This window comes from Podarcis muralis, chromosome 1 (assembly GCF_964188315.1).
Source record: "Podarcis muralis chromosome 1, rPodMur119.hap1.1, whole genome shotgun sequence".
In the NCBI taxonomy this organism is placed as follows: Eukaryota; Metazoa; Chordata; class Lepidosauria; order Squamata; family Lacertidae; genus Podarcis; species Podarcis muralis.
Window position 1 is genome coordinate 26,775,652 of NC_135655.1, and position 72,089 is coordinate 26,847,740.

Below are 72,089 nucleotides of genomic sequence, written 5' to 3' on the forward strand. Positions count from 1 at the left end.
CAAACCTCTGAGCAGACCAGCTTCTTACTAATTCTTACTAAGTCAATTAGATTCAAACAGGGCCAAATGCAGAGCTGAAGGCTTAAGACAAGTTGCCTGTAGGGGGAAGCTGCCGAAGGATGTTTGGTGGCTTCGCAAGTACAGGGCTCCGATATCGCACAGATGTCTCTAAAACCGGCCCTGGAGACATTTGCCTGGGGTAAACCCTTTGGATTTAATGGAGTTATGCCAGGGATGGATTTAGTTCACTGTAAGCTGAAGCACCATTAATGTTCCTGCTTTACATGTGAATAAAGTGGTGCATTAACTTCATTCTTTAGGCAACCATTTCATTAGCTTCACAAAAGGTATATTGCTAATGTTATTACATTCAAATACACTTTAGCAATAAAGAATCGACGGGATGATATTATGCTTTCAAACAGAGTGCCAATATAAGAAACAATAGGGAAATTCTAGGCAGAATCTCAATGCCGCTTTTCAGGTTACGTTTCAAAGGCATGCATGTATGCGTACGTTTTTCTATTTATATGCAGTTCCCCCAAGGAAAACAGGAATAAAACGAGGCCTTTTAAAGAGAAAATTGTGACAAATTGTGAATTGAAAGCTAACTCCTTCTGTGTTACAATGCAGCTGCTGCAAGCAGGTGGGAAGAATTGCCCATCAGTGGGTTCGCTTTTCTAGATTTGCTAACATGGCAGCCTCTCTCACAGAGTTCTGAAACACAGATATTTCCCAGATCTATGCTTTAACCACTTCCCAGTGAGCCAGAGAAGGGAAGGGGAAATGAAGCTGGGTCTAGCAGGCTGTACAAAGTGCTCATTTCCTTTGGGGGAAGTCTTAACATTGCTACAGCATTACTGCAAGACGTGCTGGATATTGAATTCTATTCAGTTGTATGTAACCCCACTTTTCCTTCCAGCAACACTATGTTCTCAACTGAATGGGGAGCCTACAGTGATGCATGACCTCCTACTGCAAAAGTACACTTTAATCACATGAGGAGCTGGAATGCCCCAAGTGGATAGGGTCCCCTTGCAGCTGCAGGGGGGTGGGGGTTTGGTTTCCAGATCCTTGATCATCTTTGGTTGCCCTCTTCAGAACACATTCCAACTTGTCAACATCCTTCTTAAATTGTGGCGCCCAGAACTGGACAAAGTATTCCAGGGCTGGATCTAGCATTTCAGTTAAATGGGTTGTAAATTTAAAGGGGAAATCCGGTAGGGGAAAATGAAACTCCACATCGCCATCTGGTGGCATAGTATTATATCGCATATAGAGCGTATATAAATTGCTTTTTCTTTACCAATCTAGCTGAATCCCAGGTGTGGTCTGACCAAGGCAGAATAGAGTGGTACTCTTAGTTTGCTTGATCTGGACTCTATACTTCTGTTGATGCAGCCCAGAATAGCATTAGTGCTTTTTGCTACTGAATCACACTGTTGACTCATGTTAAACTTGTGATACACTAAGACCCCTGGATCCTTTTCACATGCGCTACCATTTAGCCAGATGTCCTCCATCTTATATTTGTGTGGTTGGTTCTTCCTAAGTGCAGAACCTTTCATTTGTCTCTATTGAAATTCACTGTATTAGGTTGGGCCCAGTTTTCCAATCTATTAAGGTCATTTTGAAACCTGATTCTGTCTTCTGTGGCATTGCCTACCCTTCCCAGTTTATTGTCACCTGCAAATTTGATGAGCACCCCCTCAATTCCTTCACTCATGTTATATATAAAGAGTGAACAACAATGGACCTAGGGCAGAGCCTTGGGGCACCCCACTTGCCACCTTTTCCCAGAATGTGGAGGAACCATTAATGAGCACTCTTTGGGTCTGGTCAGTCAACCAGCTACAAATCCATTTAACAGTATCCTCATCCAGCCCACATTTTACCAGCTTCTCTGCAATAATATCATGGGTGGCTCTGTCAAAAGCCTTACTGAAACCCAGATCTCCATTCACATACAGAACTGCTGTATGAGTGGGTCTCATAATTGTATTATTATTATTATTATTATTATTATTATTATTATTATTATTAGCACATTTTGTGGCCTGTTAGTTGATGGGGAATTCCCTTCCACTCTCTTCCATCCTAGCACTTGATTCATTGCTCTCATCATTCCCCCCTCTTTGCCCATCAGGGAATCATAGGATAAACGGAACTGCTTGTGTGTTGACTTTCCCTATGTTTGGAAGAAGATATGTTAGAAGAAGGGGGAAATGGAAGGGGAAGAAATGGAGGCAGTGAGAGATTTTACTTTCTTGGGCTCCATGATCACTGCAGATGGTGACAGCAGCCACGAAATTAAAAGACGCCTGCTTCTTGGGAGAAAAGCAATGACAAACCTAGGCAGCATCTTAAAAAGCAGAGAGATCACCTTGCCAACAAAGGTCCGTATAGTAAAAGCTATGGTTTTCCCAGTAGTGATGTATGGAAGTGAGAGCTGGACCATAAAGAAGGCTGATCGCCGAAGAATTGATGCTTTTGAATTCTGGTGCTGGAGGAGACTCATGAGAGTCCCATGGACTGCAAGAAGATCAAACCTATCCATTCTTAAGGAAATTAGCCCTGAGTGCTCACTGGAAGCTGAGACTCCAATACTTTGGCCACCTCATGAGAAGAGAAGACTCCCTGGAAAAGACCCTGATGTTGGGAAAGATGGAGGGCACAAGGAGGAGGGGGCGACAAAGGATGAGATGGTTGGATAGTCTTCTCGAAGCTACCAGCATGTGTTTGACCAAACTGCGGGAGGCAGTGGAAGACAGAAGTGTCTGGCGTGCTCTGGTCCATGGGGTCACAAAGAGTCGGACACGACTAAACGACTAAACAACAACAATGTTATTGCCCAGATATAACAGTTCTAGTTGTTCAGAACTTCTTTGACTCCGTTTAAACTATGTTTCCATGTCTATTCAGTCCACAATACTCCTACTATTTTAACAGAGCAATTCAGGAGCAAGTAGGCTATGAATTGCATCATTCATTATCCTATTTTCTCACCAAATTTACAAGCATTTATTCAAAATGCCAAGATAAATTATTGCCCAAATACTAGAAAATGTTGTGACATATTTTGGAGCAACTATTTGACTGCTGATATTCCAAGACTTGACATAGTTCTTTTACACAAGTTTTATCCATTCCTCCTTACATCTTATCGGTATCTTTCATCTCAGAGGTTATAGGGCAAGTCTTGTGGAAGCTTCAAGGACAATGTTGAAATAGAAAAGCTTGAGTTGTGTGAGTTTCTAGCACGTCTTGCTGGTGAGATCTGGACAATGGCTTACGTATTTTAGGTCTCACAGTGTACAATAGAAGAGTGGCACCTTATAATTAGGGCCCTCACATTTTCAGGTGATGTGGCAGAATCTGAACTCTCCTTATTTGACCAAAGTGATGCAAGCAGAGGTGTAGAACTTTGTTTCAAACCAGAAATGGACAGTTTGTCCAGCAGTGTCACATTGAAGGTTTATTATGAGCTGGAGGGCTACCAGCAATTTACATATCTTATTAGCATAATTGGAAAGCTGGATGATTAACATATTGAACATGTTGGGAAGACAGCTCCATCTAATTGTGTCCACCTCTTAATGTGGGGAGGGGGTCAGCGTTCATGAGAGGGCAAGATAAGCTGGGATGATTCAGGAGAAATTCAGGTGTCCCTGGTAGCACACACAGAGGAGTAAAACGAGGTGACACCTGAAAGCTAGTTCATATAACCGTAATGATTTCAGTGGCACTTTTTTTCTCTTTAGACTGTACCTATGGTTCCCTGTTGGTGAGATGATTTCCTTCCTTCCTTCCTTCCTTCCTTCCTTCCTTCCTTCCTTCCGTCCATCCTTCCTTCCCTTCTCTTTCAAGTCTTCTATAGCTGGAAGCTGTCACAAAGATGTGTGCTGGGCGGCAAATAACATGCAAACACTACAAGTACAGTGGTACCTCAGGTTAAGAACTTAATTCATTCTTGTGGTTCATTCTTAACCTGAAACTGTTCTTAACCTGAGGTATAATAATAATAATAATAATAATAATAATAATAATAATAATAATAATAATAATAATTTATTATTTATACCCCGCCCATCTGGCTGGGCTTCCCCAGCCACTCTGGGCGGCTTCCAAAAGAATATTAAAATACTGTGATACATCAAACATTAAAAGCTTCCCTAAACAGGGCTGCCTTTAGCTAATGGGGCTTCCCACTGCTGCCGTGCTGCCGCCACACGATTTCTGTTCTCATCCTGAAGCAAAGTTCTTAACCCGAGGTACTATTTCTGGGTTAGCAGAGTCTGTAACCTGAAGCGTCTGTAACCTGAAGCATCTGTAACCCGAGGTACCACTGTATGGTGGTCATTTATATTGACCTTTGGGGGGGGGGATGTGAGAGTATGGAATGATCAGGATACATGTAAGACAGTTACCTACCAGGAGCACTTTATTCTGCTTTCTGGGGTATCTAAAAACCGTAAGAGAATGGTCAGGTCCCAAGAATAACTACTTGGAAATAAATCCTACAAAACTAGCAACACTTAATTCATTAACAGATTTAGGACTGGACTAAAGAAGGCATATCCAGGTTATGGCACCAGTTTCCTTTGCAAAAGTAAGATTCTCAGTTGGCTGAAAATAATAGCCAGAGGTAGTAAGGAGTGTCACACAATGGCATTCCATGTGTTATAAATTGTCCATGACAGGGCAAGATGAAGGCAATCCTTGGAAGGTCTTAACAGCTACCGTATATTTTAAAGGTATTCCAGCCATTACAAAAGCTATCTATGTTGGGACAGTGTCCTGTCTGGGGCAGTAGCCACATATAATGGGAGACAGCAGGAGAGCAGCTATATGCATCACCCTCTGGATACCGAAAGTCACTGTGCTCACTGTCAGAGTAATTCAAGAATATAGAAACATAGAAAGCTGCCCTATACAAAGTCAGAGCACTTGGTCCATCTTGCTAAGTATTGTCTCTTCTTCTTTGGTGATCACTCGTAGCTGAATAAGATTGTCTTCCATAAACACGGTTTTAACAAGAGTCCATAAGTGACTGTGGAGGCCAATTCTGGATCCACACATCCCTCCACAGTGAGGACATAGGTTTCCGGGCGGGAGTTGATCATGGTGAGGGTTTGCCAAATGTGCCTTCCTCTTAGCACGTTTCTCCCTTTTGTCCTGAATCTGAGCATCTTCAAAGTCATTGACACTTTTGGTAAAGGCTGTTCTCCAATTGGAGCTCTCACAGGCCAGTGTTTCCCAGGTGCCAGTGTTTATACTACATTTCTTTAGATTTGTCTTGAGAGAGTCTTTAAACATCTTTTGTTGACCACCAGCATTACACTTTCCATTTTTAAGTTCAGAATGGGGTAGTTGCTTTGGAAGACGATAATCAGGCATCCAAACAACATGACCAGCCCAACGAAGTTGATGTTGAAGAATCATGGCTTCGACACTGGTGATTTTTGCTTCTTCCAGTACACTGGCATTTGTTTGCCTGTCTTCCCAAGTGATGCATAAAAATTTTTGGAGACACCCCAAATGTATTACAAATTTGTTTACTGAATAGTTTCTGCCAATAATTCTTGGACTGCAGCTTTTTTATGGGCAGGTTTTACAAGTCTTGAAAACCGTTGCTGGAATCTTTCGAGGAGTTGAAGATGGTGTTTATAAGTGGTCCGTGTTTCACAAGCATACAGTAAGGTTGGTACTAAAATAGGTTTGTAAGCAAGCATTTTGGTTTCTCTGTGAATGTCCCAGTCCTCAAACACTCTGCACTTCATTTGGGAGGAAGCTGCGCTTGCAGAGCTCAGGCAATGCTGGATTTCAGAACCATCTGCGTACAAACATCAGTGGTCCATCACTGAGCTATGGACCTTCCACTGAGGTACGCATTCACACATTTTTAGGGCTGTGGTGTCAGTCACACATAGTATATGGCACACAATGATCAAGCTTCAATCATGCATGCACAGTCACTGAATGCATCCTTCCCCATCTTCCAATTTAATGTTCAGTACGATTCCGGTGCTGCCCAAAAATCTCTAGGTGCTTTTGAGTCTGCAGGCCTCTACATATTTGTGATCAGCGCAGCTATTGGACTTCATTAAAACCGAGAGCTGCTTTAAGTTCTCTGGAGAGCTTGGAAACTGAAATGAATGGAGCAGTGAGAAAAAATTGTCCCTAGTGTGGTCATGCACAGCCAACACGCAATTTGCCTTCATTATGAAAGTTGTCCCTGCTCTGCAGTTTCCAGGGGATTCTCTCACACTCTCACACTCTCGCTTTCCCTCCCCACACTCTTTCTAGTATCATCTAACCAACATGTACATGAACAAAGCAGAGGATCTGCTATGAATATTGCTTAGTAGCTACTTCTCTTCAAAAATTGTGCATCTGCATAAAACCCTTTTTTATTAATATGGATTCAATGAGTCTAGTGTGCCCCAAAAACCCTTTAGGAAAGCAATCAAGTGATATGTCAAAAACAGCCAAATAGCATCTCACGGTTGCCCTCTGTTTGGTATTTTGTCCATTTTATGCATTGCAAGCATCTTGTATTCAGTGATGGGTAAAGCTGTCAATTTCAGTTTCTCTTGGTTTCTCATTTTTCCAGGCTTAAGTTCAGTTTGCCACATTTCGACATAAGTTTTCATAAGAAGTTGTCATACTGAAATTCATCAGCATTTTAGAGCATATTTCTCTTAATAACACATTTTTGTATGCAATTTACCCTGATACACACTTTTTTACATAGCAGCTTTCCCTAATACAATACATTTGTGGTCCCGTCCCCCCCCCCCCCACACACACATGCATTTAAGCACAGTTTACTTGTCTGGAGAACTGCATTGCAAAATTCAGAGAATTGTGATGTTAGTCCACCACCACCGAGAGAGAGAGAGAGAGAGAGAGAGAGAGAGAGAGAGAGAGAGAGAGTTTTCTAGACATACTTGAGCAGTTTGTGGCCTCAGGATAAGGGCTCCATAATCACATCTTTATGATTTTGTACAAGTCATGCCATTTAGTATCTCTGAGGCCTACTGTGCTTCATGGCTAATTGCTCCTGAAGCACCCACTAATTTCCTGCAGCTGGCATCTTTCACTCATGCACATGCAATGGATCACTTCATCAACTGATTTAATTTTTTTAAAGAAATCATTCTGAAGGATTGGATAGATAAAATGTGGAAATATTCCACCATGATGAGACAAAACACATAGAAATTTTTTATTATTTTTATTTATTCAATTTATATACTGCCATTTATCAAAAGATCCCAGGGCAGTGTGCATTCTATGCAGATAATAATAATAATAATAATAATAATAATAATAATAATAATAATAATATTTCTACCCAATCCACTCTGGGTTGTCAGATGTCTTCTTAAAGTAGGATATTTGTTTATTTCCTTGACATCTGATGGGAGGGTGTTCTTTCATCATGAAGATGCCACTACCGAGAGGGCCCTCTGCCTGGTTCCCTGTAACCTCACTTCTCGCAGTGAGAGAACTGCCAGAAAACCCTCGGCACTGGACCACAGTGTCCGGGATGAATGATGGGGGTGGAGATGCTCCTTCGGGTATATTGGGCCGAGGCCATTTAGGGCTTTAAATGTCAGCACCAACACTTTGAATAGTGCTCAGAAATGTACTGGGAGCCAATGAAGGTCTTTCAGGACCAATGTTATATGGTCTCGGCCACACACACACACACACACACTCACAATAAAAAACACAATCATAAAATAAACATAAGAACAGTCTCTTTATCACACACACACAGAGCTTCAACAGGTCAGCTTTCCTCCAAGAAGCTCATGGTGGCATACCTCACACCAGAAATCAGATGAAAAAGGTCACTTTTTAGACATAAAATTCCCGCTTGGGTAGGGTGCCAAAAACAATACAGCAAAGAGGCCTTCCAAATATCAATGGGCAGGGAGTTCCAAAGAATACACTGGAGGATTTATTGCTTGCAAGGGTGGAATGAACATTATGTGCCATTTGTAAAAGGGCAGTTCTACAGATTGAAGTGGTCAAATAGGCACATGTTGGGTATGGCAATTCTTCAAGCAAATTGGTTCCAAGCTGTTATGGGCTTTACACACCAATAGTAACCCATCAAATTTGGTCTAGTAACAAATCAACTTATTTTCCCCCTGCATGTAATTCTGGAACCAACAACTCTGACATTTTTAACCCCATTTTCAAATGCTTAATACAAGTAGCATGATGTTTCCTATAAAAATTTAACAAAAGGAGAGTAAAATATACAGGGCTGGTATCACGCTAACAATATCAAGATCTGAAGACATTATATTCACCAATCCACTGCAACATTCTTCCCGCAATGCTGATCCAAGGTTGCTCTGGGAATTCTGAAAAACTAATGCATGCTGCTTTCAGCAAATTTGGCACTCTTTTTTGTTTGTGAAATATCCACAAATATATCACAAGCTCCCCCAAATGTATTGCAAATTTGTTTACTGAATAGTTTCTGCCAATAATTCTTGGACTGCAGCTTTTTTATGGGCAGGTTTTACAAGTCTTGAAAATTCAATATTTACAAAATGTGCTGTTTCACCAAGGCTATTTTTCACAGTTTGATCAAATGCTGTATTTCTGTTGACTGCCAGGATGGATAAAGTGGGTAGAGATGCATTTTTGCTCAATTCTGTTCTGAATTTAAAGGGAGAAGCAATTGTTTTGTGACCAGTCAGCATATCAGTTGAAATTACTTTAAAAAAGATTTTTCTTATGGAGGCCAGCTATATTTTTCACCTCGTGTAGTGCGATTTAAGGGCTATGCTATCCGAATTTCCAAATTTTGTTGTTGTTTTAACTCAGTTTTGAAAAACCAAACACCAACTCAAACCTTTATGTGAGAACTTGACAGATTAACATTTGAGGAAAGTCAATTCATTTTTTTATTTTTATTTTTTGCACAAGCAAATTTAGTTTCTGCATCTTCATGATGAAAGATGAGATCTTAGTGCAAGCATCAGGTGCATGGCAAAGCAATTTGTCTGCCAATGCCCTGAAGCAGATTTTGGGGTTGTACAAGAAGGTTGTAGGAGGAGAAGATGGAAAGGAAGTCCTGTTACACAAATGACAATCAAGTGTGCTGGTGGACGAATACGTTTGGATTTCACACAGTATTGCTTATCCAGTGTTTGAAAAATTCAGGTCCATGTTGCTATCCTTAAGGGTTTCTGGGGAAAAGGATTCACTGTTTGACCACTGTGAGAATTGGAGCTCTGAATAGGGGAAGCCATTGCTATTTAAAGCCCTAAATGTCCTCAGCCCTATATACCTGAAGGAGCATCTCCACCCCCATTGTTCAGCCTGGACACTGAGGTCCCGCTCCGAGGGTCTTCTCATGGTTCCGTCACTGCAAGAAGTGAAGTTACAGGAAACCAGACAGAGGGCCTTCTCGGCAGTAACACCCTCCCTGTGGAATTCCCTTCCCATCAGATAGATGTCAAGAAGATAAATAATTATACAACTTTTAGAAGAAATCTGAAGGCAGTCCTGTATCAGGGAGTTTTTAATGTTTGGTGTTTAGTATGCTTTTATACTTGTTGGAAGCCACCCAGAGTGACTCAGGTAACCCAGCCAGGTGGGTGGGATATAAATCATAAAAATATTATTATTAAAGTTGTATCATTGCAGTTGCAGCCCATACACTCTTTCCCTCTCCCATCTGGGCCTCAGATCACTGTCATTTCATATTAGTTAATAACTAGCAAAAGCAATGGAGAAAGTAGAGTGGACAAATAATGTCAGCCTCTTTCCTCTGTTGGTGTATAGCTTTTAAATTGCCTCACACTTCTGTAAATTTATCAACAATATGGGCATCACGGATGAAAATAAAATCACATTTTAATTTCAACTCAGATAAAACGCTTGAATGGGGCTGGTAACTTGCATCATCAGGAACGTTAATAAGGGTGCAATTTACCTCAGAAGTATAATTTCAATGGCCAAAGTCAGTTAGGTAAAAGATTTGCACTATATATTCCATCATATGCAGCAGCCTTCTCACTCCCTTTGACAAACATGCCCCTAAAATCAAGATGTGGGGTATAAATTGGACGGGGGGGACCCTCACTCACTATAGAGAGATATACGGTAGTCTGTTTTTACTTTACAACTGGCAATTAGCCTTAGGGTTTGGGGTATTTTTTATTTTTATTTTTTTGTCTAACAGCTACTGAACTCTGCAGGAAGCTTTGGAAAACAGTGTTCATAAAAGGAAAAGCCCTGTTTGAACTGTCCAGCCTTACAGTTGCCACAGGCAGTCTGGCTTCATTCTTTTCCTCCTGATTTATGGCATTTTTAAAATGTTGTTGCATTGTCCCAACATTTGCAACAGATTTTAACCCACAGGGGAAACGGTCACACCCAACTGGTGACACTACCTTGATCACATGTAGAGTTTCCAACAAAATCAGGACTCTCATCCCCATGTTGGAAGCCCTACACGAGTAAGGCAGACTCCTTCAAAGTAACACCAGTCATGCATTGGCCAGAGAACACACCCAGCAAATTCAAAGGTCTTGAAGTGCTGACAGGTTTCCTGCTTGACCCTTTGCACACTTCATCTTATTATTGACACTGGGCAGTTGCCTCACCCTGCTCTTTTTAGCACCAGCTGAATACATTTCTGTTGAGGCAAGCCCATCCAGATCTGTGGGATATTGATGTCTTTTAATATGGTTTTAACTTGATTTTCATTATTTTGGAAACTCAAAAATAATTGTTTTTAACTGTTGTTATATGGGACACGGGTGGTGCTGTGGGTTAAACCACAGAGCCTAGGACTTGCCGATCAGTAGGTTGGCAGTTCGAATCCCTGCGACGGGGTGAGCTCCCGTTGCTCGGTCCCTGCTCCTGCCAACCTAGCAGTTCGAAAGCACGCCAGTGCAAGTAGATAAATAGGTACCGCTCCGGCGGGAAGGTAAACGGCGTTTCTGTGCGCTGCTCTGGTTCGCCAGAAGCGGCTTAGTCATGCTGGCCACATGACCCGGAAGCTGTACGCCGGCTCCCTCGGCTAATAAAGCGAGATGAGCGCCGCAGCCCCAGAGTCGGCCATGACTGGACCTAATGGTCAGAGGTCCCTTTACCTTTACCTACAACTGTTGTTATGGGTAATTTCATTGTTTTATTATTTTTTGTAGATGAGTTGAGCTTTGTTGTTTTGTTTTTTTTACAGTCAAGCAGTATAAAAATTTAAATACACAAACCTGGGTGCCCAAAGAAGGTTAATTTGAACAGGCTTTTAAGTTTGGTTATTTCAGTGCACAGATTCCAGGGCGGAAGGCAAAGGGGGCCTGGGTTCCCTTACTATTTGTTATAGCCTGTGTAGTTAGTATTTTTAGAATGCTGCTTGGAGCATGATTGTGAGGGTGGTCTGTAGCTTGGAATGGAAGAGAAATTTGGGTTTTATTTAGAGCCAAACTTGCCAAATCCACACATTTTTCAAACCAAAATTCTTCAGAATTTGAATTTATCCAAATTTTGCAATATAGTTCTCTTTCTAAATAATGCTTACAAGAATACAAATATTAGGAGAATGTGTGCATAAAAATGAATACGTTAATGAAAACCACAAATAGAAACATTATATTAAGGGCAATTGCTTGCAGATGTGTACACAGTCGAAACTGCATATAAACTGTTTATTAGGAGAGATTTGCATTAAAATGCTGGTGAATTTTCGTGAAGTTATTTTTAAGTGTGAATTTCTGCAGAAATGTGGAGAACTAAAATTGATATCTGTAGCTCAATGGTAGAACATCTTTGTGATATGCAAAAGCTCCAAGATTTAGTCTCTGGAATCTCCAGAAAGAGTTGGAAAGACTCCCATCTGAAACCCTCAAAAGCAACTAACAGTCAGTATTGGCGAAATACAGGTTTGACTTGCTATAGGCAGCTTCCCCTGTTCCTATATTTTGGCTAAATTTAGGGTTAGCTCAGGAGTTGTGAATTTCATTTAGCCCCTGCCCTTCCTTTCCACCCATTATTCAAGCACTGGTTTTCCTTGTAAAGCAGAGCTTGCCAGGGGCTAGAATTCTACTGCTATGGTAGGAGTTGATTTCTATTGCAAAGATGGCTATAGTCTTGCTTGTCTTTCTTCTACACCAACAATACTGACCTAGATTAACCAGTGCTCTGAGTCAGTATTAGGCAGCGTTCTGTTTTCCTACAAGTTATTTATTTTTATGCTTGTTCTATCAAGTTGCCCATAATTTGTTTGCTAAAATAGAGACACCTCCCCCCCCCCCCAGCCAACTGCTGATTTCTTAAGCATTTTTAATTTGGTGAATTTCAGAAAACAGTATGCAGGTCGGAAAGGCTGATTTCTCTGTTTCTCATAGGGAGCTTGCCTTGTTTTCAGTAGTGCTTCCTTCCAACCTGTGTCTATTTCCAGCTCATCACCTCCTTCTTGTGATAAAGCACATGACACTTGAATCAGTATCAGCTGTACACTGGCTCCTGCTTGTTCCAGATCAGTTGCTTAGATGTCATAAAGCAGAGCATATGCTCTTGACAGAACATCTGCAATTACTAGATGATCTCCTGGGTAGAAATTTATAGTACTTACTGAATATCATATAGCCTGGCTGCGTTTGTTCCTGATCTTTGTCTCTTGGGGAAGGAGAAAGGATTAGAAGCAAACACAGTCTTAGATGGCATCCTGCAGTCTGTGTGCTATAATTGTTTATGAAAACACCATAGTGATTACAACGCTCTCATTTTTTTAAAAAAAGTGTGGGTGTATCCTCTAGAAAAAAATCCATAAAATAATGGAGTTGAATACAAAATCATATAAATCATTTTTGACTGATAATGATGCGCCTTATAATTTGCAGCAGGGTTAGGTTATATATATATATATATATATATATTTGCTTTCGTAGATTTTCACGGGTACAGGAATGCAGGTTTTGGTGTCCTCGGGTGTCTTCCCGTGTAAAAGTTGGGGTGTCTAGGCGACGTTTCGACGAGGTCTCACTCGTCATCTTCAGGCTGGTGCTTTCGGCTTCTTGTTACTGGAACAGAGCAGGATCTCAGTGTTTGAGTTCCTATAAATACTGTTGAGGGGTGTGGTGTATAGCCTCCAATGTTCTGGGCAGAGAGGAAGTTCCCAGGCTAGTGTGCCTTTTCTTCTTTTGTTCCTTAATTGCTTGAGGGATATCTTGAGTGATTTCTTGAGTGATATCCTGAGTACCACTTAGGTGGGTCATTAGGTGTGGATTAGTTGCTAAAGCCTTTGTGTCTTGACCTCTTGAACTTTGTGAAGAGTTTTTCTGAGAAGATGGCTGTACTGCATTTAGTTGTGCTCTGGCTTGGCTTCGTGTATAGGGGCGAGCTGTGGTTTTGTGGCCTGTGCCAGCCAGATCTGTGTAGGGATTGCAGGGGGGTGCAGCATCCGGAGGTGCCACCATGGTTTGGCTACTGGATGGTGTCTGTAATTTATCTGTGGAGAGGGTCTGGGTTTGGGTCTGGTGTGGTTGATTGGTGATGGCGTTCTGTGTGCCTCTGGATCTGGTGTCAGTTTTTGTGGGGAGGGCTAATTTCCAGATGTCTGGCAAGCGGGATGTGTCGTCACGCTTGTTCATGTTGTGAGGGTGTTTCTCTATCTCGATGGCTTCCATGATTATTCTCTTGTGGTGATGTTCCATGTTAGAGAGCAATTTGGAATCTGCAAAATTAATTTCGTGTCCTGTTTCTTTCATGTGTTGGAAAAGAGAGGAAGTTTTTTCTTCTTTTTTGACGGCATTCTTGTGTTCTGCGATACGTGCATTTATTCGTCTGTTTGTTTGTCCAATGTACGTGGCTGGGCAGACTTTGCAGGGTATTTCATAGACCCCTTGGTTTTCCAACTGGATTTTATCCTTGGGGTTTCTGAGGATATTGGCTATTTTTTGGTTGGCGCAAAAGGCTGTTTTGATATTGTGTTTATGGAGGATTTTGCTAATTTTATCTGTAGTGCCCTTGATATAAGGAAGAAAAACTCTTCACAAAGTTCAAGAGGTCAAGACACAAAGGCTTTAGCAACTAATCCACACCTAATGACCCACCTAAGTGGTACTCAGGATATCACTCAAGAAATCACTCAAGATATCCCTCAAGCAATTAAGGAACAAAAGAAGAAAAGGCACACTAGCCTGGGAACTTCCTCTCTGCCCAGAACATTGGAGGCTATACACCACACCCCTCAACAGTATTTATAGGAACTCAAACACTGAGATCCTGCTCTGTTCCAGTAACAAGAAGCCGAAAGCACCAGCCTGAAGATGACGAGTGAGACCTCGTCGAAACGTCGCCTAGACACCCCAACTTTTACACGGGAAGACACCCGAGGACACCAAAACCTGCATATATATATATATATATATATATATATATATATATATATATATATATATATTGATCCCCCCCCCCAATTTTAATATTTGAAAGACATCATTTCATATAATAAAATTTTGCACCCTAATTCTCTTAGTAACATATAGCACACCTAAATGGTCAATATGCCATGTGAAATGTCACAACAAGAATCAATCTGGGTTGTGTGCTGTCATGCAGCTATAGTACAAAATCTTTGTGCATTTGCACATCCATGGACTTTCTTTTGATTACGTAAACGGTTTTATAAACGGAATTGGTGCTTGCCTTATCAGACTCCTGATGAGGTCCTGATCGTTAGCTTTCCATGGGGATCTTGTTGACTGGGTGTTGACATGTAAATAACTTTTTTAGATTTTGGCCTTAAAATGAGCATTCAAAATCAGGGTATGTTAGGTTCATCAAGTAGAGCGGGCCTGTTATTATGACATTTGGGGATGTATAAGTGGGAGGGAAGTCATCCTGCAGCCAACAATGTGACAATGGAACTCATAATCTCTTACAAATCTCTGCCTACAGTTCCTTCTTCCACGTGTTTATTAAGTGAGGGTGTATTTGAAAGCAGGTAACCAGCAGAGGACGGCCTATTTTGGCAGATGGGGTGCTGACACACCAACCATAGTCTATCCTCAACCAGCCCCCAGATGCCAGTCTTCTTAACTGTAACCAATTCATGGGGTGGCACTGCCTGTCATATTTCTCCTCTTCAGTATCTTAGTGTTGCTCTTGTAAGTCTCAACAGGGAGAACAGAGAAGACAAAACTGGAATTAAACCAGTCAATGACAAGTAAAGGTAAAGGGATCCCTGACAGGTAAGTCCAGTCATGAACGACTCTGGGGTTGTGGCGCTCATCTTGCTTTACTGGCCGAGGGAGCCAGTGTTTGTCTGCAGATAGATAGATAATATTTATTACGGCCATAGGCCCATACAGGTAAAAACAACACATAAGTGACAGCTTGTGCCGTGGGGAAAAGAAAAAAACAGTCGCTAAAACACCACTATAACAATAAATACTATAAGATGGAAAGGCATGCTACGCTTTAATTAGCTTGTAGCGCTCCTTGGCGTCGCTTTTGGGAGAGGACAGCGACCAGGAACCTAGCCACTTTCAGGGTCGTGTGGGAATCCTTATCCTGCAAGATTTGGGCAAGGTGGAATTTTGGTGGGGTACCCTCTAGTTTCTGTATGATTGATCCCAACAAATTTGCCCGTGGCACATTGAACAAGGGGCAAGTGAACATAATGTGCTGGAGCGACTCCGGCGTCACCTTATCACATTCGCACGTGGCGGGGGCTTGGCCCTTTGAGAATCTATGTCTCAGGACATTGGAGGGGAAAACGTTGAACCTCGCTTTGGTGAAGGCCAGTCTATGGGCAACAGTCGAAAGGGAGGAGAGGTATGATGGAACGCAATAAGTTAAAGTGATACCAATGTTCTGGGGCGAACAAACACCTCCCCCCAGCGTATAATTTCGCTGTAAGTCGATGTCATCCAGTCTTTGACGGATCAGTCTTTGAGCAGTGATTTGGTCTAGTTTTAGGGAATCTGAGGGAGAGATTCCATAACTCAGGAGTTTGGCATGAATTCTACTAGTCCAAAGGCTGGAGAATTCATCTCGCCATAAGCATTGGACAAGGTAATGGTTTGGTAATCTATGCCACAATGATAACCAGTAATTGAAGATTGCTTCCACAGGCAAGTTTCTAAGGATGCGATCTTCAATTCTAGTCGCATGGCTGCGTTGCTTACGCACAGGGGGAGCATTAGGAGCCGACGTAGGAATTGGCTTTGCAGAGTCTCAAGGGGAGCAAGATCTGTCATCACGGCCCAGAGCGGGGCAGCATAAGCAAGCACTGCAACCACTTTTGCCTTGAGCACCTTTAGGGCCGAGGGAACATGCAGAGCTCCGTCCGAAAAGAAAAATCGGAGGAGCGCATATGACAGGGTTTGGGCCTTGTTAAGTAGGTGTTGAATTTGAGCTTTCCATCCCAAGTTGTATTGAAAAATAACTCCTAGATATTGAAATTTTAGGACTTGCTCTATTTTTGCTCCACCAAGCTTCCATTTGTATAATCTCCGGCTTCTGGAGAAAATCAGAATCTTGGACTTAGCATGGTTGATGGTTAATTGGTTGAGTTGGCAATACGTGGCAAAGATCTTCAGAGCTCTGGTTAGTCCAACACGTGTATAAGATAGAATTACCGCGTCGTCTGCATATAAAAGGAGTGGGCAGCGGTAATCCGCTAGTCTAGGCGCGTGTGTACTTGGAGATGAGTTAACTAGGGGTGCTCGCATGTCGCTGATGAAAAGGTTGAATAGGCAGGGAGCCAGTATACATCCTTGGCGCACTCCCTTGTTTATTGGTATCGAATTTGTGAGGTCGCCCGCAGGAGTAAGTCTCACTCTGGCAAGGGTACCTTCGTGGAGCTGACTTATGAGCCATAAGAGTCTTCTATCAATGCCCTGTTTCGCAAGTTTCTCCCAAAGAATATTTCTAGGAACGCTGTCAAAGGCTGCCTTTAGATCTAAGAAGGCAGCACAGAGGTAGCCCCGGGGAGGGGAGGAGTACTTCCGTGCCAGATGATAAAGAATTATTGCATGATCTGTTGTAGAACGTTTAGTTCTGAACCCTGCTTGTTCGTGTTTGTCTGCAGATAGTTGTTCCAGGTCATGTGGCCAGCATGACTAAGCCGCTTCTAGCAAAACCAGAGCAGCACACGGAAATACCGTTTACCTTCCCGCTGGAGCGGTACCTATTAATCTACTTGCACTTTGACGTGCTTTCAAACTGCTAGGCTGGCAGGAGCTGGGACCAAGCAACAGGAGCTCACCCCGTCACGGGGATTCAAACCGCCAACCCCATCAGCAAGCCCTAGGTTCAGTGGTTTAGACCATAGCGCCACCCATGTCAATGACAAGAAGAGCCAACTAAATCTCAAACTGATGTGAAAATGGGGTGATCTGAACTTACAATTGGACAAAAACAAGAACCTGAAATAGAATGGGATTGTTGAATGTGGGGTGGCACCAGAAGAGTACTACTACTTTCATGTATTCCATGTGAGTTTCTTGAAACCATGTATGCCACTGACTACTATGGAAATATGATGCTGAACTAGATAGACCTAGGAGGGGTCTTCTTATGTTTGTGTTGGTCCATCTTTCCCCTCCCCATCTCCACTGTAGGCACACACAAACCCAAAAATGATTTACTTTGGCCATAGGAGATAAGTGTTAAAATGTTTCACATGCAAAGGAGCTCTAACTCTCATCTGCATCCTGCGAAGGGTTCCACTGACCTCTGAATTTTTTTGTACAACAGTAAATCTACCAGATTACTATTTCTCCTGTGCCTTAGCGTTTCTCATTCCTTACTGTAGAGCTTCTTTTAGCATCCCTCCTCTCACAGAGCAAAAGGAAAAGACAGCCTTAATTTTATTTCTTCACCCACTGCCCGTTTTGCTATCAATAACAAAAGATTGCTATCTCATCCTTTACTGACCTTTTTCTCCTTGGGAACTTGATGCATTTTTGTATTTATATTCACCTCTCTGGTAATCTCTCTTTTTATCCTGTATCTCTATTAGCATTGGCTACAGTCTGAATGTTTTCTAGCACACCTCTGTACATAAGGTTTCATGCATATTTCTTCTTTTTGCTGCTTCTTGCATTCCTTGTTTATAATACTTAAAATATGAATTCATGTATTTTAGGGTTGCCATATTTCAAACAGTTGTTGAGGGGATTTTTGGCAAAGTTGTTGCTTTTTTGCAAAATCGTGTAAACTGCTGACACGGGTTGCCACACGTCTGGATTTCCCCAGACATTTGCCAATTTCCACCCGGACACTGCTACCAACTGCAGTATTTTGGATATATCCAGGAAATATAATATTTTCTCTTATATTAAATGTCTCTCATATATTAATTGTTTCCTGTGATGAGGATGCATCCACAATACTCCCCATCATGACCCCATGTAGACTATCCCTTGACTGAAACTTTAGCCATGATAGGTAAGAACAGACCCTCCAGTCTCAGAATCCATATGCCTCTGGGTACCAGATGCTGATGACTATAACCAGAGATAGCTATCACCATCATACCCTCCTTGTGAACTTCCAAAAGCACCTGGCTCACTGCTGTTGGAAACAAAATTGCTGGACTAGATGGACATTTGATCTGTTCCGGCAAGAAAATTCTGAACTTAAAATACCCCCCTCATTTTTTTTCAGAGAACAGTGCACTGAGGAGAATTTATTCCTGTATGCCAAGTAAGTATTTTACAAACACTCCATCAATGTTCACACTGTCTTCTTATAATACTTATCTAGTAGTTTATTGTTGTTGGCACCCTTCTCTCTCAAGGGATAATGGAGTGAAGTCAAACTACTTCATTAGCAGCAGCAATGTGACTTCCCCTGGGGCGCAAGCCTGGACAGTCTGTATGGAGGTCCTGGGCTGCCCAGACAACTAGACCTCCCTCTTGGCCTCGCTGGTGTGGTCCAAAGGAAAGCAGAACAGTATGTTTGTCACCAGCTTGGTTTCAGGAGTTGCCGGAAGGAGGCATACATGACACCATCTAACCGTCTTACGGACTCCACTCCAGATTTCTAAGGAGTTTACTCCTTAGCCTTTTCTTCTCCTGAAGATATCCTGCAAGAAAGTAGAGACTTGGGATCAGAATGTTCCTTCTCCTGGATGGAGAAGGACTCACTATTGGTCTTGTCTCCTCAATGTGCCACAGCCTGTCTTCGTATGTAAGGGAAGGTCCCTTACTCAATGGGGGTTTGAGACCCATCTCACCTAGTTTAGGCAGCCAGGGATGAGCAAATCGGTCCTTTTCGGTTCTCTCGGGTTTCTCTCCAGTTTCAGTGCTCCACGTTTCCACATCAGTTTGTGATGTCATGATGAAAGTTCACCAGCATTTTTGTGAGAATTTCACAGTTGCACTGGTTGGCAATTTGTTTTCAGGCCCAATTCAAGGGGCTCACATTAGCGTTTTAAGCCTGAAATAACTCAGGCCCGAAATATCTCGGAAAGACCACCTCCTTCTCTACAGACCTTCTTGGTTGCTAAGAAGAATATTGAGGAAGTTTTTAAGATGTTGTTTCCATACGTGCCAGAAAAGGACTTCATTCGTCAGCCATAACATAATACAAATGTAAAAAATACATTTTACATAAGATTACATCTGTTGTTGTTTTTTATTTTAAAAAAATAGCTTTCTACACTCTAATGGACTTTACCATCCAAAATAAATAAATAACTGAATGATGGGAGATTGTGTGTTGTCCTTTTAAACGTTGTTTCTGATTGGTGCCAGGCCATTGAAACCTCTCAAAACACTCTAAAAATTGGGAGTTTAATTTCTTGCTTCCATTTTGCAGATGTGCCCCTCTCCTGAGGTTAACTTTACATCAGCAGAGTGCCTCACTTTGGCTCCTCATACCTTCCCACACTTTCAAAAAGGAAGGAAAAATGGTGAAAGCAACTTTTTGACACCCACTGCTCCACCCGCTTCCAACAGAGCTTTCCTTTGACATGGTTTCTGAATGACCTCACCTTGTCCCCTCGAATAATCTAAAATAATAGTAATAACAATGTTTTCTTCAGCCCTGCAGGGCTGCCATGTCCCCGAATCCTCGGGCAGCGGTGGAGCTGAGTTGGCACACTGTTGCAGAAATGTCATTTTTTAATTATGTGGTTCTGAGGGGAATCTATTATCTACTGCTGGGACGCTGAAATCAGACAATTTATCTCCAAGGCAGTTCTGTCTACAATCTAGAATATATATCTCTTGTCACTGCAGGAAAAAGAACGAAAGGATGTTTTTATTTCTGGTGTCTTATGTTTATAAATTTATCCTTTTAAAGCTCTGCCAAGGAAAAGGGGGGTGAAGTTCTAATGAACCTTGAGGTATGTCATCTCCTCTCAGCATCCTCCTTGAAGGTTGTCCAAGGGCAAAGATTTCATCACTTCTCATTCATACAAACTCTCAGAACTTCCATACCAATCAATTGTAGGGCAGTAACTAATCATAAGAATGCAGTGTTAGGGAAAGAGGGGGCAACATACCCGTGTCGCAATTCTGATATGGCAACCTATTTCCTTAATTAACATAAATACCAAATGCCACGTGACATTGCAGGATTCATGCCAATGGTAATTTGAAAGCACTTTTATGTCCCCCACACTAGGTATTTTCATTTAAATGCAAACTTAATATACCTACCAGCAGCATACTCACAATGATTCTGAATTATTGTTAGTTCTCCCCCTAAGGTATCAAGGCAAATGAAAGCATTTAGTCTGTGTTCACTTCTTTTAAAAAAAAACACACAACTGCAAAATTCATTATACACACCACACTGTGTTGCGGTATCACAGCTCAAAGCAATTCATATCTATTAACCAACAGGTACATTCCAAGAGCTTCTTAAAACAATCCTGCATTGCTTCCTTCTAATTTAATCTGTGCAGATGGGTGTCCCCCCCCCCCTGCTTCCCCTCCTATATTTTATAAAAGTAGCGAGATTTTAAAGAGAAATGCTGGAACCTTCCCGAACCGAATTGCCATAGCTGTACTGTCCTCTAGTGTGTATTTTAGGGAAGGACAAGCACCAATGCAATTATTTGAAAGTTACTCCTGTGGATTATTAAAAAGGAAAGGTTTATTGTTCATTTGATGGTTTGCTGAGTTTTGTTTAAATGGAAACTTTAGGGACATTTCGGATCACAGGCAGAAAATTACTATTATCGTTATAAAGGACCTGCATTTTTCATCTGGCAGTGTGTGCGTGTGTGTGTGTGTGTGTTTTAAGGGTGTGGGTTGGCTTGCAGCTGCTGGCACTTTAACCTACATCAACAGCATAAGAAGATCCTCCTAGATCAGGCTAATGATCCTGTTCTCTCACAGCGGCCAACCAGATGCATGTGAGAAGCCTGCAGTCAGGACCAGAGCACAAGTTCACTTGCTCCTCTTGCAGTTTCCAGCAACTGATATTCAGAATCTTTATTGCCTCCGACAGTGTACATTAAGCTGGGCACACCTTGCCAATGACTTATCCATTCTGAAGAACCTGTTCCATTGAAATCATGGACATACTATGCACATAATATCATGTATTCCTTGAACACCAGCATTCCTTTTGCTATGAGCCAATTATTGCAACACACTTTTTCATGGTTATGGCCTAACAACAGGGATGGGGGATCTCAGGCTGGCAGTGGGGGCAAATGCGACCCTCTAGGCGTCACTGTCTGACCCTTGGGACTCTCCCCAGGTCACAGCTGCTCACCATCCCTGCTTCATATCTACCTTGAGTGTTTTTGCCCTGCTGGAATATGTCCTTGAATTCTGATTATGCCCCTTGCTTGTCTGCCTGAGGAGAGAGGGATGTGAGAGTGCCTATAGAATTCACCCCCTGTAAATTTTACATTCTTGGCTGAACCAACACAACATTGGCATGTGGTTCCCAGAAGGTTACTCAAAAGGGAATATGGAACTTGGGCTTCAAAGGCTCCCTGCCAATGCCTATGTATATGATTACAATGACTGTCTAGAGTCCAACAACAACAAAATTTATTATGTAGTCACAGATCAAGGGAGTCCTTAGTTGGAGTATTTGGCTGCTGTGATTGCATGAGGCTGGCAAGTAATAGCTACAAAAACAGTGGTGTGGCATGGGTTGTCAGTACCCAGGGCCACATGGAGGGTTGGGTGGGAGAGAAACAGATGGAGTATGCATGCACATTCAACAGCTTAACAGCACCCGCATTACCCATCTCAGCCACAAATATAAGAAAAGACGAGTCACTCCATTGTCTAGAAAGGTGACTTCCTGGTTTGCATGGAGGAGCCATTTTTAACAGAGGCCAGCAACGGAAGCATGCAGCTGTATTGAGGCCGCACTGAGTGTTGAAATTTTGTGCCTCTAACAATTTTGCGCCCAGGGCAACTGCCCCTGTAGCCCCCCCCCCATGCTACACCACTGAACAGAAGCATGTCCCACCTCTTGATCATGTCAGCAATGCATAAGACTCTCCTTCACATGCCAGTTTCAGTGTTGTAGGGGAAGATATCTTTATGTATGGGATGAGTAACTCAGACATAGTTCACATGCTCAACTGGACATTAGCTCCTTTAAACCTTTTTGGCAGAATTGTCCCGAAGACCCGCTATTGTCAGTCTAAAACTCAAAAGGTTTTAGTGGTCTACTTTCAGGTGCCCTTGGGACATCCTTTTTAATAGACCTATTGGTGACCTTTATGTTCACCTTAATTTTGATGTGTGTTAAATGAATGGCTAACATTTAATTTTTTTTCTTGTAGTGTTTTGTTGTGGTAATATACATTTTAATATTTGTTACTTTACTATTGCATTTAGGCTGTTGGGTTTTTATGCAAGCAACATTGAGCACAGACATATCTGTGGGGAATGTGGTATACAAATAAATTGACTATGGCTTTGTATATGTTCTACAAAGAGTTAGAAAAGTACATGAGAAAAGCGTGTGATCCAGCGACAGGTCCTGCATAGTCTTTAAAATGTGAACGTGACTCTCTCCTGCACCTTTAAATGTTTAAATTCCTTTACAATGTAACAGCTCTTAAAACCTGAAGACAGTTTACCCCACAACCTATCCTGTTCTCAGACACGACAAATCCCTAAACACATTTTACAGGTCCCTTGTTTTATCTGCTTGGGTTTGGCTTGAAACTTTAATGTGTCTGGCAAACAGCAAGAATCCTTATAAAGATAAGAAATGGGGAAGGAAGGCAAGAGGTCATTTCCCAATGATCCTTCACTAAACGAAAACAACTCTATGCAGCAAAAATGAAGAGAGTGGAATTTGCCACAATCTGGAATAACTAGGTTTGAAGATTTTCTTCTAGGCCAGGGGGTTGCAATGTTCCCAGTGCACCACCATGTGTTCTGGGACAATAAATGCAACCCCACTACATTAGGTAGTTTTCAGTCTAAAGTCCACTGTGGCCCCCTCATCCTGAGCCCAACAACTCACTGCTACTACGTAGGGATGAGTTGTTCTACGAATCCATTCTGCCCTGCTTCCCACATTCTGACTTATCTAAGATAATTTGTGCCATTGATTCCAGAATTGGAGTATGAGCCGTGAGCTGCAGTCTTCAGTTCCTTCCATTCATTTGCGTCTCCTTTCCCAACCTAATATGTCTGCATATTTTAATATTACTGCAAAACCCTCACCAATCTTGATGTAGCCACATGCTATGATTTCATCAAGAGTATTTCTGTCCCACATTTAGGGGGACACAGGTGGCGCTGTGGGTAAAACCTCAGCGCCTACTTGCCGATCGCATGGTCAGCGGTTCGAATTTCCACTGCAGGGTGCGCTCCCGTTGTTTGGTCCCAGCGCCTGCCAACCTAGCAGTTCGAAAGCACCTCCAGGTGCAAGTAGATAAATAGGGACCACTTACCAGCGGGAAGGTAAATGGCATTCCGTGTGCTGCTCTGGCTCGCCAGATGCAGCTTGTCACACTGGCCACGTGACCCAGAAGTGTCTGCGGACAGCGCTGGCTCCCAGCCTATAGAGTGAGATGAGCGCACAACCCTAGAGTCTGGCAAGACTGGCCCGTACGGGCAGAGGTACCTTTACCTTTACCTTATTTCTGTCCCACATTTACACTTGCACCTATGTGCTCCTGCCCATCGGTAAAATATCACAGAAAAAGGATCTTGATGCATCCCTATACAATCACACTATGGTTCCTTCTCACCCCACCCCACCCAGAGTTTTATCACTGCACCCAAGTCCATATGTGTTATCTATAAAAACTCTGCATAAAAAGTAATGTTGATGTGATCACACTTATCATGTATTTTGCTCCATCCAGTGGAGACAGAGCTATGCCAGCAAGGATACACTAGTGGAACTCCCTTGGTACTTTGTTGGAAAAGAAGCCATGTCACGAGTGAAACATGGATGGGCATAACTATCCCACATCCTAAGCCTCTTCATTTCCATGGCACACTCCCAACAGAAGCAAATTTTTGCACTTAGTCCACTGCTGGTGTATTGGGGTGGATTTAGAGCAGTGTGAGCAGTGTGTTTGCAACTGAGATGGGCACCTTCTCAAAGCCTGGTAAGCACTCCGGCAGGGCCTTAGAGCCCCATTCCCAAAGCTGTGCCAGCACTTACTGGGCTTTTGGAAGGAGGTTTAGAGGGCACTAGGGATGCGGGTGGCTCTGTGGGTTAAACCACAGAGGCTAGGACTTGCCGAGCAGAAGGTCAGCGGTTCGAATCCCCATGACGGGGTGAGCTCCTGTTGCTCGGTCCCTGCTCCTGCCAACCTAGCAGTTCAAAAGCATGTAAAAGTGCAAGTAGATAAATAGGTACCACTCTGGCGGGAAGGTAAACACATTTCCATGTGTTGCTCTGGTTCGCCAGAAGTGGCTTAGTCATGCTGGCCACATGACGCAGAAGTTGTACGCCGGTTCCCTCGGCCAATAAAGTGAGATGAGCACTGCAACCCCAGAGTTGGTCACGACTGGACCTAATGGTCAGGGGTCCCTTTACCTTTACCTTTACCTTTATAGAGGGCACTAGGACCCTGCCAGAACCATGCGTCTACTTCCCAAAGCCCGACTTAAGAGAAGAGAAGAAGAGTTTGGATTTGATATCCTGCCTTATCACTACCTGAAGGAGTCTTAAAGCGGTTAACATTCTCCTTTCTCTTCCTCCCCCACAACAAACACTCTGTGAGGTGAGTGAGGCTGAGAGACTTCAAAGAAGTGTGACCAGCCCGAGGTCACCCAGCAGTTGCATGTGGAGGAGCGAGGAAGTGAACCCAGTTCACCAGATTACAGGACTACCGCTCTTAACCACTACACCACACTGGCTCCAAGCTGACACCATAAGGGCAGTGAGGGAGGGCATCAAATGGCTTCACGCAGGGCAGCATATTATCAAAGTCCACACCTGGGGGTATGCTATCCCTCCCACTGAAACCACTGGAGGGGAGGAATAAACAAAATTTAAAAGGTTCTCCACTTTGCTGCACCTACATTGGAATGACAGAGCTTAAGATGTGGCGCAACAGAACAGAAATCAGATGATAAACAAAACACCCATACTTGAATTCTACTATATTTTATTGAACTTTCAGCTCAGTGTTATTTCTTCCCTAAGCAAGGCATCATTGTCAATTAGACCTGTGCTGCCTTTGGTGTGTGGGTAGGCGTCTTTTACATGCCCAACAAAAGGCTGAAAACAAAAGAACTCAAAACAAAAGTGATCCGTTTTGTCCGTAGCCTGAACATCCTTTCTCTCTGTCTCCTGCTAAGCCTGCCCCGCTGAAAATCTGAAGTCATCCAGTAAAGGCGACAGCAGTGGGAAAAGGAAATCTAAACCGAAGGTTTTACTGCAATGATTGATTCTAGCTTTGCTAACCAAAATCAAAAGGGCTTGGTAAAGGATTGACCTTAGGCAAGGATTTCCTTTTTATACTGGCTGAATGAATACCAGTTTTGGAATGCATCAGATATTTTCGAAAGGCTCAGCCAAAATCACATTGTAAATTATGTCCCTGAACAGATTGTGCTTGATAGAGCTAACAAAAAAACAGAGAGACATTTTTATTAAAGAAAAGGTACAGGTCTGCATGATTGTGTGGGCTGAAATAGACTAGTTTTCATCGGTGATGTACTGAGATCTATTTGAACATTCTAGAGGTTTATCAGTTTTGAAACTCATTTGGTCCTTGGATGGTGTCTTAAAGTCTCAGAAGTGGCACTAGATCGAAGTAATCTAAAGCAATAAGGCTAGCATAATTTCATGATGGTAGTCAAGAAGAGTCTCCAGTGGGCACCAGAAACATGTAATGTTGGTGGAAACCCTCCCTCTCTTATGGTTTGTCTCCTTGGCATGCCATTTATGTATGTTACCTGAGAGAGATTGGATGGCCATGGATGCTTTAGCTCAGATTCCTGCACTGTAGGCAATTGAACTATGATTCAATGAAACCAAATAGTTTGATTATTTAAATCTGCATTGTATGATCTGGATGGATCTAGTTTTCTCTCACCTCACATGAAGTCCTATGTCTTTCCCACAAAATTAACAAAGAAAGCACTTGACAACTGTTCGGGATAATTTATTTTTTATACTTCTTGTTCAGCCTTTCCTCCAAGGAGCTCCGAGTGGCATACAAATTTCTATTCCTCCCATTTTATCCTCACGACAACTGAGTGAAGTAGATAATCTGAAAAATGATGATTGGCCTGAGATCACTGTTTGCTCAGGTAGACCTGTAGTTCCTCTTCTAACTGCTGTACTCCCACAAGATTAGAATTTGAGAATACTATGCATTAATTTTTTTAAAAAAGTGAGAGGGCTATCTCATTGTTGTTGTGGTTCTTCTTCTTCTTCTTCTTTAATATTCATTTTGAGATATGAACTGCTCACGGTATTCTATATGTGTTCACACCACAAAGCTGTATAAAAGCATTACGATTTTGGCATCTGTTTGGCCATTGTGAGAAATAGGCTTTACGTCTGGATCAGCCTTCCCCAACATGGTGCTCTCCAGAAGTTTTGGCCTCCATCTCCCATCATCTCTGACCACTGGCGATGCTGGCTGGAACTGATAGTTGTAGTCCAACAACCACTGGAGGGCACAAGGTTGAGGAAGCTGGACTAGACATTTGATTTGATCCATCTTTGTGTTACCACATTGATAAGCTGCAAGTCTTCTTGTCTTGTGAAAGGGTTGTGCCATGACAATGCTTCTCTAGACAGAAATGTGATGCAATGCTCAGAAAACTTAGGAGAGAGAGGAGCTCCTAAAGAGAAATATGCCAAATAAATGTCACCGAGGTCTTCATTGCAACTGGTGCTATAAGCAAGGGGATATTTTGTTCAACTGAAGGGAAATCACCATTTAATCTCTGGTTGTGTTAATGGTTGAAGAGTGTACTTAATTGACAAAGCAATTAATATTATCAGCCTCAGTAGTCAAACCAATGGATCCTTCAAAATATGGCACATAACACATTTAAATGCCCCACAAATTAGTTATGATGATGGGTTAAGCACTGCCAGTCTGAATGTTAAATTGATTTCCCTTGGCTTCTTAATTAATGCACCGTTGATTAACTACTGTTCACTTTACCACTCTTTTTTCTGAACTTCTGTCCAACTCATTTGACCACTTGCCCGGTCTCTTGGCAGGGATGGATTGCTTCTAAATTAAAATGATCTATTATAGAATACATGCATTGTGGGGATAGTTTGATGCGCCTGGGTTCAAATTCACAATGAGCCATGAAGCTTGCTGACTGACCCCAGGCCTGTCACACTCTCTTAGCTTAGCCTACTTTACAGGGTTGTTATGAGGATAAAATGGAGACACAACCTGAGCTCAAAGGGAATAAAAATATAACTGAATATTCCAAAAGAAACCAAATACTTTTTTGAAATTGAGATGTTTCTTTTCAACCTGAATGGAGACTGCATTCTAGCTCTAACCCTTGATTCATGCCACACATAAATTATGGAAATGTAAGATGTTATTTATGTTGCTCCATCAAACTGCTAGTTTGTGATGAGGAAAAGCCTCATCACAGATATTATGCCTTCACATCACAGCTATTTCATCAATACAACCCAACCTTTCCTGTTTCACCTCAGTTTGCAGGAGAATGAAAAGGTCAATTTGTGCACCAGAATATGTGAGGTGGGTATGAACTGAAAAGAATTGGAAGAGTATTGCTTGATTTGCTGGGACAGAAAACAGCACTGAGCAAAAGCTGAAATTTCTTGAATGCCATTTTTTTTCGGGGAGAGGGGGTCATATTACCAGATCACAGCTTAGAGGCAGAACATGTGCTTTGCATACAGAATAGCCCAGTTTCTGAACCCAGCATCTCGCAAGATGTAGCGATGGACACCCAACTTGGATGGCTTTGAAAGAGGGTTAGACAAGGATAACTCTATCAGCTACTAACCACAATGACTATGTTCTACGTCTACTGTTGGAAGCTGAATGCCTCTGAATACTAGTTTCTGGTACCCACAAATGGATCAGTCTGTCTTCGGCTAGCCCCCACCTGCCTTCCTCCTTACTTAGCACCAGTCTAGGGGCTGCCACTGGCTGTCAGCCTCCTCCTTCTTAGTTTCAGTGTTACCTTTGGAGGCACAAAGGACAAAAGCAGTATTAGTTGGCTATGCCTATCATCAGTTGAACTGGCGGAGGAACGGGGGGTGGGGGGAGCACACCACCCCCAGCACTACCAGGGAGGCGGGTACCATCATGGCTGCCCCTTTGGACACGTGCCGCATCCCCACCACCACGCCAGGTGCCACGCCCCCACGGGCAGCGCACCACATCCCCAGGACACACGTCACACCCCTGCAGGTGGCGTGCCACGCCCCCTCCTGCTCTCCAACACCAGTGCCGGAGCATGGAGCTTCGCCAGTGGCTGTGGCTCTGCTAACCATTTGGCTTTGACTACTGTTAGCCTCTCTGCCTACTGCCCTAAAAGACTTAATGAGTACTAGCCCCCACTGATTTTCAGTCATGCTGCTTGTGCTTACGAAGGTTCTACCTGTGATGTAAAACCCTGACTGCTCAGAGTTCGAGATCATTCAAGGAGCATCCATTGACAGAGAAAGATCCCAGTTGCAGAAGTTGCAGATGAACTCATGAGCAGCTTGCATGGGCCGTGTGCTAATGGGAGGCCCTGGAGAAGGCTACGGTCAAAGAAATAAGTGGCTTATTGCTACTATGCGAATGAAACAATAATGGGGTACGTTATAGATATACATTGTACTGCATAATGATCCAAACCACAGTTATTAGGGTTGTCATACGTCTGGAATTCCCCAGACGTAGCCGGGATTAGGCCACCTGTAACACCAGCTGGGCAGAAATCACTTAAATATGGACATATGGCAACCCATGTCAGAAGCGAAGGTTTTGTAGAAACAAGCTCAACAACTTTTGTGTCCGGACTTTCACTTTTTGAAATATGGCAACCCTATAATAGACCCTCTGTTATCGGACTGGCAGTATCTGCCCAGGGTTTCGTGTATTTTCCACTCCATCCACCTGATATTATTTTAACTGATGATGCTAGAAGCTGAACCTGGTGTTTAATATGTGCAAAGCATTCACGCTGAACTCTCGTGAAGAGACAGGTCTGGTCATCTTCCTTTAATGCTTGCTTTTCACTTCCTTGCTTGTTTGGAGGCCTCTGTAAAGCACTCCCTCCTAACTCCCAAAGAATTCTGCTGATCTTTCCACAAACACAAATCAGTGTGAAAAATAGACTGCCAGCTTGTGTTACTAGAAAGGGCAGAGAGAGAGAGAGAGAGAGAGAGATCAGATCAAGTCAGCAGAAATGCCTCATAAAGGAGTTGATCGGAAATAAATTAGCTGAACTTCTTCTATTTGTATAAATATTTTGCCTGCTTTGCAGCAGTAATCAAGATGCAAAAGTCTTCTGATATGAAATGGGTTTGTTTTGTGTATTTCAGTTTTGGGTGTTCATATTTTAAAGTTTGTGAAACTGGATTTTATATTTTGTAAACTGTTTAAAGCTTATTTTGGCATTTAGCTGTTGATGATGATGATGGATGGGGAAAAAGAGATAATTTATAAGTGAGTCCATGCAAAAAAAGAAGAAGTTAAAATCTATGCTTTTTGTGGTTGCAGTGTGATTCTTTCCTTCAGTTCTTTAGCTTTTAACAACTGGGGATTACATAAAGGCATTTCCAGTCTTGTTTTAAAGAGATCCCCTTTGCATGCACACTATGAGGGGCATTCTTCAACTGGGGGTGGGGAGACAATAGATTCTCAACCCCGCCCCATTCCACAGTACATTTTGTACTAAGGGTCATTACTTATCACAAATATTTGTGAACCCTGCCTCCAATACTGGTAGCATTTGAACCTGAATGAAGGCCTGATATCTTGGTTACATTCCAAGCAAATATCACCCTTTCTGAGGCAGGGGAGGAGGCAATGCTGGTATGTTATATGTTGTTATCCATTTTCGCATGATCCTTTGGATTTAAGAATTGTCATAGTTGCATTCAATGCAGCCTAGTGGGGATAGCATGCACTCCCCTCCTGTAACATAAGAAATGGGCCTAAGAGTTTTGGACACTGGCAACAAACAGGAGAGAGAAGTCACACATTCCTGGAAAATCTGACACTGAGTTGGTGTATCTCCTCCTGTGAAGAGATCATAAGAAGAGCTCTGATGGATCAGATTAAATGCCTCTCTAGGCCTGTATTCCATGGCCCAGAGTGGCCAATGGGACAGGGTTGGACCACCCACAAGGCAAGGTGAGGCAACCATCTCAGACCCCAACGTAGATCTTTATTCTCTCCCTTATTCCTCCCATCTTCACCCATGCCTTCTTCCTTGGCGGAGAGGGGAGCATCATTTTGCGGTTCGCCTCAGGTGGCAAAATGTCTTGGGCCAGTCCTGCTCTGGGAAGCCCACAAGCAACATGCACTCTACCTCTGGAGCAAATGTGTGGTCTTCTCTTACTTTCATTGGGATTCAATTGTAGGAGGACAAGAACTGAAGCAGGTTCAAATGTGATTAATAAACACATTTATTAATGGAGGGGCAAAACATTTGGCACCAGCTTGGCTGAAGGAGTTGCTGGAAGGAGGCATACAAGGCGCCATCCAACCATCTTAAAGACTCCATTCTGGACTTGTGTAGGGTTTACTCCAGGCATGGGGGGGACGTGGGTGGCGCTGTGGGTAAAAGCCTCAGCGCCTAGGGCTTGCCGATCAAAAGGTCCGCGGTTCGAATCCCCGCGACGGGGTGTGCTCCCGTTGTTCGGTCCCAGCGCCTGCCAACCTAGCAGTTCGAAAGCACTCCCGGGTGCAAGTAGATAAATAGGGACCGCTTACTAGCGGGAAGGTAAACGGCGTTTCCGTGTGTGGCTCTGGCTCGCCAGATGCAGCTTGTCACGCTGGCCACGTGACCCGGAAGTGTCTCTGGACAGCGCTGGCCCCCGGCCTCTTGAGTGAGATGGGTGCACAACCCTAGAGTCTGTCAAGACTGGCCCGTATGGGCAGGGGTACCTTTACCTTTACTTTACTACTCCAGGCATAGGCAAACTCGGCCCTTCAGATGTTTTGGGATTACAGTTCCCATCATCCCTAGCTAACAGGACCAGTGGTCAGGGATGATGGGAGTTGTAGTCCCACAACATCTGGAGGGCCGAGTTTTCCTATGCCTGGTTTACTCCTTAGCCTTTTCTTCTCCTGCAAGGCAGTGGAGGTTTAGGATCAGTTTTCTTTCTTCTAGATGGGCAACCTTCCCAGGCTGATGAGCTCCACCTGCCCCTTATTTCCCTCTACAGCACATGCAGGAACTGCCTCTGAACCACTGGACCCACTATTGGTCTCATCCACTCAATCCACCAGAGCCTGTCTTTGCATGCAGGGAAAGTCCCTAACTGCTACCTTCACCTGGTTTAGCTAGTCAGTCGAAGCTGTTCCTGGGATGTGCATGCTGTTGCATGCTGACAGCTTCTAGGAGCCACAGGTGAGATCTGGGTGCAGGGTAGGAACCAAAGGTGGACAAACTACCCCAGAAGGAGCATGACTTGTCTCCCAACAGAGTTATTACTTCTTCCTTAACACCCAATACACCCATTGCTTTTAATATTGCAGCAGATTTTTTTCCTAGTCATTGTCTTTTCAAGGGCAAAAAGAGGAGTTACATGACATTGAAAATAAAACAAAGAAACTGCAAACTAAGCATTTGAAGTGCCCCACTGGTAGCCTACTCAATTTTTATTTTACCTTTATCCTTAGCTATCCAAACTCAGAAATATTGTCTTCCATGTGTCTCATTTTCAGAAACCTCTAATGCAGGCTGACCACTATTGGTAATTAATCTAGATAATGATATTCCTGCATATGATGCCACATCTCTGGACACTGAAGTGTGTCCAACACACCATTAAAATCCCATTAAAACCTTATTTATGAGTTACAAATTAAAATAAACACAGAGAAGACACAGGAGAGAATGATGATTATGTTGACCTTGGGATTCACCTTCCAATGACCCCAGCTTAATGGGCTGCAATGCAGAGATATCAGGCTCCTATTTCACGTGTTTTAAGGTCTGGGATAACTATGTATGTTCTACTTACCTGAAGTCATTTGACTCTGCCATTTCTTATCTGCTTCTGGACATAAACTGCTGCTCTTAGCAACAGACACTGATCTTCCTTAAGTAAGCCTTTCTGTAATTCAGTGATGCATTGTGTGTGTCCCCCTCGCAACCCATGGCATGATTTTGGGGAGATAGGAAGATGCAGAGCAATGCAGACTGAGAAATCTACTGGAGAACCGGCTGGAGGAGAGCAATTCATTCTTAGAGTGGCTTAACAGTCAATCCATCTGCCCAGGAAAGTCTGGGAATTGTAGGTCTGGGAGGGTAAGAGTGGTCTCCTAACAACTCTCAATACCCTTAGTGAGCCATGGTTCCCAGGATTCTTGCATTGGAAGCTATGAATGTTTAAAGTGGCATGATACTGCTTTAAATGCATAGTGCAAATAGGGTCAAACATTAAAAGGAAAGAATGGAAAAGCTGGGGAAATGTATATAAAGCGTTTTAAAGATTGTGCTAATAAACAGTGTTTCTTTGGTGGGGTGGGGCATTTATTTTCCACCTGAAGGTACAAAAGTAACATAGGAAATGGTCATATTAAGAATAATGGTTTAATTGACACCGAAATGAGTATGCCTAAATGTGTATTGTTGAAAAGGTTTAACATGGGGATTTTCCATGAGGCTACAGTGGAAGCAAGAAGAGCTCTCTCTGAGCTGTAACTAGTTAATGGTTACCTGCTGATTGTTTTTCTCTGTGCTGAGAGTGAAACTTTGATCATGTGCTGAAGGTATTGAGTTGCAAATTCGTCATCTTGAAAATTGTGTGTTTTTCGGTCTCTCTCTCTGAACTGCTGCAGGGAGAGCAATGCATGTAAATGGCTCTCCAAGAGCTGCATAGTCTAAGGCAGACATAGGCAAACTCAGCCCTCCAGATATTGTGATACTACAATTCCCATCATCCCTGACCACTGGCCCTGTTAGCTAGGGATGATGGGAGTTGTGGTCCCAAAACATCTGGAGGGCCGAGTTTGGTCTAAGGCCAATGGAGGTTGGAATGGGGGAGATACACAGTTTGGATTTTTGGATCTTTTATTTCTCAGAAGATGCTGAGGCTGTGCAGGACAACACAGGACATTGTATGGATATTTTGGTTGTATCTTTGATGCTTATTTTCTGTTTTTGAAGAATTCTGCCAGGAAAACCTTGAAAAATGATTTCTTCCAAAAGAATAATAATAATATAATTTATTATTTATATCCTGCCCATCTGGCAAAAGGAGTCAGTTCTTATGCTTCTGGTCACTTCAAACTACACAATGTTAATATCTGAAACACCATATACTTCTGTCAGAGTTCATCAAGCTCAGTATGTTGGGATTCCATTCCACCTGTTGCTGCAGGCATGGGATTGTTGTGTGTCACATGCGTGTCACATGGCTGTTTACATTCCAGCACAGATTGCTGGCATGAGCGGAACTTCCGCTCTGTATTGCTTTTGTTTTTAGTCTCTCTCTGAGAAGACGGCAAGGAGAGATGCCATGTTTTCTTTGTCCTGATTTATGTATAATAAATGTGTAGTTTAGTATAGACAGTGAGTGATTTCAGGCAGAGGATGCCAGGGTTGAACCAGGCGCCTTCTGCTCACAAGTGAGATGCTCTGCGACTGAGCTGTGGCTCCCTTCCTCAACTATAACTCCTTCACTAAAGTGCCCAGATTCTAACACAAGCCAAACATGATCAAAAGGACCTTGGCCCAACCACAGCCACAATCATGTGCCAAGCCTGGCATAAATTGGGGCATTCATATGACCATCTACTCTTCCAACAATGTCACAGTTGTTGTGTTTTGGAGAGTTTTACATCGGATTATTGTTGTCTTCTTATTTTAAATAATGCCATTTCAATCAACAAAAAAATTAGGTGAGAAAATTATCTGTACACAATGTGTCTAATTATTTGATTAGGAAGTCCTTTGAAAAACCTAGACCATATATTAGTCAGGGAGGGGAATTGACTACAGAAAAACTCTCCATTGCCTATTCTTGCCATTGTAGAAAAATAAATGTGCTTGACCTACCAAATATTCTGTATAAATGCAGGGGGAAAAGGAGAAAATGAAAATGTCTGATTTTATCTTGTGGAAGGCCAACGACCTTGGTGAGTCCAAAATTACTATGATCAAATAGTTGTACAGAGATTCAAAGATGAAAAGGGATTTCTTCCATGGAAGATCTACAGGTCATTTAAACTTCAAAGCAAATATCCATCAAGTCTCAAAAGCCTGGCATATAGATGAAACTGCTGCTTAAAACCAAACTGACTTTTTGAAAAAGAAAAGAATTAACGTTAGCAGAAGTAGGTAATTTGTACCTTTGCATATTTAACAGGGTCTAACATAAGGCCAGTTCTGCACAAGTATTTCTCCTCGTCTGTATTCAGTATAATTTGCTAGTCATAGCATGTTCAGGAACAGAAATGGCAAAAGCAATGGAACAGACACTCAACACTTAAAGTGCTGTTTTGTGTTCTCACTGACTGCGTGGCAATTCCTGGGGAACCAACCATCAAGTAATACCCAGATTTATGACACATTACCATGGAACCTGTGAAGGAAAGTCAGAGACAGCCACATATTAGGAAGAATAATATGCAAGCAAGTCCACTGAACTCAAGTCTACATATTTTTATATCCTGGATTCCCTTTTCAGAACTTTTAAAAAAACAAGAAGCTGCTTTATTCCAAGTAAGACCATTGGCCCATCTAGTAACAGCTATGCTGACTGCCAGTGACTTTCCAAATTTTCAGACAGGGGTCTCTATCCATCCTACCTGGAGATGCCAGAGATTGACTTTTAGACCCTCTGTTCTACCACCAAGCCCTGGCTCTTTATCTGAAACATCCAGAGGCTCTATAAAGATGTTTGTGATTCATTTCCTAACATGTCTTCCGTGATTGCCTTGTTATATCTTTTTCTTGTTTAAAATACAGAATTTGATTTTGAGGCCTGGGTAACACTCAGTGGTGCATTTAAGAAACCATGCATTACAGCTGCTTGATTGGTACAAGTCTGGGATGGCAGGCATGACTCACACGACAGCCATAATGTATGGAGCATCTTGCAATTTCTTATCTTCTCTATTTTGTGGAGCAATTCCACAAACAGAAATGTCTAACACTGGCATAGGGACCACCCATAGGATAAGAGGAGATCCACATGATAAGCCATTCTAGCTCAGTGGTGGAACATCTGTTTTGCATGCATGAGAATCTAGGTTCAATCCTGGGCACCTCCAGGTAGCACGGGAAATTTCCCTCTTTGAAACCCCAGAGAACTGTATAAGGCAGTTTCCTATGTTCTTCAAAGCAATGAGAAAGCAATCCAGGATATAAAAAGATGTAATGTTGTACATTGTATTTGGACTGACCAGTTAATAAGTCAACATGCTCAAGCTTTCCATGTTTATCACAGAAAACACAACACACACAATGCACTTAGGTATTCATTTTCTAAATGTCACAAGCTCTTTCAACTCACAAGTCATCCGAAACTCAAGGATCCCCAACAAGGAGGACAACGCCTCTTGAGAAAACAGCCTCTTTTTGATGATGACAATGACAATGATAAACAAAATCACTGCTGGGGTTCTCAGCAATGAAACACAAGTTGTCCTGAAGAGCAGACACTGTAAGCAAACGTGTTCTGAATATTTCAAGCCTTGAAGCCTAATGCATTCTCAGTTAAGCAGAAATGTTTTTTGGGGCAGAGCCTTGGAGAAAGTAAGCAACACGGTAAATCAGAAGGTGACACTGTCAATGGCCCCTTTTCTGCTCCAAATGGGGGTTCTATCCTGTGCATTTAGCTGAGCTCAAAGAAACATAGGTAATCTGCATTTTAACTGTAGATGGCAGGAGCAGGTGATTATTTATTACCTACTCATTATGGAAGGTTGTCCGATTCAGCTTTACACAGCTCTGGGGTTTGGCTGAGAGAAATCACTGGCTGGAAACCTCAGGAGGCTTCTCAAGGATTTCCACAGCCCCCTCCTCTTGCCTTGATTTACGGGATGCCGTCAAACATGTAGCGATACCGAGGCTCTTCAGCTTTAATAAAAAACTATTTGCTCAGCTATAAACTTAATTTATTGTGATATAATTACTTTAGCAGTGCTATTAATATCTGCCATGTTTAGTGTCAGTGATTTTAGTGCTACAAACTTAGTTTGTAATGAATAAAATGAGGTTATCAGGCATAAGTACTCTTTCCCTCTGTTCTGGAGAATCTCTGGAGAATCATAGGACTGGATCCAGATTTAGGCTGTGTACACACTATTGCTATGAAGCACACTTTGCAACATGTTTTCCCTTCAAAGAATTCTGGGTATTTTTGGTTTGTGAAAGGTTGTTGGGAATTGTAACTCTGTGAGGGGTGAACTACAGTACCCAGAATTCTTTCAGGGAAGAATGTGCTTTAAAGGTATGGTGTGTAGTCAGCCACAGTCATGCTTAGAGGAGGTCCACTGAAATAGGACATATGCTATTTATGACAAATTCCGTTGATTTTTTATTACTCTTCCCTAAGCCTGACTAATTCTGGGTCCCACCCACAGAATCATAGAGTTGAAAGGAACTTCTAAACAAATCAGGCTCCACCCCAGTACTATTTTGCTACAAAAAGAGGTGCTGGAATACACCCTTTTCTCTTATAATGGCACCTATCCGAGAGGTGCCAGAACTGAGTTCCAATGAGTTCTGGCTGAAAAAAGCCCTGCTCAATCCCATGCAGGTCATCCATTACGACACCACCCCTGAAATGTGTTCATTCCCTCCCTGCTTAAAAAAGGAAAGACTCGCCACCTTCTTATATGGTCTCTCTCACTGGTGAACAGTCTGTAGTATCAAGAAGAAGCCGAGATCCTTTCTCTCCCCTCCACGCCATCTTATCTCCCCTGTAGAGCCACAGAAAGAAAATTTGCTCCATCATCTATATGAAACATCTTTGAATCTGAAGATGTCTACTCTGTGACTTCAGCCTGCTCTGGGATGCCTTCTTGGAAATGAAGAACACTCTGTAAACATTTTAAATGAATTAATTTATTAAGTGAAATAAAATACTGCCTCTCAATTGTCCCTTTTCTGTGGGTTAAACACATCCAAGTCCATCAAGCTTTCCTCAAAAGACTTGGTCTCCACACACACCTTTATCTCTCTTCTCTATACACATTCCAGTTTGTCAATATCCATCTTAACACTTCTAACAACATATGGTATCTGCGTCTGGAATACTTGAGGGACGATGTTTTCCTTTATTTCCTACCTCTCCCATAGCTGGGTTCAAGAAATGGGAGTATTTGACTCACACCCTCTGAAAGCCAGGATGTTGCCAAGGTTCTTTCAGGAGTGGTCCCTTTTGTTTTGGATTTCCACAAGCCATTTCCCATTCTTCTCTTGCTTTATAAGGGAACTTAAAGTTCCATGTACAACTACTAGCCAGCAATCCTGAAGGATATTGGTGTTCATTTTTATTAAGTTAGCATTGCAGATAGTATTTTTTTTTTTTTTTTGCAACTCTTAATGCTTTTTATTTTAAAAAAAGACAAAATGCAATACAACATATTTTTGTATGCTGCTTTTAATAATACAGTGGTAGCTTGGGTTAAGTACTTAATTCGTTCTGGAGGTCCGTTCTTAACCTGAAACTGTTCTTAACCTGAAGCACCACTTTAGCTAATGGGGCCTCCCGCTGCCGCTGTGCTGCCAGAGCACGATTTCTGATCTCATCCTGAAGCAAATATTAACCCGAGGTAATATTTCTGGGTTAGCAGAGTCTGTAACGTGAAGTGTATGTAACCTGAAGCATATGTAACCCGAGGTACCACTGTATATGCGTTACCATGACTTTACTTTATAGTAAAGTGGAAATTTGGAGATGTGCAAATTTCACAAGGGTGACTGTATGTAGGCTCCCTGGCATTGTGAGGATCACAGCATAGGGACCCAGAGCATAGCTTCCTTTGTGGTGTCCCCAGTGTTTTTAACTACCCCCCCTTTTCAAAATGCATCATGCCACTATATTATTTTTATTGAGATACCGTGTAAGGATGCACCTGTGTACCTCAAGAGGGACAGAGAGGACGGTGATAGTTTGATTTCCACTTCTGCTGCCTTTCCTATTCATGAAAGTTCTGAATTTTGACACTGATTATTTTATTTTATTTTAGATATTTATTGTTCATTGTCCTTCTAATGTCATTGCTTGCCACCCCGAGATTCTCAAGTAACTACAAATAGCTTAGATAAAAACTTCCGGGTTGGCGCCATCGCCGAATGGCGGACTCCCTCCGAGCTCCGGAGGGAGTCTGCTCGGCAGGGGCTGGGTCTTACCGCGCCGGCGACGCGGGGACCCTTAAAAACCACGGGCACGGAGACTGTGGACATGGGTGACTCGGCTGGCACTGTTAGCGCCCTCCCGACTCGTGAAGAAGCCTTTTTAAAGGCTTCGGATCGGGTGCCGGGGAGTGGCGTGGTGCATTGAGTCCTCTGCTTTCCCTGCCGAGCGAAGCCGCATGCCTTCCGGCGGAGAGCGCTGACTTCTTCCATTGAAAATTCGGACTTTTAACAACAACCCGTGAGTAATTTGGAAACCGGGTTTAAAAGGAGGAAAAAAAGGAAAAAAAATTCGGATTTGGCACGAGCGGGGGGGATCCAAAAAGGAAGTCAGTCCCCCTCCCTACTGTAAGCATTTTAAAACAAGGACTGAGCAACCAAGGTCTAGAGAGAAGCGTATTTCTGACAAAAATTAAGAATTTCACGATGGGAAATTACAAGAATTGTGCTGGAGGAGAAGAGTGGAATGAGAAGGGAAACGTAACCCCCCCCCCCCCTGGGAACCGGGGCGACTTGTGAGAGAGCCTGGCGAAAAGAGACGGAGACTTTGACAGCTGTCAAAGTAGCTGTCAAAGTCGGAAAATGTAAAGAGGACTTTGCTATGAGGACTTTGCTAGTTAATTTCGTTACAATTTGTTATGATTTGGATACAAAATGTTGAAAATATGGAACAACAATCGGACTTTTGGATCAGAGGAAACAAAGTTACTACAATCCCCCTAGAGGGGTTTTGGGACATTACAAGAACAGTCGTAAGTGGAAAAATACTCTTGGAACTCTACAGGACTTGCTATCTCCTGGGAAAGCTGCAAAACTGAAACAGTATTTTGTCTACAGGGGTGTTTACATTAAAGGAGACAATAGAATTTTCTATTGAAGAAAGGAAGGGACTGGACGTAAGTTTTTGTTCCTGAATAACAATAACCCCTGTAGAGGTACCAAATTTCTGAATTAGAACGTTTTAGCAGCGGAACAGGACAAGAAACTTGACAACAACATGGAAAGAACAATGGGGGGAGCCTTAAAGACCAAGGAAGCTAAAGGCCCTTGGGGGCCGTTTTTGGATTGGATGTTTGAAGTTAAACACTATAAAAATAACATAAAAAAAACTGGCAAGGCGGAACTGGGGAAAAATCTGAGTATGGATCTAAGATTTCCAGGCAGACAACAGACAGATTGATGGACATGGGGAATTCAAACCGGGGAAGGGGGGGAGATTTAGAATCCAAAGGCTGTGTAACTACTTCTTTTTGAATTTTTTTAATACTTTGTTGGGGCGTCTTTATTAAAAGAAAAAGGGAATTCGTGGAAGGAAACTGGGGTGGACCTGGGGGAGAGAATATTTGATTTTCATTTTTTACTTTTTTATTTTTTTTAAGGTAATGATGATGATTGTATAATTTAAATTTGAATATTGGGCTAAACAAATTATGTTGCAATTGGAAGTGAGAGCTTGTAGAACCAACGTTATGAAAGGGGAATACAGTAGTGATGGGGATGGGGGAGTCCCAGAAAGTGGGTAATGAAAGTAAGGTTTCAAATGTATTTTATTTTTGTTTTATTTTTATTTTTTGTATTTTGGAAATTTCAATAAATATGATTTAAAAAACAACAACAAATAGCTTAGATAAATAAATAAATAAGTCACATCTCTATGCCCTCACAAGCCTTATTTGCTGATTTCTGAGATCAATGTGCTGTTAGATGCCGAGGAGAATCCAAGCCTGTATATCTCACCTGTTGGCAACCTTAGGCCTAGGATAAGGGTGAAACACAGATACTGATGACTACTGCTGATTCTAATAATGCCAATATTGTCTTCCTTCCTACTGGCAGAGGCTCCCTGTGCCATTAATGGCATCAGGACAGTCCGGGTTTTCTCCTGAACTGAGATTCAGTGATGGAAAAACATGGCAGGAAGGTAGGAAGGAAAGAATCCATTATATTTTTTCTGAGCCTTTGCAGTGCAAATACACCTCACTCCATTGGAAAGGTTAACTAACTTAAAAATGACTTCCCCTGAATTAAATCTAGATACAAACACTGATTTCTGTTCTTCCATCTTTTGAAGTGTTTATGACTTTTTCAAAAGCCACTTGTGATGTCAGTGTGAAGGCCAGGGCATAAACACAATCAGCAGATTGTATAGGCGCTCCTTCCAACAATAGCATAAGGGAGGCTTGAGCAAGCAGCCGTACTGGAACCAAACAGAAAGGAGCAGCCAGAGATTCCTTGGCTGTTGTGAAGGTTTTCTTTTTCATGTTTCAGTTGAAGGCTTTGTAGGAGGGTTTGTGAGACTTCAGTTATTATCAGATCAAAATGCTTCTTGTATACATAACCAGCACCACATATGCTGGATGCTTCAGTAGGAATTGCCACACAAGACGTTGTTTCAGTACCAACTGGTAAAGTGGGGAGGGCAGAGGAGTGGGAATGATTCCCTTCTGACTAAGGCCGCTTTCACAGAATCACAGAATTGTAGAGTTGGAAGGGACCATGTGGGTCATCTAGTCCAGCCCCCTGCAGTGTGGGACTCTAACCCACAACCCTGAGATTATGAGTTTGATGCTCTAGCAGCGGAGCTATTCTGGGTCCTCACTCACACCATACATTTAAAGCACACCATACATGTAAATCACTATGATACTGCTTTAAACAGTCATGGCTCCTCTGTTCCTATGAAGGAGAGGGCTACTAATAGCTATTAGCCATGATGGTTAGGCCCTGGTGTTCTGCCTCCACAGCAGAATTTTGGAAGGCTTCGGCGCATAGTGGTTGCGGAGCTTCTCTTGAATCGTGTCCCACGGCGCTGCCTGGACTGCTAGAGGTGCGACCTATGCTCGGGTCATCTCGAACACCTTGGGGCCACAAAGGCTGAGGAAGAGGCCTTGCTTACACAATTCTGTTAGCACGTTTGCTTGGAGGTAGCAGTCAAACCGAGCAAGGTAAGAGTTCCATGATTCAGAGGCTGGGGCAAATGGCGGTAGAGGCACGAGTGAAGCCATGGTTCTGATGCCGACGTAGAGGGCGATGGATGGAACACAGAGCTCTAGCCAGAACGGTCAGCTCTAAATTGGTGCTGTTCAGTGATTCCGCTCAATGAATGTCCGAATCTGACTGTGCTCTGATGTCCATCAATCCCACCTTCGTCGCCAGTGTTAAATAGGGGGTAGACATAGCAGACGACGCATCGGTTTCTCCAAAGCAGCTCTTTATTTGTAAGCTGGAACAGAACTGAACAGCAAACAGTTCAGCCAGCCTGCTTTTATAGCCAGCTGGCTGTCAACATTGTAGCAACAACAACCCAGGGTTTCCCGCCTAAAGTAACTGACGTGGACCTGAGTGAAAACTATATACATGATACTCCTGTTGGCCAGGGTGAGAACTTCAATACATAACACTTCTGAATACCAGTTGCTGGAAAACACAGGAGGACAGAATGCTCTTGTGGTCAAATCCTGCGTGTAGGTTTCCCACAGGCATCTGTTTGGCCACATTGAACAGGATGCTGGACTAAATGGGCCTTGGATCTGATCCAGAAAGGTTCTCTTTATGTACATCAGGCAGTAGTGTAGTGGGGGGGGCACAGGGTGGTTGCCCCAGGCATAAAATTGTTAGAGGCACAACATTTCAACACTGGGTGCTGCCTCAGTACAGCTGCATGCTTCTGTTACTGGGCTCCATTGAAAACAGTTTTTCCATGTAAAGCAGGAAGTGACTTCTCCAGATAATGAAACAACTCTTCTTTTCTTACCTCTGCGGCTGCAATCTCCTGGGTGGCATGGATGCCATCAGGCAGTTGAATGTGCATGCATACTCTGTCTGTTCCCCTCACCCTCACCCCTCTGCATGGCCCTGGGTGCTGCCAATCCATGCTACACCACTGTATTCAGGTGCTGAGGAAGCACAGGAAATGGCAAAGGAATATGATCTTTTGTCAACAACTGGAAAAATGAATGTAGGCAAGACTGGGTTGGAACATTTTGCCACTGGAGGCAAAACAGAAAATGCTACCTCCTATGCTGCCTGCTGAAGCTCCCCCCACCCACTGGCAGAGGAAGGAGGTGCGGTGGGTGCAGCCCACCCTGGGTGTCATCCCTGAGGGGGGGGTGACATGGCCACGCTGCCCCCCTGGGATGCTTGCCCCAGCCCCACGTGCGGCTAGCCCCTCCTCCTGGTGCACAGCATGTGCGCCGCTCCGAGTGCTGGAGCAGCTAGCTCTGCCTCTGCCCCCACCACTCAAAACATTGCTCACTGCCCACTGAAACCACCTCCCTGAAACCGCCTACCCAAACTGCCCCCCTCACCATCTGCTGGAGCTGACAAAAAAGGAGTCCAGGGAGGAGCAGGCTGAGCAAAAGGAACAGGTGGTCCCAGTGGAGAACAAGGCAATAGAGGAGGAGGTGTGAAGGGTACAGCACAATCCTCAGGGTTTGCATCTGGTGCCCCTCTCAACTGTCCTCCAATCTGCCACCTGAGGTAACTGCCTCACCACACCTCATGGACCGGTTGGCTCTGAATGTAGGAAGCACTCACAATGCACCACGATATTCTGCACAATGTTTTTTTCCCCAGTTGCTGCATCTGAGAACAGAAGATCATGCAAAGTGAAAGCATATGTCAGGAGAAGAACTGAGACAGCCATGACTTGGAACATCTGATTTCTGGATCTGTGTCATGTCAGATATTTGAACAAGCCGTGGATGCCAATGAAAAGGGAGCACACTTATAATGAAGACACCATCGCCTGACAACAAGCACTTAGACATTTGGTGTGTTGTGACTGTGGCATTTCTCCCTATTAAGCAATTTTACCTGATGCGATCCTAAGCTATTTCCATATCTAACTGCATATAAGAGCCAAACCTTGTGCATAAAATGTATTTGAAAAGATGTGCTTGTCAGCAGAAGGAGAACAAGAAGAATAGTAAAAATAAATAAATAAAAGGAAGTCATCAAATGCATCGTATCGTAGAAAAGCAGTTTGGGAGCACACTTGAAATCACCTCCTCTTAATAGAAGTCTGTTCAAGTAGTTGCAAACAAGGCATTAAAAAACACAAATTAAACAACACGCAAAAAGAGCTACGAGATGAATGAAATTCATTTCCACTTATGCCCCATTTTAGCTGTATTGCTGGATATGAAAATCATTTGCCTCTTTCATTATTTCACAAAAGTACCTCTATTGTGGCCTGGGAGAGGGCTGAACTATTCTAGAAGGTACAAGTTTATGCTGTATATGTTGCTCCAAGTATCACCTGGAATACAATACTCAGAGAACCTGATTTCCCCAGGAAACATACGGTACTTGTTTAGTCATGTGATGGATAAAATTTAGGAAAAGTGTGTGAAAACAAGAAATTCCCAATATCTTCACCAAACATATCCATTTGTTGCATTTGTATTCATATTCATTACTGCAGTGCACTTGCATTCCAAGGAGCTCAGAGCAGTGCTAAAATGTCACTATCTTAGATTTAAATATCGGTCTTATGGGTCACCAATATGATATACTTCCTCCAGGGAACACAGTCCTGTTTGATGGTAAAATATCATTGCACCTTATCAACAACCTTTCAAAGGACATTAGGCCAAGAGAGACTTGTCCAAAGCCATCCTTTGAGTTTATCAATCAAAATCTCCGTTCAACATACTATGCACTAAACAACATTGGCCTATCTCTGGGCCAATTAATGTGATTTGCCTTAGTTGGAAGATATGATACATTAAGAGAGATGCTGTTTTCAAGATGGCGGACTAGTGCAATGACTGCAGGCATGGGATGTATACTGAATGGCTGACACACTCTAGACCAGCCATTCCCAACCTTGGGTCCCCAGATGTTGTTGGACTAGAATTCCCATCATCTCTAGCTGGCAGGACCTGTGACCAGGTATGATGGGAGTTATAGTCCAACAGGAAATCCAATCCCTCCCATGATGGGCAGCCAAGAATCAGATAACAAGAAGAGTTCTTACCAAGTCTTTTATTCAATATTCACAGTGAGAGGCTTAGAAAAGGTGCCTCTATTTCAGTAATGGCGTTGCTCCGAGTAAAGCTCCACCCCCTCTGTCTCTCCTATTCTATGTCACCCCTGTGATGGCTAATCTGAGCTTTCTGCCTCTGAGCTTTCTGTTGTAATACTCCAAATGCTTGCCTGGTTGTGGGAGAGGGAGGTTCTTGAATGCTTTCTAAAGACACTGAGTCTGTCAGCTGTCTCTCCCCTGGTGCTTCTTCTTCTTCCTGCTCCCCTCCCAATATTTCCCAGCTTCTCCCTTCTGCAGCCTCTGAGCCTTCCACAAACTCCTGTTTGTAAATCTATATTGTCTCCCTCTTCTCTGGCAAGTTCAGACTGCAGAGGCGGGATCGACTATTCCTCCCCCTCCTCTGCCCAGTCTCTGATGGGACCCAAGGTTGAGAAAGGCTGGTCTAGATATTAAATGATTGTAATAAAGAATTGCAAATTACACTCACTTTGAGAGGTGACATTGCTAACAATTGTGTGAAGTTAATGATCATGATGAAAGTTCCAATGCTTGCAAATCCTGTATTTTTGTCACACATGAACCTAAATACGGGGGAAAGGCATTCCTGTGCCTGGGATTTCAGATTGCTGCTTCATTAGGGAGAAATGAGTTTGTGGATAATTATATAACCTGTTACCTTCTTGTTGTTGCTGTTGTTACGATTTATTACTCGCCCTTCACCCTAAGGTCCCACAAGTTCCAACAATCAAAACAATATTAAAGGTAAAGGTAAAGGTACCCCTGCCCGTACGGGCCAGTCTTGCCAGACTCTAGGGTTGTGCGCTCATCTCACTCTATAGGCCGGGAGCCAGCGCTGTCCGCAGACACTTCCGGGTCACGTGGCCAGCGTGACAAGCCACATCTGGCGAGCCAGAGCTGCACACAGAACGCCGTTTACCTTCCCGCTGGTAAGCGGTCCCTATTTATCTACTTGCACCCGAAGGTGCTTTCGAACTGCTAGGTTGGCAGGCGCTGGGACCGAACGACGGGAGCGCACCCCGCCACGGGGATTCGAACCGCCGACCTTTCGATCGGCAAGTCCTAGGCGCTGAGGCTTTAACCCACAGCGCCACCTGCGTCCCTGAAAACAATATTAGACAATATTAAAAACAGTTTCGAACTTTAAATTACAGAAATGAGGTGGGTCCTAAAATATACATCTCAAGTGTCAAACGCCAGGGTAAAGATTAGCTTACCGCTGTACCATTCCATTCATCCTGCATCACTTACTGAACTTCCAACAGATACACATAGTGTAAGGGCTGCAAGACTAGCTGCTCTCATACATTTCATACATGTGATGGGTACCTTTAGAATAGAGAGAGATCAAGCTATATATAATGCCCTTCTGAGCTGAAAAGGCCAGGGAAACTTGTAAAACTGAAAGGTCATCCCTGATAGGACACAAAGATTTAAAGTGGGTCAGCACCTCTAATTAAAGCACCTCCTATCTTGAAATTACCAGGCATCTGCATGCTTCAATCAAGTACTCAATTTCTTACTGCATATGCTATAGCTGGAAGAAGCAGATGGAGGTAGAGTTGGAACATTTATGTGACTCGCAGTATTACATGCTGTTATACCAGCTAGGGGGGGAAATGTCAAACACTATCAATCTTTAGGGTTCAAAGCATAAGCTGGTTGCGGTGAGATCAGGCAAAAATTCCTGGTGTGAAATGGTGTGAAAATTTTAGTTCCATTTGAGGAAGTTCATGCAATCCTTAGAAACAACTGACATCTGGTGTGCATTCGTTTATGCAGAAGACCAACAACAGTGTTTAAAGAAAGTAAAACGTGCTATGATGGATGCATCACTGCCTTTGCACATTTTTCTGATCTCCCATTGTTGATTCTGATCAAATAGATCTTGTCTTCTCTTGGGTTATTAAATTGCTGCAATATCATTCGTGCTCTTACAACAGGGGTGCATTTACCCCCAACCCCTTTCTCAAAGATGACTCAGGAGTCCGGTTCCCAAAATGTGGCCAAATGGCAAATCAGGGAGTGGGAGGAGCCTGGCTCTAAAAAAAAGATTGCGAAGGAAAGTGATTCCCTCCCACAGAAAAGCCTCTGCAACTTTGGCAGGCTTAATCCACTCTGGAGGAGCTCCTGTGCCTGCAAATTTCACCACTTTGGCCCGAAGGTGCTAAAGGTACAGCAATTTTAAGAACCTGAATTATAGTGATTAGGAAACACAGAGCAACATTTCAATGCAGAGCAGCTTGGAGCCTGCAAAACACACCAAATCAGAGAGAGTCCAGAATAACTCAGAAACAGATTGGAATTTTAAAACCCACATAGATATAAGGCAAATAGTGGGGCATGTTGCTATTATATGGTCGCGTGAACCACTCTGAGACCTATGGGTATAGGGTGGAATAACAACAACAACAATCATACATGATGATGCGACAGCTTAGTGTCTGTGAAAAACAGACTTTAAGTCACTTTTGCAAACACACCAAGGCATTAGTAAAGGTAAAGGGACCCCTGACCATTAGGTCCAGTCGTGGCCGACTCTGGGGTTGTGGCGCTCATCTCGCTTTATTGGCCGAGGGAGCCAGCGTACAGCTTCCGGGTCATGTGGCCAGCATGACTGAGCCGCTTCTGGCAAACCAGAGCAGCGCACGGAAACGCCATTTACCTTCCCGCCGGAGCGGTACCTATTTATCTACTTGCACTTTGACGTACTTTCGAACTGCTAGGTTGGCAGGAGCCAGGACCGAGCAACGGGAGCTCACCCCGTCACGGGGATTCGAACTGCCGACCTTCTGATTGGCAAGTCCTAGGCCCTGTGGTTTAACCCACAGCGCCTCCCGCATCCCTACCAAGGCATTACATAGGAATATAAGCACCTGTGGATCAGGCCAATGGCCCATCTAGGCCAACATCCTGTTCTCACAGTGGCCAACCAGATGCCTGTGGGAAACTCTCAACCAGGAGAGTGATCTCCCCACGTCCTGCTTTCCAGCAAATGGTATTCAGAAGCATTTTTGCCCCTGACTGCTTTAATCTCCTTCTGCTATATTATTGCAACCAGAAGGCTTTTGGAAGGGCAAAGGGTGTGGTCTCTGCTTCCTTCAACCTGAGTAGCCAGTTAACAGCTCAGTGGGTAAAATATGTACAAAGATGGCAGTCCCCAGTTCTCCCCTCCAAAAGTGGTCCGGCCTTTCTGAATTTCATATTCTCCTTATCCTCAGTGTAAGCAGACATGCTCATCCCACTCTCTAGTGTCTTATGCAAAGCAATCTGCTCTTGGTGACAGCAGTTATTTTAAAGTTGTGTGTAGGCGAGAGACCTCAAACTCAAGCTGGGGACAAGTGATGAAGGATAGCTTTTCGAAATCCAATCTCCATTTGACAAGCATGCACTCCAAAAGAGTATTTACAGCACAGTGACACGACAGACTCTTGTCTTTATGAAACGGGAAGTAACCATCCATCAAGATGTCATTTGTTGTACGTCAGTCATCCGGCCAACCACCACCAAATGGAATAATTGAAGGAAAAGGCAACATAAGGAAACTGGCACTTGATTATCTGGGTACCACAAGACAAAGGGCAATTTACAACTGTTCCATACAAACTTATATAAAAAAAAGTCAAAGCCAAGAGATTCTGCTGGCTTTTGCCAGCCTTCATAATGGAGACACATGGAGAGCGATCACACTCCAAATCATCACATTTCAGAACTTAAATCCTAAACTGCTGCTGCTTCTATCTTTTTTTGAAGGGAAAGTTTTAATTACTGAAATGAAAACGTTTTTCCCATGATTAATTTGGGCTGGTTTTCACTCCCTGGCCAGAAGTGGAAGATGCATGCTGGAGGACTGGGTGCATATGATGAAATGTTCGATGTGAGTGCTTGTTTCATGCATATTGATCCAGTTTATGCATCCATTTTTGATTATGTAAACAGGAAGACCCTATCTCACATATTCCCTTGGGTTTGAACATATCTATTATGCCTTTGGGTCAATTTGTGGAGCTCAAAAACAATATGCAGGTTGAAATGCAATTGCTCATAGTTTGTTTGTCTGTTTTTTTTTACAAAGGACAGTTGCTGGACCAACACCTCCCATATCTACTAAGCTTTAGAAAGGAGACTTTATTCTCAGGCCTGTTTAACCCTGTAGTGATTAATTTACAGCAGTTTGGCAGTTATGCATACACAGGTAACTCATACCTTACATGATTTCAGCTTACATGGTTGAAGAGCAGCCAGTTGAAATGGACCTTGAGCTTGCTGGGATGTTGTAGCAGAGGAGTACAGCTATCATATACACTTGGTACATTCTTTCTATCTAGGATTGTCATCATCTTCCACCGAGCACACACTACATGGGACACTCATGGGATGGTGAGGGAGGAAGGGCACACCCACCAAGCCAGCCAGATCAACCCTGGCAACCAGTGGGACAACAGATGTTGCAGCCAGATCGCCCTCACCTCCAGTTGAAATCACACAAATTAAATGCACTGAGAGCAGAGACCTTAATAGCTATTTTTGCACAAGGGTTTCCTGGCATGGAAAGAGTGCTTGAACTCAGACTAGGAAGTTCATGCAAGATCTTGAACGGCACCATGAGATCTTGCAGGAGCCTGCATGTGCGCCTCTCAGAGCCCAGTATGCAAGGCAGAGAGCTTTTAAACTTGGGGGCGGGGGGTTACCATATAAAGCTAGTGATGCACTGGAAGAAAATGTTGGGAACCTGTGGCTCTGCATATGTTGTTGGACTCCAACTATCATCAGCTCTGGCAGCATAGTCCAGCAACATCTAGTGGTCCATTGCTTCCCCACCTATGTCCCACAGGAATTGAGTATTCAAAATGTTTGACCCAAACTTCTTTCTTCAAGCAAATCACCACTCATTTTGCTGTGCTCACACTCTAGGGCTCTGAACCAGATTCAGCTGAATCCTGAACCTAATTAGGCTCACCAGCTGGTTGGATCCGGGTTGGGTCGATTCCTCCCTGGGTTGGCTGGTGCTGAGAGCCCTGATGGGGTCAGGTGAGGGCTGGGTACAGCCCTACTCACTAAAAGTTGCATCTATGCCAAAGCTACTTCAAAACGAAAAAGGATTCTATCCTTTTTTGAACTCTGTAGCAGATGCTGCTGTCACTGCAACCGATGAAAATAGCTGCATCTATTGATCTTCTGTTTTCTTGGGACTCTTCAAGAACAGAAGTATTGACCTTTTTATATAAGAAAAAAGAAACGGAAAAAACGCAGTCACCATGCAAGTATTCTGTCATAAATACTTTACTATCAGAGTTGCGAGAAATTGACAACCATTCACTGTGTTCCTTATGCATTCCTGTGTTATTTATATGGCCTGTTTAGAGTTGGAAGAGGCCCCAAGGTGCAGCTAGTCCAACTTCTTGCAAGGCAGGAACTCCAACTAAACAGCCCTGACAGATGTTCATCTCCCCTCTGCTTAAAATTCTGGCTGGGGCTTACAGGAGTTGCCCATAACATTTCGACAGCAGTCTTTCTCAGCTCTTCTGCCTATGATCCTTTAACTAGAGACAAGGTTCTACAATCTTCATAGTCACTCTCAGCTTGGTGAGGGTCTAGCAAGAAGCAGATAAAGCCAACTTATTTGCTGGATGGGGAAGACAGGGGCACATGTCAGCTTGTCTCTGTGCCTGCCAGGCACTTGGAGGATCTACCAAAGGCTGAGTGAAAGCAAGGCAATGGCTGCATACTCTCACCTGGTTATAAGCTGGAGAACCTTTGGGAGCCTGATGTCTCAACTCAGCCCCCAGCTCAAATTTTGGAGAGAGTGCGGTGGGGGTGTGTGTTTCAGGGCATTATCCCTGACTTCCTCCTGCATATCAGAGGCACAATGGACTCCCTCAGGAGGTTGTGGACTCTCCTTCCTTGGAAGTTTTTAAGCAGAGGTTGGATGGCCATCTGTCATGGATGTTTTAGCTGAGATTCCTGCATTGCAGGTGGTTGGACTAGATAAACCTTGGAGTACCTTCCAACTCTATGATCCATGAGGGTCAACATCCTGCTACCTTGGAGAGCTGCATGGTCTTCTTGGTGACCACAGACCTTTGGTTGATTTCTAAGGCAATCCAAAAAATCTGTGGACCCCCAGCAGTGATGATGTTGGGAGCATCTACATTCAAAGCATGTGGGCGATCTGTAAGACTGTAGACCTTTTCATTTAGGTTCTAGTCTATATTCACCTTGCAATTATATATTTATAGCAAGGTGAATATATGACAGAACGATGAATCAAAGAAGAGCCTCTGACACCCAGGTTCATGCTCCATAAATGAATATGGGGTCAACAACCGGATATATGTTAAGCTGCTGTGCATCCATTAGTCACTCTGTATTACTGAAATATTAACATTTGTTCAACCAGATTTACAGAGATTTAAGGAGGGTATAATAATAATGTCTGCAAATTTTATATGCGGTAGTTGTTACACCTCATTAAACAAGCTGCCAAATGATCCATTTCTACACAATTAATATGCAGTCGGTGCGTTATTAAATCTCACATGTAAATTAACTCTTGATTCATGTCATTTACTTTAAAAGTGTGATTAAAAAACTTTTCCCAGACTTTAAATGTTTGGATTTATTTATTTATTTATTGGGCTCCTTCCCTGCTCAACAATCCCTCCCTATATTTCTGCTGTGCAGTGGTTACGTTGGTCTAGCTTTATTATTTGTTTAGTCGTTTAGTCGTGTCCGACTCTTCGTGACCCCATGGACCAGAGCACGCCAGGCACTCCTGTCTTCCACTGCCTCCTGCAGTTTGGTCAAACTCATGCTGGGAGCTTCAAGAACACTGTTCAACCATCTCGTCCTCTGTCGTCCCCTTCTCCTTGTGCCCTCCATCTTTCTCAGCATCAGGGTCTTTTCCAGGGAGTCTTCTCTTCTCATGAGGTGGCCAAAGCACTGGAGCCTCAGCTTCAGGATCTGTCCTTCCAGTGAGCACTCAGGGCTGATTTCATTCAGAATGGATAGTTTTGATCTTCTTGCAGTCCATGGGACGCTCAAGAGTCTCCTCCAGCACCATAATTCAAAAGCATCAATTCTTCGGCGATCTTTATGATCCAGCTCTCACTTCCATACATCACTACTGGGAAAACCATAGCTTTAACTATACGGACCTTTGTTATACACAATGAAATATTTACCGCTGCTTATGCAGTGAGGAGAGGGGGGAAAGCCTATCATTTACTGAATCAATTCCTGCCTCTGCAGTGACCAATGGGTTGAGAAATAAGTGGAATTACTACACAAATGAGCACCAACCCATGTTTCATTATGTCACTCAATCTAGACTTTGACGCACTCAGTAGTGTAGCATGGGTTGCTAGCGCCCGGGGCAATACAGAGGGGGTGGGTGAAAGGGAGGAAAATGGATGGAGTACAAATGCTCATTCAACTGCCTAATGGCATCTGCATCACCCAGAAGATCACAGCCACAGAGATAATAAAAGAAGAGTCATTCTGTTGTCTGGAGAGGTCACTTCCTGGTTCACATGGAAAAGCCGTTTTCAACGGAGCCCTGCTGTGGAAGCACACAGCTGTGTTGAGACTATGCCATGTGTTGAAATTCTGTGGCCCTAACAATTTTATGCCTGAGACCCTGTAGTCCTCCTCATGCTATGTCACTGGACACACTAGCAGCACAGCTATTGAACCTGATGCATTCAGGCAAGATGCAGTCATGTGATGATGACACAGGGACTGACTTGTGTTCCAATGGAGCCAGGGGGGCTCCGCCCCTCTCTGCCCATTCAGCCCATTCACAGGTAGAAATGGGGCAAGGATCCCCAAAGTCAAAGTGATGCTGGCACAATTCCTAGATGATTAGGAATAGTTTAAGAAGTGGGACTAATTTAAGAAGTGCACAGATGATGAGTGCAGCTATAAAACAATACAACGGGGTAGGAGTCACCACCAAATCTGAAAGAAGCTTAATTGGTAAGGTTTACAATGATATTCAGTACTGCTTCCCCTTCCATCTTTTATTTTGCATTAAGGAGATGACAGTTCCTTGGATTTTATAGAGAAGGTAAAGGATGTTTTTATAAGGTGTGTGTTCACATGTCTGTTTGCATGCTATTTCTAGGATGGGAGCACTTGAGGATGCCACTCAGATGCCATTAATGTTTGTGCCTCTCCAATGACTATGAAATAGAAAGAAAGAAAGAAAGAAAGAAAGAAAGAAAGAAAGAAAGAAAGAAAGAAAGATTAATAGACACAGAACACAGGACACAGAAATCAAAGGAAGGAAGGGATTTCGTGTAAATTTGAAAGCCATTATTCCCTTCCATGCCAATGTAAGCACTAAAACTGTATTGATCAGATCCAGAGATCGTAGTAAATGTTGCTTTGATGTTCCCATTCTGTGATTATCTCCCTACAGCTCTGGCACAATTTGAAGCAGTTTGGGGACCTATGCAACATACCTCACCAATAACAGGCTTTTGGGTTCCACTATACAGGCTGGTGGTAATAGAAGTGAGGTGCGGGGAGATCAATGCCAGCTCACTGCCCAGACATCTCAGTCCTGTAGAGCAAAATTTCATATAAGATTGGATTCATCAACTGCTTTGTTGATGGAAAATATAGGCTGAAAATATATACAGCGGAACACCTTTCTCAGCTGGCCATATGTAGCATATGCTCTTTGCATTTGTTCAACAGCATCTGATGAGTTGTTCTAAAAATTTCTGTCCACAGCCCAGCTTGATAAACTTCCTTCTATTAATATTTCCATTTCCATACAGCTAGATATATTCTTTGGAAGTAATAAAGGTTCACTGTTAATGGGTTCAGAGTGATTGATTGACTCTTTTCCCCCTGCGAAATCTTTCCTTTCCCAGAAAAATATGCCACACCCCTATCTGTTCCATTCATAAATATCCTACTGCAGCATGTGGAATAATATTGCCAGTGTTTGGGAAGTGACTGAATTATGATCACAAAAAGGCAGAAATAACACAGGGAATACTCCTTTGGTTTATTCTTTTTGTTTCGTCACGGTCACCTGGGCAACGTGTAATAATGTTACTAAATAAGAGTTAGGAATGTAGTGTATGGCCACAGTCCAGTATAGAGTTATGCACACTCAATGCATGTTGCTGGCAACTGACTTAACTGAAGAACGCCCAACCCTGTGTTGCCTTGAGTATCTTTTTATTTATCTATTTTAAAGAGGAATCCTCAACCTTTTCAGACCCAGGACTCACTTTTAACCCAAACATGCATTTGGGTTAACCCATTTCTAAATAGTTGCATGGTGGTAGTCTGTTAAAAAGAATGGTCTTCTTTGCTCATATCACCCCATGTTTTCATTTTTACCCAGAATTTTTATTAACAGTGTTGTTCTTCATATAATCATAAGAGTTAGACGCCTTGGAGATCATCTAGTCAGCTCAACTACAGCACCCCTGACAGATGGTTCTCCAACATCTCCTTCAATATCTCCAGCCAGTCCAGAGGTATATAAATGGGGCATGCCTCAATACTGATGGCTCGACCCCTTGAAGTTGTTGTCTTATTATGCTGCTAGCAGAACATAAGAAGACCCTGATGGATGAGGCCAATGGCCCATCTGGTCCAGCATCCTGTTCTCACAGTGACCAATGCCTGTGGGAAACTCGCAAGCAGGGTTCAAGCACAAAAGCACTCCACCTTCCTGTGGTTTTAAGCAACTGGAAACTGCTCAGTCTTTTTACGGTAATTAAAAAACAAACTGTGGTGCATATAGACAAATTATTAGAATGGAGTGCTAGTGCTGGAATGGAAATACAATGGATGAAGGACACTCTTATTTCTCATTATTTATAGTAGAAAAATTCTTGTAGCACCATTGGGCCCAGAGAGACTGAAAGAAGACCTGTCGGGATGTGTTTACAAATGACTGAACTCGGGAAGGTCAGTCATCTAATGCCATCAATAATTAAAGAACAGCAAGGCTTCAAATTAGCATCATTAATTTTGTTGCAATGTTTTAACCTTTCCTCTGCCTTTTCCCTTTTGTTTTTCAGAAGGTGTGCGATCCTGCTGAAAACAAGGAACCCTCTCACAATTAATTAGCTATCAGGAGGAAATGTCGCTTCTTGGCTGTGTTGCCAGAGAGAGAGAGAGCGCTATTGTGTGCCTGTATACTCACCCAACACAATACCAGCCAAGAGACTCCTGAGTTCATAACTTTCACACTGCTGAATGTTTTCCTTCTTGGTTCCCAGCATCCAGATCCTTGGATATTTTTATATATTTCTTTGAAATAAATGTGGGTTTCCCATGGCCACTGATGGGCTTCCTAGAGCGAGCAGACCTATGATAACCTTGCAATCTGAACTTTGCTGGAACTCCGACAGCAAAATCTCCTGTAATGCTTTCAGCCTGCGATCTCTATCACTGGCCCAGACAGTGGGAGTTGGTGATTTCTCCCCTCGTTCAGCACTGCAATAACAAAACACAGCTGGTCTTTATTTCACGGGGAAGAAGCAGCAGCCGGCCTGTTATAAGATCGCAAAGTGGGTAACCTAGTTAATCCACAGCAAGGCAAGGAAATTTAACCATTTATGATGGGTTTTTTCCACTGTTTTCTACAGACAGACATGAGGAGGCATTTCCTAAAGAAAATAGTAAAAAAAAGGGGGGCGTACTGGATTGGGGTATGGCACTAGAGAAGAGGATCTGTAACACATTCACACACAATATTTCCCCAATCCAGATGGCTTTCCCAAAGCTATCATTTCCTGGGTGGAACTCTCAGCCTGAAATCCAAAAGGCAAAGAGTAAAAATGGGGGGGGGGGGGAATCTAAGGGTCATTTTGGTGGAATTGTAAAACTTGACAGGATATTGGGGGGGCTACCCAGTGGCAGTAATGGTCCTTTGGGAAGCTACCATTATTACTGGTGGTGGTCAAGTGTCCCTGCCCCCTTGCTGAAAGCCCTACATGTAAGACGAAACCCTGCAGACCAACATTGATCCCATGTTGGTTGGGGAGTGTACCCCATTGCACACAGTGTCATTAAATGGGTGAGGCTCTCCATTCATGTTCCCATATGTCCCTCTGCACATTCAGACTGACATATCTTGCTTAAAAAATGTGTGAAGTACTGAGTTTGAGAACAAGAATGGCCAAGCAGAAGAAAGATCTGAAAGCAACACCCTCTGAATGGGGTGGGTGGTCTTTCAAAGTGTGTGTAACTCTCCTCACCACCACCCCTGCTGTTAAGGCATGCATGGCCTGATATTCAATGAGCATGCAGATGGATCTCCTTCATGGAAGGGGTGAATCCTGGCCAAATAAGGATATCTTCTTGCCTGGGATATCTCTGTGCTAATATATCTGCTTGAACACCATTTTGGAAATGTGGATTCCTAATCCCGGAAAAGTGGGTGTGGGCAGTGTTTATTCAGAGTTGAGGAAAATGCTCAGAGGCAGTGCATTATTTAGAAGCATTTCACACTGTCCTGAACTCAGTTTCCAAAGGACTAAGCCAACAGGTCTCAGAACGGAAGAGATCAGGTATCCCAAAGTAATACAACTGGGAGTGAGGAAGTATCCTCTACCATGCAAACTGGAAGAAACTGTGTCCCTTCAGCTGTTGCTGGGCCTCAGCTCCCAGCAGCCTCAGCTGGTCTGGCCAGTGGTCAGGGGTGGTGGGAATTGTCTTCCATCAGTATTTGAAGTGACACTGGCTCCCCAACCCTGGCCCAGGCCATCTGCAGCTTCTGTATCAAGTGTAAGGAAAGCCCTACAAAGTGCGCACTGCAGTAATCCAGCCCTGAAGTAACCAACACATGAACTACTGTGACAAGACTTTCCAGGTCAAGGAATGGCCAAAGTTGTTGAATCAGCCACAGTTGGTAAAGGCACTTCTAGCCACTGAGGCTACCTGAGCGTTCAGTGACAGAGCTGGATCCAGAGAGGAAAAGAAGGGGAGCTTAAAAATAAGGCTGAAGTAGCAGACATCAGTTCCTGGTTGCAAAGCCAGCTGCTGAAGGCTCATTTTGTACTGGCTTGCTGTACATGCCCTTCAGTTCACACTAAAGTGATAAGCCTGTGTCTGGACTGTACGACTCCAGACTGTAGGTGGGGACTCAAATGATTTAATGTTTCTTCGTACCAAAATTCACATCTGCATGGAAAGTTTAGACGCCACCGAGAAGGAATCACTGTGCACATTTTCTCGGTAGAAGGGGAGTGAGGAAATAAAGGGACAGCACATTCAGTCATGCAAGCCCCCACCTGTGGTTTTACTACCTCGGTGAGAACTAGACCAAAGAGGAGTAACACATGTTGGGGGATAGTTAGCAAGGTTACTAATTGCAAGGAGGCTTGAAAAAACCTTTGGCTTTCTTCAGAGGGCTTAACAAGCCTCCTTCAGAGGCAGAATCAACACAGGAACAAAGGAAGCTGTATCAAGTTAAATCATTGGTCCAGCCAGCTCTGTATTATCTATGTTTTACTGGCATTGGCTCTCTGGAGTTTTAGGAAGGAGTCTCTCTGAGCCTTACCTGGAGATGCCAGGAATTGAGCCTGGGCCCTTTTGCATGTAAGGCAGATGGCTGATCACTGAGCTAAAGCCCTTACCTGTTGATGCACTCTCTGCAGTTTAACTCCCTCACATGTTCTTTTGAATGCACTGGAAACATTCTCTCAATGAGATACTAGGGCACTACCTAAATATTTCATATTGGAAATATTTCATATTGGAAAAAGTTGTTGGTTATCCTGTTCTGAAGTCAAAAAATCTAGTTCTCTCAAGCTAGTTACATACAAGTCGAATGCAGAGCATGCAATCAATCACGTCTATGTCCAAAGACCTGCAAGGGAACAGACCTGCAAGGGAACAGAAGGCAGGAGTTCATTTGCAAATGTCTTCTTTTGCACCTTTGTTGTATCATGAAATCAGAGGCTAACTTGGTATGCTCTCTAAACATGAATAAGGGAAGAAGTAATTTACTGTGGCCCCCATTAATTGGAAAGGAGAGGGCCTTCTCGGTAGTGGTGCCTACCCTGCGGAAGGCCCTCCCATCAGATGTCGAACAGATAAACAACTATTTTACTTTTAGAAGACAGGGAAGTTTCTAATGGTTGATGTTTTATTGTGTTTTAAATATTTTGTTGGAAGCTGCCCAGAGTGGCTGGGACAACCCAGTCAGATGGATGGCATATAAATAATAAAATTGTTGTTGTTGTTGAATCTTGGGGGAGAAAAACTAACCTGAACCAGGAAGAGAAGAAAGGATGTCTTAGTGTTTAAGTTTGTTACAGTGTACATGATGTAACAACCCCTAAATGCGATCTCATAGCTCAGCTAATCTTTCTTTTTTTCTTTTTAAAAAACATATATTTATTAAAGATTTCTTGGTTTACAAAAGTATGTGCAATGTCTCTTTTCTCAAGTTGCATTTTCTACAGATCAGTTTCATTTGTTCAGACATTAGTGTCTTTTTAAGGCTGGATCTAGACACATCAAAGAAGCGCTTCAGAAAAATGTGTTGTAACCTTTATAAAGAGAAATCACATTGGCAACAACGGAACTCCACATCACCATCTGGTGTCAGAGTGTAATATTGCATATAAAAAAAGCATATTTAAAAAGCATATAAAACACTTTTTCTTTACCAGTCTAGCTGAGTCCCAAGTCTAAATATTGTGCTATAACTTTTCTCAAAAGCTTCTGTGACATATTTGTTGTTGTCCTGACTCTTGTTTGGACTGTGCTATTTCTGCTTTGAATTGCGTACATAGCAGCCTAATATGCAACACCCTCAGATTATGTGCTTAGACTTCCACTACGACCATGTTCCGCTGAGTAATTTACCAGGGCCAAGTGCCAGGTCCTCTCCTGCCCTTGCTGATGGGCGACAAGGTGAAATCTCATGCTAATTGCTCTCTGTACTAGATTTACCACAGCAAATATGAGCATGTTTATAGTGCTGCTAAAAATTAGACACTCTTGAGTGACCTCAGCAAGCATCACCCTCACCGCTTTCAAGCTAGTGTGCGGCTTTCTTTCCTAAATTCCTTCTCATTAAAATTCATTAAGGCACATAATCCCTATCCAAAAATTCAGATCAGTCACTAACAATAAAAGATGCCTCAAGGCGAAAAGGATTTTTGGTTTTCATTGACACTTTGCCTCAAACAGCTGCTTTTCCCTCTCCCCCCCCCTCTCCCCCCACCCCCACAGTTAGTTTCTTACTGTACAGATAAATGAGAATGTTAGATGCAGAATTCAATGGATTAAACCCAGCATGGCAAATGCCCAGTCCATGAGTTTATTCTGGCTCTCGAAGCACATTTTATTCCCCCTCACCAAACCCTGCCTATTTTGATGGCACCACACACACACACACACACACACACACACACGTACACATAGTGCTGAGGTTGACAATGACTTGATGGGAAAGCAGACTGCCTCCCCAGTCATAGGACTGATCATTTCATGAGCAGAAGGTGGTCCATAATCAACCACAGCTGAATGGGGCCTTATGGTCCTCTGTGAGTGTGTATATGAATGTGTTGGGTAGGCACACCCCACTAATGTCATGCAACCCCAGGTGGAATGATTTTGGGTGAATGCAGCCTTTGGGCAAAAAATTGTTTATCCATGCTGTGTTTAGCCTTTTTTAAAAAAGTAGTTCAGTCAAGGGATGTGGCACAGGACTATCAAAATCGAACTTCTTGCTCAAACATAGCACAATATCGTTTTAAGAGTGTTGTGTTGCCAATTAATGCCCAATCATTTAACCTCCTCTCTTCCAAATTAAGCTTTGCCCAGCAACTTGCTTTCCAAGGTGGGCTGCTGGTGGCATAACTAAATGCCCATGGTAGGCCTTCAGGCTGGGCTACCTCTGAATATGGGCATTCCATATGGCCACCATAGCTAACGACCACTGAAAAGGGGCTGCAGCTCAATGGTAAAAAGGACACTATTGAATGCAGAAGGTTTGAGGTGCACCCCTTGGGAGAGGAAGATCAGCTGATAGTTACCACTTGCAAAAATGCCACTGATCAGTTGGTTGGTGGTACCTGCAAATCCCCTTTGGCACAACCACATTTTTACCTTCCCCACACCTGATGGCCATGACGGTGGCCAAGGTATGACAAAAATCTCTTTGCAGACCCAAATGGGGAGGCTGGTGAGCCACATTCAGTCCACAGGCTGGAGTTTATCTTTCACTTCTGTAGTCCTTTCTCATCTCAATGATTCAAAGAGAAAGAAATTCTGATCAGTTGTCCACCCCTAGCTTCCACACACACACACACACACACACATATACACACACACATTCATATATATATTCACTCTGTGTGTGTGTGTGTGTGTGTGTGTGTGCGCGCGTGTGTGTGTGTATTGAATTCTAATTTGAGCAAAAATGAAGATTACTTTTATTAATGCAAATATTTCAGTCATTTTAGTTAGGTGTTGACCAAATGAGAAAACATTGATCTTAATAATAATAAAAATAAAATAGCACTTCATGAACATGTAAAAGAACACATTTCCCACTGGTATCACTTAAAGATCACAATCAAAAGATTCCCGAGATCAGGGAGAGGGATGAGAAAAAGATGAAGGATCCAATCCAATTAAAATAAAACATGTCTCCAGTTTCATTGAAAGCAGCAGAACTTGCCACCAACTCATCCTTTGGGACCTACAACCCAATTTTATGCACACACTGTCCTGGGAGTAAGTCTTCCAGAACTCAGTAGGACTCACTTGTTAATAAACATGCACAGAATTGTACTGCACATTGCTGCTAACTTTAGCTAGTTTGGAGCCAGGATAACCTCTATCCATATTTAAAATATACAGAATAGAATTATAATTATATGGGATGTTGGATGAAATATAATATCTTGGGAGCATGGGAAACTTGCATCAAGTTGAGGAGGTGTGCTAGATGAGGATGTGAGGGGCCTTCCATTTCTCCTAGTGGCCCATTGGACTTCTGGTGCATATAACAAAGCAGTGTAGTGCAGTAGGGGGGAACAGAGCTCTCTTGAGCCTGTTGGATCTTCCATTCATGTGTGTTGTACTCACAGCAGACTTAACTGTGCCCTATATTTCAAAGGGAAGAGAAAGTCTGTCTTTAACTTTTCGTCTCTCTCTCTTTCCCCCACCTTCAAAACAGCAAAAATATGAACAAAGCAAATGTTCACTTCAAAAAGCTGGGCTTATTTTGCTTAGATGGTGCAGTGCATTTGTGTGTATGTGAGTGTTGGTTTTTCATAACTGAACGGTGGAAGCTCTTTCATCCTTTCACATCCAGGTCGCTAATGGAATGTATGATGATGGACTGGTGTTGACAGTTGCTTTCACCTGAGAATGAGCCTGTTTTGCCAGCCTAAATGAAAAAGGTGATGGCCTTACCTTTGTTCTTCTCTGTCATACTATTTATGGATATAACCTCAATGGCTCTAATAGTCAAGAATTTGCTGTTTTTCAATTCAGCCCAGTGAAGGGTTCAGTGCAACTCAACGAGCTGGATACATCAAACCAGCAAAACTTCAGCAGATGCTGGTTCAGTAAAAGATACCATCTTATGCAGGCCTTCTCAGCTTGCGACCCACCAAGCTGAAAGCAGCCCTTCAAGCATTTTTGATGCTCTACTGAGGAAACAGTAAGCCTCCTGTATCCCTGAATCCATTGCCTGCCTGAGATTGGAGAAACTGGCATGCCTCTATTACATCATGGCACATTGCTGCACAAGACCTGAACTTGCCTGTTGAGGATTTCCTGTGTCACTTCCCTTAGACTTTTAAACTCAGCTAAGGTGGCTCTGTGGGTTAAACCACTGAGCCTAAGGCTTGCCGATCAGAAAGTCAGCGGTTCGAATCCCCGCGACGGGGTGAGCTCCTATTGCTTGGCCCCTGCTCCCGCCAACCTAGCAGTTCAAAAGCATGTCAAAGTGCAAGTATATAAATAGGTACCGCTCCGGTGGGAAGGTAAACGGTGTTTCCATACACTGCTCTGGTTCACCAGAAGCAGCTTAGTCCTGCTGGCCACATAACCTGGAAGCTGTACGCCGGCTCCCTCGGCCAATAAAGCAAGATGAGCGCCATAACCCCAGAGTCGTTCGCGACTGGACCTAATGGTCAGGGGTCCCTTTACCTTTACCTTTAAGCACCTTAAAAGATAAACCACCTGAAATCAGGAAAGAGACTTTCCTCTTGATAATCTCTTGCTTTAGCATTTCTTCTCCCATGCCAGTAAAAAAAAGGGGGGAAATGTTGCCTTTTATAAGTGCTACATTAAAATTATGACTACCTCCCATTATTGGGCATGGGAAAAGCCTTTCTCACGGGCAGACATCCAGAAGACTAAGCATTTCCCACATTCTTGTAAGTCGTTCTGTCCTTAACTGATCCATAGATGCCAGGAAAGTTTACTGGACTGAAGATACACCATAATAAAGAAGAAATGATAGTTTAACTAAGTTGCAAATTCGTAAGTCATTATAGATAAGCAGCCTCTGGGATAGCATCAGTACTAATATAGTCACTGGTAGACCATATAAAGGGCGGGGGGTGCCCAGAAATGAGGTTTTCCAGTTATTCTGATAAGACTGAAATAATAATTGCTCAGATTTCACAGCAAATCTATTTCCTCAACTCAGGCTTCACCAGGGGTACAATGTGATAGCCATATATAGGTCATACTGATTTCTGACAGGAAAAGGCATCCGAAAGAAGAAAAAAGCATTGTGGGCAGTCATATTCATTTAATCCAGTCAGTGACCCTAATTAAATATAGGGAAACTTGCAGTGGGGAAGGGATGGGAATCTTCCCTTTGTCTCATTTGAGAAAAGTCCTCTCCATAGGCTGCTCTTGTTCTGGTGCATCATGCATGATATGAGCTAATGCTAGTCAAAAGGTGGACATAGAAGTAGGAAAACATAGTCAGGGATATACTGGAGTTAGGAAACCAAAAATTGCATGGTATTTCAGGCACTTGTTATCCTAATTACAGTGGTACCTCGCAAGACGAATGCCTCGCAAGACGGAAAACTCGCAAGACAAAAGGGTTTTTTGTTTTTTGAGCTGCTTTGCAAGACGATTTTCCCTATGGGCTTGCTTCACAAGATGGAAACGTCTTGCAAGTTTGTTTCCTTTTTCTTAACACCATTAATACAGTTGCGACTTGACTTCGAGGAGCAACTCATAGCATGCGGTGTGGTAGCCTTTTTTGAGGTTTTTGAAGACTTTGGTGATTTTTGAAGCTTTCCCAAAACTTTTCTGACACCGTGCTTCGCAAGACGAAAAAAATCGCAAGACGACAAAACTCGCAGAACAAATTAATTTCTTCTTGCGAGGCACCACTGTACTAACAGACAAAGGACAGGAATACGGAGTTCACTTCCAAAAAGGGAAGCACATTGGGAGCATATTATAATCATGATTTGGCATGCGCTCTAGCTTTTTGGGGCGTCCCAAGGATATGCCAGTGTTCCTATTTTAACTAATAAAAGTCACAAGCAGGCTGGAAAATACCTGCCTATCAATAGTAAGCCTATCAATAGTAAGCCTATCAATGGCTACTAAACATGATGCCTGTGCACTGCCTCAGATAAGTGGGAAATGGCCACTATGTTCTGCTTATGGGCTTCCCATAGGTATCTGATTGGCCACTGTGAGCACAGGATGTTGGACAAGACGGGCCTTTGGCCTAATCCACCAGATTCCCTCTTATGGTCTTGTGGAAGAGTTTCCATAGGTCGACTGGCCAGTGCCAAAGAATGGCAATATGAAGAAGATAGGCACCAATGTAAGAAACTAAAGGGAAGAAGGTAGGCCTTATATTCATATTTACTGAAGGCCTACAGGAAGTCTAGGTGCATTATAATGGATTATAAAGACAATCACATTTCTGCCTAATAAAGCTGCCAAAAAGCTGCACAGTTTTGTATCCAGCAGTTGGGGATTTTGCTCCCCTTTCAGTTCTGATAAACCAAATTACTCTATCTGCAACATAAGACAATTGTACTCATCTGCTACAAAGGGGCATTATCAAGAGTAATTTATTAATGTCTTTAAAATGTTTCCTTAATGAGGATGGCTGCATAATTGCAAGCTATTATTATCATTATTCCTTGTTTCAGGCAGGAATATAGCAATAAAAAGGCTCTTTTATGGCAAAGATCATGAGAATTAATTTGTAAACATGGATGGGGAGAGCTCACACTGCATTTTACCCTGCTATCCCCACCCTGAGCTCAGTGCCTTCATTATCTATCATATATGGTTGCACATTTTAAAATAACAAAAATCAAATAATCTGTGAAAGGTCTTAAGAAGCAGTGGATTCAGACAGAGTAGTGGGTTATCTGCTAAAAGGATCCCATGAAATACCATAATTATGCAGAAGGGTTATTGTTTTCAACAACAAAAATACCCTTGATTTGGAAAACCCAAGCCAGAAGTCTAACTTCACTGAAAGCAGGAGGTGGTGCAAATCCTACATACTAGATTAAGTGGGACACCCTTAGATCTTGGTAAATCCATTATATGGGCTACAATGTTGTTGTTGTTTAGTCATTTAGTCGTGTCCGACTCTTCATGACCCCATGGACCAGAGCACGCCAGGCACTCCTGTCTTCCACTGCCTCCCGCAGTTTGGTCAAACTCATGTTCATAGCTTGGGGACACTGTCCAACCAGCTCGTCCTCTGTCATCCACTTCTCCTTGTGCCCTCCATCTTTCCCAACATCAGGGTCTTTTCCAGGGAGTCTTCTCTTTTCATGAGGTGGCCAAAGTATTGGAGTCTCAGCATCAGGATCTGTCCTTCCAGTGAGCACTCAGGGCTGATTTCCTTAAGAATGGATAGGTTTGATCTTCTTGCAGTCCATGGGACTCCCAAGAGTCTCCGCCAGCACCATAACTCAAAAGCATCAATTCTTCGGCGATCAGCTTCCATACATCACTAATGAGCTACAACAGATAGTGACTATTCTGAGGCAGAACTGTGAACCAGGAAGTTCAGAACTGTGCCATGTATTCTGTGGGTAACTTTAGCCAAGATACTATATCTTTTAGCCTCAGTCCCTGAAACTACAGTGCATTGATCATAACTGACCTACTGAACAAGAATGCTGTGAGGATTATTGAGATAATGAAAGTGAAGCACTTTCAATACTCTTAAGGGCTACCATGGTCAACCATGTCAGACCACTGGTTCTCCTAGCTCTGGCATGTTCAAAGTTTGTATTGTGGTCTAATCCAGCCTACTGCTGGTCGGTTTAAACTGGCCCCCCATGACAGTTTACTTTGTGGGGTAAAATCCTAAAAAAAGCTCAATAACTTTGGTCGGCCTTCCTGACGCATGTTCACTTCATCAAATCTAGCCCTCTTTGAAAAAAGTTTGGACACAACTGTTCTAGCTCTTCAGGTTTTCAGATAGTTTCCATGCATGTTTTTCCACCCAACTTCTCATACTCCCTTTTCTTTGTCTACCTCATTGGCTGCTTCCTGTTCCTCGTTTTCCTCATTCTCAGCATTTCCATTGGCTGGTCCAAGCAAGAAATGCTTGTACTGGTGGAACAAATCTCCTTAGGGCTACATTGAATTCCACTCTATGCTTCAGTCTGTCTCTACCTGTTTGGGCTTGTTTCTTCCTTGTTTATCAGTTATGCTAGGCTGGTATTGGCAGCCTTCCTTCCTTCCTTTTGAGAACTGAAAGAACTGACTTTGGTGGACATCTCTGAACTACCATTTCTGTCTTCATACATTCCTAGCATTTTTTAATGATTCTGTTGTCTATTCTTGCCCTTTCATTATTACAAACATGTCTAACTTTGGGGGGGGGGGGCAGTCTAAGTAATATCCTCTCTTCTGGCCACATTTGAACCCTTTAAATATTGCAGCCGTCCCTTTGATCTGCACTACACTTTTGTATTTTAAATCCTTTATTCCAAACTCTATGTGATTATTAATCGGTTTTAGCCAAACTAAAGCTTTGGCTGGGTGTGCAGTAAAGTCAGCAAAATCCTTCCAAAGCTGTACTTCATGGAAATAATTGACAACACAGAGGTCATTCCTTCAGCTCTCTCCCCAATCACAGCCTGTAAATATGTCTTCAGGCTTCACTGTGTGACCAATAGCAGTCCCTGAACCAACATTCTTTCTATTCACACAATAGGCTGTTTTTCTTAGTAAGTTATATAGAGGATCTCTGAAATGTCACATACAAAATAGGAGAGTGCTATTCCTCAATAGCACCGGTGCAAATCTAGAGTATTTTTTCTGTTGAAAACAGATCAGCGAGTCTTGTAACACCTTAAAGAATCTTGTTGCAGACGATCAAGATGTTTTTTGGGTCACTACCACTATTAAGGATTGGTGACCATAGAGCTAAATCCAGCTCACCCCTGCATCAGACCATCAGTTGGCCCTTCAGCCTGCCCCAAAGAAACAAAATCAGTGTGTGGAGGGAATCTTGGGCAGAGCAATGGCTCACTGTAGTTCACACTGAAGGATGAATGGGAAAGACCTGGTCCGCCACCACTTCTCTGAGTGACCATTACATGCACCTGTTTGTTGACTATAGACTTTTAAGGTAAACTGTCCTGAATTGCTTGGGGCTTTGTATGTTATCAACAAGACCCTTGACATGGCTCAGTAGCTGACTGAGTGCAGTACAGTAATCTAACCCAAAGTTTACCAGAGTAGCTCGGCTGTGACCAAGCTTTTTCTGAACCAGTCAAAGCTGAAAATAGACATTCCATGCCACTAGTGCCACTTGGACTTACCATAACAATGGAAGAGCAAAACAGTCCAGAACAGGTAACTTATATAATTTCTAAACCCAAGAACGTCCTCCCACCAGGTGTCAAAGAGAAAACAACTACCAGACTTTTAGAAGACATCTGAAGGCAGCCCTGTTTAGGGAAGCTTTTAATGTTTAATAGACTATTGTATTTTAATATTTTGTTAGAAGTCGCCCAGAGTGGCTGGGGAAACCATATAAATATATTATATTATTATTATTATTATTATTATTATTATTATTATTATTATTATTATTCCATAATACCTCCATTGTGTTGAGTTGCAGCCTTAATCTATCAGCTCTCATCCAGCCCATTGCTGCCTCCAGGTTCAGCACCTACACAATCTTATCTGATCTAGATGACAGGGAGAAACAGAGATACATATTGTTTGTATATTGGTGACACCTCACTTCAGCAGCACACACCCCCATTACCTCTACCAAAAGCTTCAAGATAGATCTTTGTGGGACTCCAAAATGCCCTGGGGTTGAGCATAACCCCCCCCCCCGAAATCATTTGCAGGTAGGAGTAGAATTACAATTAAATAATAGCTCCAATTCTCTATCTGCAGCCCCACAGCAGAAGGATACAGCAGCTGATTATATCAAAAGCAGCCTAAAGATCAAGGAGAATCAACAGGGTTGTGCTCCCCTTGTACCGTTCCTTCCAAAGGTCAGGAGGACCAAGACTGTTTTGGTACAGAAAGAAGCAACACTATTCATTATTACAATGAATCTAACTTCTTATTCTGGTGAGACTTTAAAGCCAGTGATGGCTTAAGAAGTTCAGAAGGAACATCCAAGTCATACAAATGTGGAGCCCCAGTCCTTTTTACATCCCCAGTCAAAGTGCATGAATTAAACCACTCTACAATGCATTCTTACCAAATATATTTTAACTGTCCCTGTGTGGGATAGAGAGAACATGGGCTATATTTCACATTACCTCCTCTGCCTTCATCCCTCTCAGTAGGTAACATAAGTCAATCCAGTTGCCTTTGACAGCAACCTTTAAAGTGGTGATTCTATGGGAATTAACTTAAGAGAAAATAATTCCATTACCTGGATATCACAGCTTCCTGCATCTATCATCATTTAGAAAAGGGTTGAAATGTTACCTGGAGGAAGCGACCATAAGGAGCTGAATAAATGCTAAATTGGTTATGAAGGCCCTCTGTTCGTGGTTGGCATTGGAAGGCTACAGGGTTTTTGAAAAGTCTCTCCAGCTATATTCAACATTTATCCATTATTATAGAAACAACTCAATTAGTGACTCCATTGGGACCACAGCAAAGCTCTGCTATCTACAGTTTAATAGCTACCATACATCATAGAAATCCAATTCTCAGGTATAGTAGGATGTAAATGGCAGCAGCCCATAGATAAAGTAAAATAAAAATCTTTAAATCATTGAATCTTAGCATAGTACTTGCAATCGGCTCATGTTTTGCAACTTGTAATTCCTTTATAATTCACACCATGCATTTTGGCAAATTAATTGTGCTGGCTACATCTGAGGTGAGACTTTAATTTTCTTGGTGTGTCGCTAAGTGGAAAGCAATTGTTTGCCATTGCCAACTTTGACTTGTTGGCATTAAGAATGATTGATTATCCCATAGATGTAATGACCGATACTGTCCTATATATTTTGGGCAGTCTCCACCAATGCCATTTATTTCAACTGACTGAAGTATTTCCACTTAAAACTTGACTCAGTAAACCTCATTCAGAATCAGCACTGATTTATTTTCCCCCAATATTGGATATTATGGGTGGAACTCAGTGTAGCACCGAGTGTAGGATATGTATGCAAGAAATGTGATCTATTCACCTCCAGACTCCCCCACTGTGTGCCCCCAAACATTAAACCACAATAAACAAAAAAATTAAAAGCACAGTATCAATTTTCTGACACTTGCCCATCATGCACATACTGTAAAAGGGAAATCTGATTACAATTAGCATATCCATATCATTGATGTACAGTATCTCCTGCCAAGAATAATGAAGATAAGGCCATTCATAGCAATGTATCTTACCATATTGATGCATGTGATGCTAAGGCATACAGAGCTTCTACATCTTTATGTTATGAATGGATACCACTCTCCAATAAAATGGTCTTGTTGGGTGTGAGGGTTTTTCTTTCACTCTCCCCTTTCTCTCACACAGAGGGTCCTAAGTGCCTTCGGAGCAATGTCTCTTCTTTCTCAGAGACAACAGGTAAGCACTTCAGTTTGGCATGCCCAGGGTTCTTCTCATCCTTGGACATGCTTTACGAATACTGCTTTCAGATTCAGGGTTCCTGTCACCCTGTCCTTACGAGTGCAGTCAGTGTTTCTCTATAATGACACCACTGTTGCTGTTTGGTCTGTCACTTGGGAAATGACCCTCCTAGAGCATACTGCTTTCTTTCCCTGCAACTTTCCTTCCTAACTCTTCCAGGCCAGGCTGCCAACCTGTCATGCTAGTAGCTTTTTTTCCTAATTAAAGTTTCCTTGCCATAACTGTTCCGTAGCCTGTCTGCTACTTCTCTCCTTTCTTGGCTTTTCTACCTGACTTCTGCCTCCTGCACCCCTTCACAGTCACACTTCATCCGCTCTGCACCAGCATAAGCCATTCCATTCACTCGCCCATTCATCTCCTCCCCTGCCTTCAACTTCTCTCTCATTCTTTCATCTGCTCTAAGACTTCCATTCCTCTTGCACACATTCCTCTTGGCTTCTCTTTCACTCACCCTTTCTCCTGCTATCCTGTTTGTCTGCTTTCCCTTGTAGCTGCTCCTTTCTGAGATCCTCTTCCATGTGTTTCCATTCATAGCGTTGACAACTCTCGGTTAAATGGAAGAATGATCCGGCTCATTATCAGGCAGCTTCAAAACCCATAATATTTTATCTGAGGGGATTAATTCATTACAATTGACTATTATATTCAGCATGATAGACATTCTAACCCTCTCTGGGTATTTCTCGAATCCATTTCTTTAGCACTGTGCAGAGGAAGACGAGCTAGTGAGCATGCTCTCCCACATTAACCTCCATGGATCAGAGGGTCAGTGACTACAGTAGGTAACTCTGAGTTTCAAGGGTTCTGAAATGTGTTGGGCACTTATAGGGGTAAGGCAATTTGGTGGCTGCAGATAGCTGTCAATCAGATGGGTGAAGGTGAGCATGCTCCTCACTACATCCTCCTCCAGACTATGCTAATGGCATGGATAAATGAATGCCCATAAAATGCAGTAGTGACAATTCCCATCCATACTTTGGAGTTTGCTTTATATAGGGTGTTGTGAACTCATCACTCTTTCATTGGGAACCTCTAAAGCCAAGCACAAAACTCCCCCCCCCCCCCCGGTTCAGTTTATTTATAGCAAAGAGTACATAGCTGAATAATTCAGTGTATATGTTTTTCTCTGAATATATTCCAGTTCTTTCTGCCTGTTATTTTGCTGCTAACACAAGGAAACTCTTGAAGCATCGTGGGGTTTTTTTCCAGCTGCTTTCCAGAGATGAAAGACCATTTTTATGATTTGCCTTTCCTGATAGCTTTGGCAAATGCATGTAAACATCTTCTCCCTTAAAAAAAATCAAAAAAAAAATCCACCCCCTCCAGAATAGATTAATTCTAAGCCTGTATACTTGGATGCATTTGAAATTTCAGAGAGTTTGGATAATGGGCCAACACTGAGAGCAGGCTGATCCGTTAAGAGTATTGCAGCTGTTCTGTAGCATGGTGGGGTGGGGTGGGGTAAATAGACACAACAAATCGAAAGCCATGTTGCAGGTGATCTGTTGACTGATCACGTTAATTGAATTGTTTTCACTGTGCTTTCATCTCATATTCTTTTGTTGTTAACATTTATATTTCACTTTCTTTCCAAGGAGCTGAAGGTGGCATATATGGTTCTCCTCTTTCATGTTATCCTGACAACAAACCTGTGAGGTGGGTTAGGTTAATAGAATCATAGAAATGTAGAGTTGGAAGGGACACCAAGGGCCATCTAGTCCAACCCTCTGCAATGCAGGAATCTTAGCTAAAGCATCTGTGACAGATGGCCATCCAACCTCTGGCTAAAAACCTTCAAGGAAGGAGAGTCCACAACCTCCTGATGTTATTTCAGCTTGCATATTGGTCCGAGAACTGTGAATTAGGTAGCTTCTCATTAGGTAGCTTCTCAACCTGTATGATGCAGTGGCTAGAGTGTTTAATTAGGATCTGGAAAACCAGTGTTACAATACCCACTCAGCCATGAAGGTCAATTCTTTGTTGTGGGAATAAAATGGGGAGGAGGACTATGTACATCACCTTGGGCTCCTTGGAGAAAATATGGGATATGGATTTAATAAATGAATGAATAAAATGAAAACAACCTTGAATTTATCCCTGAGCCATGCCACTATGTCTGTGCTGCCCTTCCTCCTCTGACATCCACCCTCCATGAATGCTGGAAATTAGAGGAGGGTGGATAAAGGAATGGGACGGACTTAAAAGGCCTTGGCTTCTACACCACTCTGTGTGCAAGTTTCAGCATGCCTTCACACATCAAATCCAGCATGTGCCATCTTCTGACTCACAACCACACCCTGCTATCTGATAGGTAAAAGGTAAAGGTCAAGGACCCCTGGGTGGTTAAGTCCAGACTGTGAGGTTGCAGTGCTCATCTTGCTTTCAGGATGAGGTAGCCAGTGTTTGTCCACAGATCCAGGTCATGTGGCCAGCATGCCTAAACCGCTTATGGTGCAATGGAACACCATGACGTAAGCCATAGCACACGGAAACACTGTTTACCTTCCTGCGACAGCGGTACCTATTTATCTACTCACACTAGCATGCTTTCAAACTGCTAGGTTGGCAGGAGTTAAGACAGAGCAATGGCAGCTCACTCAGTCACACGGATTTGAACCGCTGACCTTCCGATCGGCAAACCCAAGAGGCTCAATGGTTTAGACCAGTGTTTCCCAACCTTGGGCCTCCAGCTGTTTTTGAACTACAATTCCCATCATCCCTGACCACTGGTCTTGCTAGCTAGGGATGATGGGAGTTGTAGTCCAAAAACAGCTGGAGGCCCAAGGTTGGGAAACACTGGTTTAGACCACAGCACCACCCGTGTCCCCTGCTATCTGATACCAGAGGATGGATCAGGCAGGAAAACAGCCCCGGCACTCACAATGTCTTCAGGGTTCTTGTAATATATTTCACTTCCTCCTGAAAACAGGAGAAATTTTACTAGTGTCTTAGTTGTCTTAGTTCATTTTCACCATATGTTCTACTAAGAGCCAGGTTCTTCCACTTGACCGCTAACAACTAAGTAATGCTGACAGTATAGGCAGTAAAACTAAGA